We start from the raw sequence: 72,089 nt of genomic DNA, 5'->3' as shown, positions 1-72,089 counted from the left end.
TTCAGGCAAATATTCAGGTACTACAGATTTCTAATAATAGCTCATAGCATACAGAAATGGCCTTTATTGTTTTATACATCTCTATAACCAACTTCAATAATGGCGTAAGTAAAAGTGACTTTTGATTTCAATCTAAATACATTGCTTACCCTATCTTATTCTAGAGGGTCCAGGAACTAGAAATAAATGAACGATAAGAACTGTATTACATGAATTATTTGAAAAAAATCTTACAAATTAAAAGCTTCATTTACTTGAATAAAAACAATCAATTAAGTAATGGTAGCTAACCTAAGAAGAGAAAATCAAAATGAGGACACACGCACAGGTGTTCTGCTGTGGTTGAGGTGCTGAGGGTCCAGCTGCTGTGGAAACTGAGTCAAACTTGCAATCCCTGAGCCCTCAGGGCGGGGCTCTCCTTCTTCCTGGGGGGCCCTGATGACCCAGGGGGTCTCCCACACGTCCAGGCCCCAGGGATCTGCGGGTGGAGCAGCTGGAGCAAAAGGGCCTCTTGGGAAAGACTGGAACTTGGCCTCAACCATGGCCAGCCTTTGCCTGTTGTGCTCATTTTCTTTTCTTAGCTCCTTGAGCTTTCTCTCAGCCAACACAGCTGCCCTCTGGCTTTCTTCAGCTCTTTTCTTGTGGCAGAGAGTCTCCTTGCGATAGTAGGAAATGCTTCTCTCCACTTCTTTGCTCCTGTCTTCGGCCATCTTCTTGTAGAGGTTACGAAGCAGATATGTGGAGTTCACATCACTACCCACGTTGAGGAGTTTCTCCTCCAATTCGGAGTGGAGGCTTTCCTCCTCAAACAATTTTCTGTGAGATTGCATGACATGTTTATCATGTAGATCAGACAGAATTTGAAGTTTCAGCTTCAGCTGCTGAATCTCACTTTCAAGCCCTGTGTTTTCCTGCTTCAAAGATGCTTCTTCAGTTTGGAGCTGGGCTAATTTGGCTGTAAGCTTCTTATTCATTTGTTCTAATTCCCACAATTCTCTGGCTCTTTCTTGATATTCCTCCTCAAGACATTCAAGGGGTACATTGAAGTCAGAATTGTCAATGGTGCTCTTCAGATCAACTTCTGACCTATGGATTGGGTGCTCGCTGTTTTCTGCTTCTCTCTTTTGCTGGATTTCCACGTTCCCATCATCCACCTGGTCGCCAAGGAGGTTAGGCAAAGAGATGGTATGCAGAAGGTCTGCAACCACTGATAGGATTTGGCTGAACTTGTCTTCCAGGATCTGCCGTGTTCCTGAGTTGAACTGCTCCAGGCTTTCTTTCTCCTCCTCCTTTTCCTGTGCTCTCTTCTTCCACTTCAACATTTCTCGCTAGAGTATATGTGGACCTTCTGCAAAATGAGTGTTTTCATTCAATTCATTTGCGATGTCCTTCGGAAGTTGTTCTCCATCCTTCCCTGATGCTTTTAAGATGGGTTTTTCATCAGTCCCTTGGGAATATTTAGGAGACTGGCTCTTCCATGCCTTTTCCAGAAAGTCAACAGTGTCCTGAAGTGAAAACCTGCTCAGGTTTCTATTCATCGCTGACAAGCACAAGCTTTGTAATGGGAGAGGACTAGCCTCCACCCCAGGCAACTTAAGGGCTCCATCATCTCGGGTCACCAGTCCACTGACTTTTTTTGTGGGTAGAACATCTTTTGTCTAGGGCCTTCCCACTTCTTAAAGTGTGTCCTCTTTTTACTATCAAAACCACCACCACCACAGGATATATCAGCATCACCCAGAGAAATGCAGGGAGAGCTGGCACTTGTCTCAAGCTTTCGGAAATCAGCAACAGAGCACACCACATGTACTCCAGGATCAGCTGAAAAGTGGGTCCAATGGCAGGCATCAGACCCTTCATGGCTGAGGAGGGCTCCGTAACTCTGCCTTTGAGTGCAGGTGTCCTCTGGTCCACAACTGACAGCTTAGAACCCTCAGGAATGTTCCATCTCAAAAGTAAACAGGTCACTGGAACCAGGGCCGGTCAGTTGGTTGGGGGAGGGGAGGCCAGCCATGTTCTAGGAAACTGACTCCTAAGTGAGCTCTGAAAGTAGAAGGGGTCTCCCTTCTCCAGGCACTGGGGGAGGTGGGCATGGCTGATGGCAGCCTGGAGCTCTGCCAGTCGAGGCCCACCTGGCCCTACAGCACACCCAGCGGGGCAAAGCCAGGCCAGGCCATATCACTTCCTGTGCAAAAGAGCAAGTCAGGGCCGAGTGGTGGAGAACCATTCTCCTGTTTTAAAGTTTCCTACTTCACAAGGACACCTGGTGCTACACACAAAGCTCCCAGTGATCCTCCTTCTCTGAGGCTCCCTCTCTCCTTGTGTTTGATCACTTTGGGGATGGATAGGGCCTGAGAACTGAAGGGTGTCCCCAAAGGTATTAACTAAGACTAGGATTCCAATCCTAACCACTCAGGAGAAATCAATAGGAAGTGGCAGTCTTAAAATTTTATGGATTTTGGTGAAACCCACGTGTCCCTGTTCACTGCAAGTGTTCCTGGGAGGGGGGACTCACTTACGGTGACAACATGACCTGGGATCCTTACTTCGTCTGTCCCTGCCACCCTCAGCACAAGCTTCCCCAGATAACCCTAAGAAGGGTCTGCAGTCCCTGAAAACATCTTCAGAAGCGGGCCTCTGGGGAGGACGCGGGTCCTCTCGGGCTCCATTGCCACCTTACATTTCATGAAACCACATCTCACTCTCTTTGTATCTCTCTGACTGGCCCAGGCTCAGAGCCTCCTAGTCCATCCTGAGGATTCTGCTATGAGTGGCTGTTCCCCAGTCTTTTACGCCTAGAGGGAAATGAGAGAATAGTCATCTGAGTCCAGTTCGAGGGTCTTGAAGGGTACCAGGGCTCAAGAGACCCATGGGACACAGAGTGGGCTTGCGGACAGTAGCTCTTCCCACGCGAAGCAGGTCCCCCTCAGGGCAGAAGGAGTCAGCTCTGCAACTGCAAGTGGTTGGTCACTTCAAAAGGATCAAAAATGAGTTGAAGAAATGGTAATATTCTCCCAAAGACCAAGCCAGTCCTAAAGAGTGTGAAATAGATTTAAACTGTTGCCCCATAAAAAGGCCCAGGTCAAATGATAAGATGTAAGGTAGCATGTATAGAGCAGATTCCAGAAAAAATTCTGGAAGGGTAGTCCCTCCCAATTACCCTGTATTGAGAAGACGGGAAAAGGGACATTTGTATTTGTTGAGGGGCTTTGGGGTGGCAGTTTGGGGGAATATCAGAGAGCTGTATTCCTTTCCCATTGCTGCTATAGGAAATTATAGTCATGCATCACTTATACCACTGTTGTATATAGGGTCCAAAAATTGATAAAAAATTGTTATGTACTGTGAAACTAGCCATAACGGCAGAACTGGCGCCGCATTATAATAGTAAGATGTTAAGGGAAACCAAGAAAAAATGAGAAACTAGGAGGATGGAGGCAATATATTAATAATGAAGAAAAAAATGGCAGACAGAAGAGTTGGATTAGTCAACTTCTATTTAGTATTTTTAATAAAAGTAAAATTTCTATTAACTGAAGAATGCTTCAACACTTCAATATAAAAGGGTGCACAGAGTTCCAATCAGCTTTAATCAAAATAAACAAAACTGGCTACGATATATGACTGAACCTTAGAAGTTAAAGAAAAGTTGGACCATGATATAAAAGTGAAAATCCAGGTTATCACACTTGTATTTTGTAGCATAAAATCTAAAAGAATATAAAGTGGCATACCCATATTTGAGAACATAAAGGATTGTGATCACATAATTTTATGTCTAGCCTTTTACAGTAAAATCTCTTTCTTGTGCTTAACCCAAGGAAAAACATTTTCTGAATCTACAGTTTTAAATGTGTTCCCTTTATAACCTTCCTTAAATATACTTTATCAAAAGAAGTGGACAAGGAACACAAAGAATTAAGATATACATCTCAAGAATTAGTGTAAAATCTATGCAAATTTGAAACTAATAATACAACAAAAGGATAAGGTAGACGAAGAAGAAAATAAAGGCTGATAAAATTTTTTGTTGTACATTATCTAGAGCTAATATCGTCTCTTCTTTCCTTCTTTTGTTTTCTATAGACACGCATGTAGCTATAGGTACACATACAAATGCAAGTTTATTTAGACACATAGCCACAGATATTTAGCTTACAGGTAACTGAAAGCAACATAGAAAAGTGTGCCTATCATCCAAGTCATGAGACAAAATTCAAAACAAAGAAATACATTAATAGCAAAAATATGTATATAATTATGACAAAGAGGAATAAATCAAAAATAACACTATTCAAGGTTATAAAAAAAGGGTAATCGTTTAAATTCATGTTTGAGATTATTATTACCTTGCTACAAAACATCAACAAAATGTACCCCAAAGAAAATTAGAGACAAGTTTCATTTATGAATGTAAAGAGAAATAACTGTATCTTCAAATTATCCAATATTTTATAATAAAATAAAAATATATGAGGTCCAAGTAAAGTTTATTCTAAGAATATATATTATGAGTGTATTAAGATGCATAATTACGTGATTTTCCAAAGTAATAGTGTAAGGGAAGGAAATGGATGTGAATCCTATCAGCAGATGATAGTGAATTAAGGGGTCTTAACAGGTGCATTGAATCTATCTAAAATCAACAGCATAGATGACTGACTGTTCCTGGCTTTTCAAATTCAGATACCTACAAGCCAGGCAGGGAAATAAATATGAAAACTAGTCATTTAAAGACAAAGTTTACAGAGAAAGAGAGTCTATATCATACCTAAGGGATTTTATTTTTATTTTACTTTATTTCGTTTCATTCAACAATCTGCTGGCCAAAAGATGCCTGTGTAGGGGAGGGTTGGTGGGCAGGGTTCCTGTTTATTTATCTCAACCATCCCTTTCTCTGTTCTCTAGAATATCTATAACAGTGTTGGATTTCTTGGATGAATCCCCCAAGACTTGATTTTTACTTCAAAGTGTGTATTTTTTTTTATATTCTGGGAAATTTCCTCAATTTTGTCTTCCAGCTTCCTTTTTGATTTTTTCTTTATTTCTAGCGTTCAAATTTTAACTTTCCAATGACCCATTCCTACACACAAATTTCCTTCTGTTTGTGTTTTTCAACAGCAGTATGTCATTACTCCATGTATGTTTGCTCCACAGGTTTAAACCCTCATTTCTCATCTCAAATTTGCAGATACAATAACCAAATGAAAGCCCTAATGGAATGTAATCTAAGAGGTTTCTTTCTAACTGCTCCCTCTGCAAGCTGCTGTTCTTCTTCCTTCACGGATTCCCAGACATCATGAGAGGAACTGATTTCCCTTCATTTCCACTTGACAGTCTGTGCCTCTCACAGCACTCACAGCCCTTCAGTGATTTCTCCTTCCAACTGTGTCCTATTGACTCTCCCCGTGACCATTCCATCCCTACCTGGATGCTTTCAACCATGGGGACACATTAGGCATCATTATTCTGTCATTTTCTCTGTAAGGGAAATAAACATATTGGCATTTCTTTCCAGGAGCCTCAGTTGCAGAGTGTACAGTTAGCTTCTTTGTAGTTGTTGTTTTTGGTTTTGGTGGCATAATATGGGATACTCTTTCTACCTTATTTATATAGGACCAGATTTTTCACACAAATTTGAATGTTCTCAAAATGAGAGAAATTTCTGAAAGATGGATCTCATTTTCCTTTTCCAAAGTCGAAATGGAGGCAAAAATGAAAGAAGTGGAAAGAAAATGTAAGAAAAAGGAGAAGGGGTCCGCTGGCATAGTGGTTAAGTTCGGTGCACTCCGCTTCAGCTGCCTGGGTTTGTGGGTTTGCATCCTGGACGCAGACCTACACTCCTTGTCAGCTATGCTGTGGTGGTGACCCACATATAAAGTAGAGGGAAATAGGCACAGACATTAGCTCAGGGCTAATCTTCCTCAGCAAAAAAAAAAAAGAGAGGAGTCTTGAACAACATAGATGGGCATTTGAGAGCTTGAAGGGACTAGGGCTACACCTAGTGAAGACCAGCTCATAAGGGAGGAATCAGGCACTCAGAACCAGAGGACCAGGAGAAATACAATCCTCCCCTGTCTGATCAAGACTCCCCAGAGAACAGAAGGGAAAACAGGTTTTGTATAGTATGTAAAATGGATTCCCGTCAATTTTATGTGATTCTCAACAGACGAGGTTACTTGAGATGAATGTTGTGTTAATAAATACGACCTCTGTTCTCCCAAGACTCAAACCTAATCACAAACCTAAACTTCTTATATTTGTAATTCTATACTTCGTTCTCACAGTATATGTTTTTTCTACAACATCAAATCTCACACACGCAAAAAAGAACTGTAAAACTCTCCACTTAATTTAAACGATATAGCTGCATAACACTCATAAAGGAAAGCTATTAAACAATGGGCCCAAATTGCTTTCTTCTCTGCATCTCATCCTTGTCATAACTTTGAGCCCCAGTATGGCCCTTGGAAAGAGAGGTCTTGCAGGCCAGCTGGCTGCATCTCATTGATAATTAGTTATATTATAAGTCAATCTATCTCTAAAATCTCATTTCAGATGAGTCAATCTCAATGGAAAGAGAAAATGCCCCACCTTCCAGGCTCACACTCCTCTGTGGTCGTCATTCAGCACCGGTCTCTGAATCACTGTCAGTAACCATGCCCACGACTTCCAGCTTTTTTTCTCTTATATTTCCACTAAACTGCAGCTTTGCAAAACAAATCCTTGAAACAAATTTGTTAAATATCTGGAACTCAGTTACTATTCTTCAAAATGCAAATTCTAGTATTACCACACCAACGAAGAGAAAATACCTGCGATTTTCCCTATTAACACCAAATAATAGGGGCCGGCCCGGTGGCACAGCGGTTAAGTGTGCACTTTCTGCATCGGAGGGCCCAGGGTTCGCCAGTTCCTTATCCGGGTGTGGACAGGGCACCACTTGGCAAGCCATGCTGCGGTAGGCATCCCACATATAAAGTAGAGGAAGATGGGCACGGATGTTAGCTCAGGGCCAGTCTTTCTCAGCAAAAGGAGGAGGATTGGCAGCATATGTTAGTTTAGGGCTGATCTTCCTCCAAAAAAATAAATAAATAAAATAATAATAATAATAATAACATACATTTATTATATTATATTTATAAACATATTATTTATTAAATTCGTGTTAGATAGTTGCCATTATTTTAAGCACTTCATACAAATTATTACATTTAACATTCTTCCTACTATGTGCGTTTGGTATCCTTTTACATACTAAGAATTTGAAGTTGAGAAAGTTTAGTTTTCTAAAAGTCTTGAGGTAATAAGTTGGAAATCTTGTCTTTAGGCTTTCCTCTAATTGTTGCTGTTGATCACTGAGCAAACCTACTTGCTTGTCTTTGCTCAAGAAGGCATGAGCAGTACTTTTCCCAATAGGAAGGTAGAGAGTACTGTGTTACCTGTTTCTTCTCAGAGTATCCCTCTCTCTGGCTCTATACAAGTCTGATTAGTAATGGGTTCTAGTTAAAAGATTACATGGCTCTACCTTGTCTGCAGGATAAAAACAATGTACTTCCTTACCCGGCTCTCAGGATCCAGGAAGCTCTTGCTCTGGGCATCACTGTGGGTTCATCCCTGACCATTCCATCACTTCTCTTCCACCCTGGTCTATTTCTTTCCTGTCTAAGTGTGGTTGTGATGAATACCCTTACTTTAATGCTATTGTTCTATTGGGTCCTTTTCCTGCAAGGAGCTGTAGTTTTGTCTGTGCTGTCATTTTGCGTCGTCCTGTGATTGTTTAGCAATCGGAACTGTGTAACTGCCACCATCAATGCAAACAGGTAAGCATTTTTCCAGTGTATATAGAAGATCCAGAAACCGTACACAGAAACTGATGAATCACAGGACACGGCATCTTTATCTTTGGTAAATATTTCTTAAGTTATCTCCATTTTTCTGTAACTTCCTCAAACAGTGTATGAGAGTCCTCATTTCTCTAGATAACATCAGACTTTAAAATATCTGCCAAGCTAATGGATAAAATCATACCTAGTTGTTGCTTAATTTGCACTTCCTTGATTGCTGTTGTGTTTGAGCATCATTTCATATATTTATAGTCCATTTGTTTTGTGCTCTAGGTTTACTGCAATGTTCTTCCAAGTTTCTGCATGTCCTGCTTGCTCTTGTCTATTAGTTCTTAGCACAAATGGCATTGCTTTAGAAAGGCCATCAAAGATCGTCCTCTATGTGACTTCTCCTAATTACTTCTTCACCTCCCTGAAAACTTAACATTAACATTGATCACAACCCATACGGTCTTGCATAATTGTTGTTCACTTACTGTCTGTTTTCCAATCTCTGAATCAATGTACTCCATGTGGATATGTATTCTCTCTTTTCATGCTATACTCCTGTATTGAAAAAAACCTCGCACAAAGCATGTGTTAAACAAGTCCTGGTTTAGTTATTTAATTAAATAATCATAAAACAATCACATGCTGATTGTAAAAAATTTCTACCAGAATGCAATTTCCAGAAAAGGAGAGATTTTGTTCTATTCATCGTGGTCTAAAACAGCACCCGGCAGATAGTAGATATTCAATATCTATTTATGGAATTGACTTGTATTTTGGTTGCTCAGAATTTATTTTTGGTTGCTGATGGTTTTTATCCATAAAATATATAGTCATAATTGCTAAAGAAAACATAAATAAAGTCAGTATTACTGTTTCCAATTAAAATAAGGATGTGGTATGGATTACATCACACACACTCTATCTCAGCAAAATATAATTTGAAGGCTAATCTACAGCACAGTGAAAATTTTCCTTTAAACAAAAAAAATTAGAAAAAATGGGTAAAGTCAATGTTAATGTACTAAGTCTGTTTTAGTGGACAATCGAACAGGATTATGAAGCATCATCTCTAGAGCCTTCCTAAGCAGATGAATAACTCTATAATTTTGTCAAGCACATAAAACAGCTCACAAATGAGTTGACACTTTGCAGGCAGCAATTATTGCCTTAGGTAAGAAGTTTAAATGTTTGCTTTCCTTTTATGAATCATAAAGGGAGAAAGGTCTTCCCATAAGTAAAAGAGATAATGATGTTTACACAAAGATTATAAACAGCCATATTTTTTTGAAAATCTGCCTGAAATCCTAGCTAAAGATCAAAACACTCTTCTACAAAGCACGTCTGAATAACGTGCGATCAGAAGATGGAGGGAGTCGTACTACCTAATCTCTGTTGGTGGTATAGTTTTCCAAATATTACTCGTTCTCCTTTTTATTATTTTTTTTTTTTGAGCAGTTACTTTGGAACAAAGAAAGCTGATTATATTTCTCTCCGTAGGCAGAGAAGGGAGCAGATCAAACCGTTCGACATTATTTGTTTATGTTGGCTTGCATGTATAAATACCAGTTTCTTACTGTTTAGTTAGGTCCATATGTGTCACACTTTTGAATAAACCAGTGACTTGGCTACAGCTGATGCAGGCACCAGCATTACTACAGAGAACGTTTTTGTGAAGTGGAAAATAAACTTCACGAGAAAAATTAAGTTATTCTTCCCAGCTAACCTAGACTGGGAAGCCCGCTAAACTCAGCTCTTCCCTGTCTTGCATCTCCTCCCAGGACAGCAGAATAGCCTAGGGCTGTCATCAAAGCAATGCTAGAAACACACAATTGCAATGGAAACCAACACAAAAAAAGTTTCCTGAAGCTAGGTTTAGAACCTTTGTTTCTGCTTCAGTCCCTTGAGCAAAGCCGACATATGTCCAGACCCAGAGCCAAGGGGTGAAGAAAGTCACTCTGCTCATGAGGGTGGATACTGCCATTTACTAGGCAAAAAGTGTGGCTGCAGACTAGAGAAAGATGAAAGACATTGGGTCCATCGGTGCTTTGACCATTTCTTTCTATAACTTTCTCCAGTAATTTCATATCATGTTATAATGCAAACATGGGTTAGGTCACAGAGCATACTTCAGAGAGTTTAGGTCTCTTGCTGTCAGATGCATGGTCTTCACATCTACATTAGAGTTATACCTACCTCTATAGTCTGAGTGTCCCTCCCCAATTCATATTTTGAAATTCTAATGCCCAATATGATCATATTAAGAGGTGGGGCATTTGGGAGATGTTTAGGTCGTGAGGGTGGAGCCCTCATGAATGGGATTAGTGTCATTATTAAAGAAGTCCCACAGAGCTGCCTAGCCTCTTCCACCATGTGAGGACACAAGGAGAAGTCAGCCTTTGGAAGAGGGTCCTCATCTAACCGTACTGGCACCTTGATATTGGACTTTCAGCCTCCAGAACTTTGAGAAACAAATTTCTATTGTTTATAAGGCCCCCAGTCTGTGATATTTTGTTTTAGCTGCTCAAACCGATGAAGACTATATTAGGAGTATGATAGATTATGTTAGAAATAGTTTTTTCAATTTGAATTACCTTAAGCTTTACTGGTTGTAAAAAAAATTTTCAGACATACGTAATTGAGCTATCATAGGCTATTGTGTGGTTGACAAACATATGCTAATATAGACATTATCATTAGTGCAAAGGAGTTTCAGATTGAAGATTAAATCATTATATAATTGACAATCTACTTTGTAGAAAAACAATCCTCACTTTACTGATGTTTAATAATTATGTCTAACTTTGTAATCTTATCTCTAAGAAAATGTGTATCACAAGGCTCTGAGACATGCACAGTTTTCTGTATCCCTACTTTTATATAGTAATTTCTAAATGGTTAAATCTCTCTTGCTAAGCCGAAATCCAATCTGACACATGCTCCACAACTAAGATCTATGATACAAGGAGCATGAGTTATGCTAATTCTATATGAAGTAGTCACCAATATTGACTTATCAGCCCCTAAAACCTGGGTAAATTTTTTTTTTAAATCTGTCTTTAAGTAAGATATCATTTAATGTATTTTTAAAAAAGAAAATATTTTTCAAAAATAGGTGTTCTTGAACTGACATTCTAAATAATACCTTTAGGTCAGAAGGTTTAGTCTTAAAGTCTATATACATTGTTTCTGAAATCATACAGGCAAAGAAAGCCAACGAATGTTCACAGAAAAGTCTGTAAAGTGCACTATGACTGAAACGTATGCACTTTGTAATCTTTAGTAGAAAAACTCTGAATTCCACCATTGCATGCATTTTTACCAAATCTTTCAACAGAGAGAAGGCCCATTATTCTTTCTTTTGCCAATGCAGAAATTGAAGCAGAGAGTCAAAGTAAATGAATGAGATTAGGTATTAGTGTAACACAGTTTATTATGCATGTATGAATTGAGTCCTCTTTTAGCTTACAGAAAAGACACATCACATATGGAATAAGCTCCGTAATATTGTAATGTGTCAGTCAATGTCTGATTGGAGCCAAAAATTTATAAATGCTCTTTCTTTGAAACTACTTATGGAAATTGAAAGAATTAGTAATGTAAAAAGTTCATACTACCCAAAATAATCTACAATATTAATCCAATCTGTGATATTTTTCACAGAAATAGAATAAACAATTCTAAAATTTGTATGGAACCACAAAAGACCATGAATAGCCAAAGCAATCTTGAGAAAGAGAAAAAAGCTGGAGGCATCACACTTCCTGACTTCAAACTATATTGCAAAGCTATAGTAATCAAAACACTGTGGTATTGACATAAAAACAGGCACATACGTCAATGGAACACATTAGAAAGGCCAGAAATACACCCACACATATATGGTCAATTAATTTATGACAAAGGAGCCAATAACATACAATGGGAAAAGTCTCCTCATTAAATGCTTTTAGGAAAACTGGAGAGTCACATCCAAAAGAATGAGACTGGACCACTATCTTACACCATACACAAAAATCAACATAAAATGGATTAAAGACTTGAACACAAGACCTGAAACCATAAAACTTCTAGAAGAAAACATAGAGGGTAAGCTCCTTGACATTGATCTTGGCAATGATATTTTGAATTTGACACTAAAAGCAAAAGCAACAAAACAAAAATAAACAAATGGGACTACATCAAACTAAAAGTCTTCTATACAGCAAAGAAAACCATCAACAAAATGAAAAGGCAACTTACAGAATGGGAGAAAATATTTTTAAATCATTTATCTTATAAGGGGTTAATACATAAAGAACTCATACAACTTGATAACAAAACACCACAGGATCCTATTAGAAAGTGGACGGAGGATCTGAACAGACGTTTTTCCAAAGAAGACATGCAAATGGCCAACAGGTACATGAAAAGGTGCTCAGCATCACTAATCATCAGAGAAATGTAAATCAGACCCTCAATAGGATATCAGCTCACACCTATTAGAATGACTACCATGAAAAAGACAAAAGATAAGTGTTGGCCATGATGTTTAAGAAGGGGAACACTTGCACACTGTTGGTGGGAATGTAAATTCCTGCAGCCACTACGGAAAACAGTATGCAGGTTCCTCAAAACATTAATAATAGAGCTACCATAATGATCCAGCAATTAAATTTCTGGGTATTTATTCAAAGGAAATAAAATCGCTATCTGGAAAAGATATCTGTATCTTCACATTCATAACTACATTATTTACAATAACCAAGACATGGAAACAATCTAAGTATCCATGGATGGATGAATGGATAAAGAAAATGTTATACGCACACACACACACACACAGGAATATTATTCAGCCATAAAAAGGAAGGAAATCCTGCAATTTGTGACAACATGGATGGACCTTGAGGGCATTGATCTAAGTGAAATAAATCAGAGAGGGGAAGACAATTACTTATATGTGGACTCCGAAAAAAAAAAAAAATAGGTTAGTGGTTGCCAGAGGCAATGGGGTGGGAAGCGAGTGAAATGAGGGAAAGTAGTCAAAAGATGCAAACTTTCAGATATAAGATAAATAAGTCCAGTGGATGTAATGCAAAGCATGGTGACTATAGTTAAGAATACTCTAGTATATATTTGAAAGTTGCTAAGAGAATAAATCTTAAATGTTCTCATCACAAGAGAAATAAATGTACCTTTGCTGTCATGGATGTTAACTAAACTTGTTTTGGTGACCATTTTACAATATATACATATATTGAATCATTATGCTATACACCTAAAATTTAAAAAATGGTATATGTCAATTATAATTTAATTTTGAAAAAAGAACTGATCATGGGATGCTGAAGAGAGAGAGGATAAGAAAACTAACTTTCTGGTAAAAATACCAGTAACTTTGTCAAGCAATTGAAATCTCCCTACAATACTAATTTTAATCCTTACAGTAATACCACAAGATATGTGTGCTTATTCAGAAAAAGAAACTTAATAACATAGTAAAATGATCACTGTAAAATTTGGTAAAAAAGCAGGATGTAGTCTCTAACAAAAAAAATACAAAGAAGACAACATCATATTTTTATATTATGTAAAATAATGAAATTTATTATAAAGTCCAAAAACTTAAACGTTATGGCCCCTGCCCCAAATTCTAGGTTCATTAGTTATCATGTTCTATCCCTGCTACCTCAGTCTCCAAAACACGCAGGCATACACACAAACGCACACATAACACACACACAAACGCAGAACAAGTTACGACCGGGTCTATTAAATTTCTTCACCTGCTGCGCTCTGCAGGCTGGCTCTCCTTCTGCAGCTTGAGCCATGCTGATTCACTGCCAAGGGCACTTTTCTTTCCTGACTTCATTTTTTTTTCCTCCCTGACCTCCTCCTTTTTGATCTCTAATCACTTTTGAATATTTGACTTTTAAAAAGCGATAATAATAGTTTCTATTTTTTTTTTTTTTTTTTTTTGAGTTGGGAGGTGATGATGAGTTACCACAACGAAACTCTTAGAATAGTGACTGGAACTTTTAAATGGCAGTGTGTATTATTATCGCTATTGCTACTCTTCCTACAGTTATCCGAGTATGTGTCACTTCCATCTTCAGGGCTCCTCTGGCCCTTGCGGCCGTGAGTTGTATGTCTCAAGTATGCAACATCTATGTGCCCTGTCATAGCAGGTGTCATGCTGTGTTACAGGTGTGTTACAGGCCTTTGTATCTCTCCACCAGTCTGTACCCTCATGGTGAAATGGCCCTGTATCGATCTTCTTACTTCATTTAATAACCATCAAAAAGCAGAGGAATAAAAAATGCCTGCCTAAGATTACATGCATAGGTTCATGCCAGAAGATTATATGGACTGTTGACTAATCCCTGCTTAAAATGTTTGAAAACTGCCAGTTTAGTTCTCTAAAAAGGAAGTTGCAAAATTTTTCAAGTTGATTAAAAAGATGGACCAAAATACTATCAAGGAATTAGAAAAAAAATATTCACAATTACAAAGAATAAGCATAGGTATATACATTCAGCAAAGAAAAGATTAAGGACAAATATTTTCAATTACAATAGCATATTCATCAACTGTATTAGTCAGGATTCTCCAGAGAAACAGAACCAATAGCATGTACATGTGTGTGCACTCATGTGTGTGGAGAGAGAGAGATGGACAGAGATTGATTTATTATGATTTATTATAATGCAGTTATGGAACCCAACAAGTCCCAAGATCTGTGGTCGGCAAGCTGGAGACCCAAGTCCTGATGGTTTGGTTAAGTCCAAAGGCCAGCAGGCTTGAGACCCAGAAAAAGCTGATGTTTCAATATAAGGCAGGAAAGGACGGGTGTCCCAGCTCAAGGCAGTCAGGCAGGAGGCGTTCCCTCTCATTTGGGGGAGGGTCGGCATTTTGTTCTATTCAGTCCTTCACCTGATTGGATGAGGCCCACTCATATTAGGGAAGGCAAGCTGCTTTACAGAGTCTATCAATTTAAATGTTAAACTCATCCAAAAACAACCTCACAGAAACACCCAGAATGATGTTTGACCAACTACCTGGGCACGCTATGGCCCATCCAAGTTGACACATAAAATTAGCCATCATACCGACTCTCTGAGTTTTGTCTTGTCAATGTCATTCCTAACTGTGCTGCCCATGGCAGCTGCTTTATGCCATAATCTTTTAGCCCTTCAATGTATAGTTCTTCAGAATTCCTATAACTCTAACATTTGTGGTGAGATTTAATGATATTTGTTGTACTCCTACCATATGCCAGAACTATATTAAATATATTTTCATTTTATAATCTGATGTAACCTGAGTAACATCCCCAGACCAATTTCTATTTTCCTAACACAGGAAAGACCTGGGGTCTTTATTATTCTTTTATACACAGTATTCAGTGTATAATGGAGCATTTCTAAATATAAAAAGAAGAGAGGTCAACTATATAATAATCAAGAGGAGAAATAAAACAGAAACGCTTTTGTTGCATTATTTGCCGCAAATTCAGTCCAGAAATGCTTGATTGCCCAGCTGCTAAGCATGCAAGAACTTAATATTTCAACTGAATTTTTTCCAACTAGTTTGTCCTAAGGATCTAAACCACGGGATGTGAATTCTTGTCATGGTCCTAGCCCTGCACTCAGAGCACTGGTCCTCAACCTTGGCTGCACATTAGAATCACATGGGGAGTGTTTTCAAATGCTGACATTGGATAGCATCCCCAGATATTCTTATTTAATTACTTTTGTTTGCAATATGGCCATCGAGATTTTTAAAAGTTTCTCAGACGTTTTTAATGCACAGTCAAGATTAAGAAACACTGAACTGGAATGATAAAACTTCTCATAATGCTAAACAAAAGAAGAGAAGCTCCACTTTTCTGATACTTGTAGTCTGAGTTTTCCAAAGCTTCAATCATCAGATCTTTCAATTAATTCACAATGCTGACAAAGCTGTTTGCCTCTTTCCAAATTACAGGCACGTATTTCTGTTTCTATGTTTGCAACAGTGGAGAGAATAGATCAACATTAACATCATGCTTTCAGACTACATTTACCTTGATGTTATGCCAATATCATTTCTGTCAGGGTTTCAGTCAAAACCTTTCACTAAGAAACAGAGAGCAAACTTCTGTAAGAGGCTATCCAAAAGTGGAGCACTAAATGTCTATTCATTCATTACTGAAATTTTCCTGATACGTATGATTCCAGGACTATTAAAAAATATTTAGACCTGTAGAAACATTGGTTAAATAGTTAAAATTAGACAAATTTCCACTTAAAACTCACACAATAGGAAAGTCATCTAGAAATGGTCATCAAAATAGTCAGATATTATGGGAGATGTTTATGCTTGGGATTTTTACAGGCATCCTCTCTTTAAAATGAATGCCTCTAAGTTCACAAGCAACTTGGCCTAAGGCATATGGATTTTGTGGTACTGTGCCCATTTCTCCAGAAAAGGTTTTCAGTAACACTCTGTAGCCATTATAGGTTTGTGTTAAAACTATGTATTCGTCGGGGTTCTACAGAGAAACAGAACCATTAGGATGTGTGTGTGTATACATATATGTGATATTATACATATATAAAGAAAGTGGGAGAAAGATTTATTTTAAGGAATTGGCTTACATGACTATGGAGCCTAGCAAGTTCAAAATTTGTAAGAGTGGCCAGCAGGCTGGAGAGGCAAAGGAGTTGATGTAGCTCAAGTCCAAAGGGAGTCTGCTGGTAGAATTCCCTCTTCCCTTAGAGACGTCAGTCCTCCTTCTCTTCAGGCCTTCAATCAGATGAGGCCCACCCATGTCATGGAGGATAATCTGCTTTACTCAAAGTATTCTGATTTAATGTTTATCTCATCCAAAAATTACTTCTGAGCTACATCTGGAATAATGTTTGAACAAATATCCAAGTACTATGGTCTACCCAAGTTTAAATATAAATTAACCATCACAACACTGGAAAAGTGAGGTTTAAAGTAAGGTTGAATTAATTTTGCTTTCTTCATTAGCCCGTTGACCAATTCCTTAGGTTTATTCATTTCAAAACACAAGCAAAGAGAGATCTAGTTTGGAAAAATGAGATGGCTGAAATGAAACCCCTTGCCCCCAACCCCTGCTTTGGGAGAATCAGTGGTTAATATTATTATTATTGTCATTATTATTATTAATTTGAATAATTCTTTCCTGGTATAAGCACAGAGTTTCAGGTGATACAATCAATAGCTTCCCATGGCCTTATATTCCAAACCTTTGATTCTAAGTAGTAAATATCATTAGTAAAACAATTCTAGTCAAACATTCATTAAACTCTTATGAGCTCCAAAGCAGTCTTCAAAATCTGAAGAAAAGCAAACAAAGGTTAATCATTATGATTGTTGCAAGCTTGCTATGAATATAAAATAAAAGGTGCTTATAAAACACTTGGTGTAGTTCCATTTGTTTATTTTTTCGTTTCCTTCACCTGAGGAGACATGATATTCAAAAGGATACTGCTAAGATTGATGGCAAAGAGCCTACTGCCTGTACCGAACTCAAAATATGATGATATACACTTGAAATTTACATAATGTTATAAACCAATGTTATCTGAATAAAAAAAAAGAAAAAAACCTTTGACCAGTACATGGCAGAAAGTAAGCTCACAATAAATGATAGTGTTATTTTGATTACTACTTTATCTTTCCATTTATAGAGCAGGCAAGTAATAGAATAAGGATACAAATCAGATCAGGCTGTACGAGGGCCTTTCTATCCAAATCCATGCCTGTGCTCATCATTTAAAATACTCTATGCCTTCCAAGTTCTTGAATGGAGAACCCACTTAAATATAATATCAAAATGTTAAAAACCGATGAACAACAAGAAGTCCCCCAAGTGAGCCTAATATCCCTTTTAGGGAAAGAAATTAACTTCTGAATATTGTGTATCAACTTCAATGTGTATCTTGCAGTTATATATTTCTTGCTCTAGTACTCAAGACTGATTCAGAATAAGAGAGCCACATATGAGTCTAGCTTGTCAGTGCGATATGTCATCAAAGGGGAAAAAATCTACTTAGGGAGGAGTTGGGTAAAGAGCTCTTTAGACTGACCTTTCACTGATAAGTTGATGATGTTCTCATTAGCAGCAACCCTGCTGTTTGCCCTCAATAAAAGATAACATCCTGCTGTTAACGCAATTTCCATTTTTGCGATTTAATGACACAATTATATTAAAGATACTTTTTCAAATGGGTTAGAGTCTAAGGGAAGATAAAAATGTTTTTACAAATTTTCATTCTGTTTCCCTCCAAACCAAGTAATATTTTCACATTGTGTGATTATATCTGATAAATTGGACAAAAAGATTGACAATACTCAAGTGACATTTTTTAATATACTTGTTATGAAAGAGAACAATTAGTTGCTAAACTCTGTATTATACATATTTTAATAACTTTTTCCTTTGTGATATAGCTATCATTTCCCATATAAGCACCAATTTAATTTCTCTCTACTATGAAAAATATTGTTTCTCTCTTTTTGAAACCCTAGTAAAACTTTTGGAATTAAATTAAATGTAGATGTTGCAGGAGTGGGGCCCTGAGATTTATGTCCTGAAGGGAAGCATCCTATCATTGTGGGAAGAGGGAAGACTTTGAAGTCTGGCAGATCTGTGTTTAAATTTTGGCTTCACCACTTATTAGATACGTGACATTGAACAAGTTGTATTCCCTCATGGAATGCTATCAGTTTTTTCACTCAATTAAGTAATGAAGGGAAATTAGATAATAAATACAAAGCACATGGCTCATGATAACTGTTGCCAAAGCATAGACTCTTTAACTAGGGACCTCCAATGGTTTAATGAAAGAGAACACTAGGGAAGAAGTTTCTTTTATTGTGAAGTCTCTCACCTTGACTTGTGGAATACTTAAATAATCTATACATTATGATACATAGTTTTTTTCTGTGGCAAGCATTTAAGTTTGTCTATTTTTATTATGATTCAAATTTATGTCTACAAAATACTATCAGGATATTTCTTAATTGTATTGGCCAATTTGTTTGTGAGAAAAAGACACCAAGAAAAAGCAAAAGAAAAAGTACGTAAATAGCAAACACATTTGGAAGAGCATTGAGGCCCCTCTAACTGAATCTAAAATAAAGAGGAAGCCATTCGGGCCTGCCTTCCCAACACACACACACACACACACACACACACACTTTCCCACAGACATCAGTGAGAACCTGGAGAAGAAGAAAGAGCACCATGGCAGCTGAGATGGGTAATGGCCATACTCAGAGGAAAGACATGAATCCTGATGGTGCCAGACGCTCCGAAGCAGAGTTGTGTCCCCTGGAGAGAGCAGAAAGAACGTTTTTGCTTGATGAAGTACTGGGAATTCTGGTAGAAACAGACACTTTTGTGACCTAATGTGAGAATGCCTCAGGTTTCCCAGAAATATTGGGGGCCAAAGCTTGCAGAGCTTCCAAAGTCCATTACAATTAATTGGAGACAAAAAGTGGGGTAAACCTGGAAACATTTATGCTTATATCGTATAACCATCTAGTTTTGTGTAACTATTATATGATGTATTACCATTACACTCTGCTAAAAACAGTGAAGGTTTGCTCTTTACAAAATAACACATAAACATACATATTTAATAATATAATATTTAATATATGTTAAATTGACAATGAAATATTTGGATCTGGAGAAAAAACTCAGGAGCAGAACAGTATCTCTAAACTGTCTATAAAAGTACTAATTCTACACTTCATTTTGCTATCCACTCAAATATAAAACAATATTTCAACATTCGACACATTAAGTTGACACATTTTAAAATCCCACACTGATTCATTGCAAGCATATTGTCAATACCTCAATTAAATACAAACATTTTAACTCATTTTGTTCTTACGTGAAATTTGTTTGCACTTATTAAATTAGTAATATGTTGTGTTTATTATATAAAGGTAGATATTTTAATCATCCAAAATGGAAATTTTACCTTTAATTTTTTTCGGAACTCACATAAAAAATAATGATGAATTATTTACTTGTTTACATTACTTATTCTGCTACCAAACTATTTGAACATAATTAAAATCATCATGGAACTCATCACATATATATTTCAAAAAGAACAATAAAGTATTTTTCTCCTATGATGTGTTAAATTTTCCATCATTATTTAATTCAAGGAGAATCATTGAGCATTACTTCAATTTTAAATGATCTTTTTAACAATTTTCTATAGTAAAAGCCATTAAAAATGAAATAATGTCCATAGTTATATTGGTTTTGATATTAGAAATTTTTTTAAATTCAGAACTTTATATTTCACTTAGCCAACTATCTTTGATCTTCTGTAATATACCAAAAACCACAATTAAAACGTATCTCCTAAAGACCATTTAGAATATCAGTTGTTTACTGTTTATATTGACTCATTTTTTAACGTATTCCCTCCTTTCTTCTCAATGTTCTCAACCTTACTGCTCTTTTTTATCCTCACTTCATACATGAAACTGGGCATTCTCTTCCCAGATTCAGCTTGGGCTCAGGGTCATCATGATTCATCATCTTTCTCTCACACTTCTACTTGTAGCCATCTACCTTTACTGATGTCATCATAGAACTCCATTTCTCCTTAATTCCTGATTAAATGACAGTCCTGCCCAGCCGTCTAAAACAATTGCCAAGATAAAGGGAAACTTCATCAGGTACATTTATGAAAATAAGACAAGAATAATGAGGAAAATATTTATTTAAATCTTCATAATATATCTGAAAGAAGAGCCATTTTCAAAATTTTAGACTTTCAAATCTTCAAATTACCAGAGTAATGAAAGATCTCACGTTTGGATTTGGGAAACACTTACAATGCTTAGATTTCAGTGTGCTGATTCCATAATATAGATAGTGAGGATGAATTAATCCAGAGCTTACAGAACCTTTGTGAGTTATGATCCGGTTACAGATTAAGATGGCATGAAGATATCGTTCCAAAAAAGTCCAACTAGGCCATATGAATAAATGAAGAAATAACACATAAAGCTAACATGAGATATCAATTATCCACACATATATGTTTTCATATGAATTAATATGAATATTCCTTTTGTCTATATATCATGAGGGAATGAAACACAAGGATGTGATGAAGTCAGAGAAAATGGGCAAGGATGTGAGAAATGTAGAATCTGGGAGCTTAAGAATAGTGAATACCCATATAATACTGGGCTGTTACAAATAAAGGACAACCCTAAAAACTTAATAGGTTAGTTTCTTGTTATAAGATAAAATAAACTAAATAAAAACAATGAAAAATGAAATGTAAATATATAATAGACTTATAAAATGCTCTAACAAATGATAATTAAATTAAGTTAAACAATAGTGAGTTGCACCACACTTCGTTTCTTACTTCGCAAAATATCACAAGAATGGTTATGTGTTGGTGACAGCATTGTGTGCTGAGAGTGATTAGGGCTCTAATTCACTGTTACTGGGAAGTAACTTTTTAATATTTGTAAAACACTTGGAATGAGGATCTTTTAATAATTAAACATCAAATATAAATTTCTACATATCTTAACTCTTCAATTATTTGCAGCCACTTTCACCCATCAATTACATTTCTGAAATTGATAAACATATAGATGTGATGTTATTTGTTTATAATACTAACATAACGAAAATAACTTCCTTGTCAATGAATTGACAATTTTGGAATAATTCATGATGCATTCATAGTTGTTTTATTATATAACCAATAAATTACACAATTGATCAAGTTGTATATTGACAGAGACCAGACATATACTATCATTTATGGTATATTTGAATAAATAAAAAGGCACATTGTATAGTAGACAATTTAATACTATTTATAAAAATATTTATGGATGTTAATATATAAACTGACATCCCCCAAAGTATGAATCAATCTGTAAAGTTATTCTTTTCATTGTTTTAAAGCTTTACAATAGTATTTTATGATAAAGTGGTAATAGAAATAATCCATTATATGAAAACATTAAAATAAAGTTAGAACTTTAGAAAATATAAATTAAACTTTAAACTCTATGGAGAGGATATTAAGATAATGTATTCTGCTGCTCTCAGAAGAAAAGCTGCTTTTCAAAAGCACATATGGAATAATAAAAATAAATTAGATTCAAGAGACTTAGATCAGTGTTTTATCCCAAGTTTCTTTACTAATTAATGGCAAAAGGATGTCATTTGGAAGTCTGCTCTTTCATCTCCTGTCTACGCTTCTCTCTACATCATACCTTTACCTCTATTAAATATAAATTGCTTCTTTAAAAATAAACATATTACAGTTATAACTCTCCATGATTTCTTTTCTTCTTGAGGACCTGTTTTTTTTTTGAGGAAGGCTGGCCCTGAGCTAACATCTGTGCCCATCTTCCTCTATTGTATATGTGGGACGCCTGCCATGGCATGGCTTGATGAGCGGTGCGTAGGTCCACGCCTGGGATCTGGAGTGGTGAACCCAGGGTTGCGAAAGCAAGCGTATGAACTTCATTGCTATGCCACCAGGGCCATCCCTCTTACTATGTAATTTATCTTCAAGAGTTTTTGTTTTATTGTTCTGGGTTTAGTGCATTGCCATGCAATGTAAATTTATTATGACCTAGTTGGCAGGTGAAGTTTGAAGTGGCTCTGATTTGAGTTTGTTGTGTTTGAAAATAGAAAATATATACCCTTTTGGTTATGAGTCCCTGTGTTTCTCTAAGAAAAGAAAAAAAACTTAGCAACGTATTAAGTTAAATAATCTAAAACAAATAAAACAATTGTAATAATATAGTTGCATTTAAAGATAAAACAAAAAGAGGAGAAATATAATTTTTTAAAAAATGTAGCATATACCGGTTGCCAGTCGTAGGCAAAGTACTTTCCTGGGTGACGTGTAGTCAAACCATGAGACAATATCATCGGTGTTGGTGGAAAACATTAGTGATGCTCACAAATATCCAGTACTCCTCTCCTTGAGAATAAATGACATTAGAATTCTCTATTCGATTCCAGTTAAGCAGGGTGATAGAACTAGTTATGGCTAATGAAATGAGAGTAGGAATAAAGTATATCTTTTCCAGCTGAAGTAGGGGAAAGCTCATGTGCGATTCTCCTCTCTCTCTTTCTCTCTCACGGTAGTAGCGGTAGTAGTTATAAAAGCTCTAAGAGTGTTATGGCCTCAAAATTCAGTCTACACTGACTGATACACTGTTACTCATAATTTCCAATATATGACACGATGATACAACAAGTGGTACAGAGGTGGGCAAGAAACAGAAGACAAAACCTGGCAGGAATCTTGCCCACCTGAAGCTAGGAACAGATAGTGAAACTGGCAAATAGTAGCACATATTCAGAGGATACGGGGAACCCATAGAGTACATCAGTTACACACGTGACTCGAGTTATGATCCGTGCTACTGTTTCCAACAGGAATTCGATTAGGTGATGCATGAGCTCAGGATAAGAACCCCAGAGTCAGACGAATCTGGAGAGAAAAAACAACAAAGAAAGTGAGCTGTTTGCCATAGTTTCCTATCTGACCAGAATCATCATTAAATCATCTACAATTATGAAATAGTCAAACTCTATGAGTCTATAAATTATATCATCTTCCACCTCCCCTGTGAGGGAAATTCCCAGTTTTAGAGGACAGGAGAGAAGCACGATGACTGTTAAATGTAAGGCTGAGCCACTTCTCTCCATTTTGCGCCCCAGTTTTTCTGCACTACCTTGGAGAGTTTTGTGTTTGGTCTGGCTGCTCAGTTTCTAGTTCATGGGCATCGTATCAGCAGTCTTTCAGGACACGTCATTTGTGTATCGCGAGTTCCTTTTATCACCTCAGCAGTGCGTAATTTTAACTTCCAGAGAATTAGACTCCACATTTGTGCTATAAACAAACAATTGATGCTTATTTTACATGCTTTCAGCCTATGATAGTCTCCTAAAAAATACCTGCACACACACACACACACACACACACACAAATTACATCGTCTCACGTCTCTCAGTTTTGCTCTGATTCTTTCCGAGGGAACTGACTCCAGCCTAGTGACATGGACAGGAAAGTTGGAAACACTGAGCTGGCTTGTGACAGAATATATAGAGAAAAGAAGCAAAAGCGGAAGTTCAGCAGCAGAACATGAGCACCTGATGAGCCAGTCTGCCGATCTTGGCAGCAAGTGAGATAAGACTTAAGTGTGAGGCTCCTCTTGCAAATCGATGTAAGTAACAATAAAAGACTCACTTTAATATGTAGATTATAATAACATTTTTAAAGAAAATTAAAACATTTGGAAGCATATTCCTGTCTTAATCATAGGGAATCAAACTTACACTTAAGCCTCCAGTTGGCTGTAATACTCTTTAAATGAGTTTCCAATACGCTGACGCTCAGAATGGAAAGAGGGAACTGACTATAATAAAGAGGCCCTGTGTTGAGAGATCAATGAAGTAATTCTATCCATTGACTCTTTCTCCTCTCTTTGCCTCTAGGTGCATAAAGAGATATAGTTATACTAAGGCAGTGGTTTTAGATTTTTATGTATCGTTGCAAATCCCTCGATTCAGGCCTGTGCAGAGGCATTTGTCACATTATAACTAATGTATTTGGATATACACTTTTCTAAATTGTCTGTCATAAGGAGAAAGTAAAAGCAACTTTAGGATTTCTTTTACTTTGTCAATTTTGATTTAACAGAATCTCATCCTTAAGATTATGAAGACTGACTGTCAGCAAAGAAATGAATTCCGATGTATGTTGATTTAAAAGATATTTGGAGGTTCTGACAAATGTCAAATATCTAGGCCACAGGTAATTTTTATTCTTATAAGTTAAGCATGTAGTATTTACATTATTTAAAACACCTGTGTGGCATCTTCAATGACACTTTTCTTATGAGGCATGACTTTGATTAAACGGCTATTTGAGGCCCTGAAGGCACAGTGATCTAGTCTTAGGGTATAAACCAGAGCCCTATAGTAACAAATAACCCAAGAACAAGAAGAGCAGCATGCTGGTTTTCCCAGGGTGCCATGGAGAACAGCACGAGAGGAAGGGGCTCACGAGGAGACTATCCGGCCATCTTCTCAGTTTGGTCCAAGATTGGCCAACGGAGGCAGCACAAAGTTCTTTTTAATCACAAAATCATACAACACCGGGGAAAGCTCTTCAAGGGAATATAAACGTTAACTTAAAAATAAATAAATTATTACGTAGGATTGTTTACTGCTGGTTGAGAAGATTAAATTCTATCAGAAAAAGTAGATGTTCATTCTTAGTTTTCTAGATTCAGCATCAATTGAAATAACACACTGGATAAGAAACACAGAGTTAATGCCTTTTAAACTTTTCTATGAACTCAGACTACTAGAGCCGTGAACATTAATGTGTGGCAATTGAATTATGTCAGAATAAAGGCCTTCTCAGGAAGTAGTTTTTAATTGTGGAATGTTCTTTATCTCAATAGAATGTGTTTACATTTAAATGAGCACTCTTTCAAGTAACTATCCTCTTAGATTTTTTATTATTAGTACTTATTTTAATATGTATAGAAATTATACCATACTCAGATAAACAGCTGAAATGTTAGACAATTAAATTAATATATACTTTTTAAATTATTTTTCTACCATTTAATAAATTAAATTAACTAAATATCCTTAAAGAAATAATACATTCTCCATTCCAATTTAAGCAATAGTAAATATTTTATTATTTCTAGCATAAATGCCCATCTTGATGGGATAATTGTGTATGTGCCAACATAAACTAATCTTCAATTATCACCAAAATTTATTGATATCAAAATTTTTTGTGTGTATTTGTTAAATTTTAAAAGCCATTCAGCCTCGAATTTATGAGTTTGTAGAAAATATACGGACTGAATAGGAGCATTAGCCCATAAATCCAGGTAAAATGCTAAAAATATATTTCAAATTAATAGAAAATTAAAAAAACTCATTTTGAAAGATGTGCAATAGAATATTGATGGTTATTTAAAATACAGTGAAAAAACACAGCTCTCGTGAAACTTGCATATCATGCTGGCATTATTTTTAATGCAAAGGAATGATGACCAAACATGTACTTTGTTAAGCCACAGGTACAATTTATTACCAACTATTGAGAGTCTTCTGGTGTCTCTCTGATCTACTTCCTTTTTAAAAAGTTTATTTAGAAAGAATAATGAATCAATTCTAGGGAAAAAACAGAAAGAAAATTAAAGATAATATGCATACAGATATAGTGATTCTATTTCTAGCGGAGTATGAGTGAGCAACCTCTAACAGTTCTTTTTATAAAATGTGTGTAAGGTTAGAGTTAACGTGCAGCTTATCTCAGGTAGCACTTTGATTACCTCTGGGGGTGTATGGAACTATGGGACTGATTCTTGGCCAAGATACCAATGAAATGTACTCATATTGATTTACAGGATGGCACTTAAAGTTCTGAAACCCCCTAGACATTCCTTGGACCAGCCTGTCTATTTTTCATTGAAAATTCATAGACTATATTGTTCTGCATCTGTACCTAGTGTGGGTTGTGTGACCAGTGGGACACAAAACCTTTCAGCATAACTGTGCCTTTGCTTATCTGAAACTGGCATATCTTGAATGTCTTGGTGGTTTTTGACCAAGAGACAAAGTACTTCTTTTGTAACTGAGCAAAGACTCAGTAAGGAATGCCAGAATATCTCAGAACTTCTTGCTTTTACCTGTGTATTCTGACTCTCTTCCCAGCAAAACAATCTTAAATGTTGAAAATTATACTAAAAAATTAAGGGGCCAGCCCAGTAGCATAGTGGTTAGGCTTGCATGCTCTGCTTCGGCAGCCCTGGATTTGTGGGTTTCGATGCCGGGCACAGACTTACACATTGCTTGTCAAGGCATGCTATGGTGGTGTTCCATATACAAAATAGAGGATGACTGGGACAGATGTTAACAGGGCACAATCTTCCTCAAGAAAAAAGAGGAGGATTGGCAACAGATGTTAGCACAGGGCCAATCTTCCTCACCAAAAATAAATAAATAAATAAATAAATACAAATACCTGGAAAATGCCCTTAGGGCATACAGCCAATAGAGAAACATTTATTGAAAAAAACTTCTAAATATTGGTAAAGAGAGTGAAAAGCTCATACATTAGTGCTACAGTCTGCTATTCCTGACCCCCTCTTCCTGCCCTATCTCAGGAAATAAGGTCTACTCCTAACATGTATAGCCAAGAAGAAAGGGTTCTCTCTCCCCCTAGGGCCAAGTCTAAGGCCATGTATTTCCCCAGAATGGGAAGACTGCCACCATTTCTTATCTCATCTCTAGTCTTCCAGTCTCCATATTGCAGAAGCTCTATTCCAGGCGAGAGCAGCTGAGGGTTGGGGCTCCCTTCTCCACCAAGCACCCACTTTTAGGGTGGAATATCTATCCCAGCAAGATAAGAATCCTAGACCTCAATCAACCCTGCTGCAGCTTGCTCATAGGGCGTGGTTGCATGACGGAAAAAGCAAGCTAAGAAGAACAGGAACTATTGCCCGCACCCAGTGACATCTGCAAAATGAAGGGCTGCCACCCTGGTGGAAGTAGTCTACTCTTTCTACCCTCCACCTTCAGAGCAGTAACACAGAAGATTTTCCAAGGAGAAAAGGCAAATTCATTGCTCTCTGTAAAGAGAGTGACTTTATTCAGAAGAAAGGCAAGCTTAAGGGTGCAGTTGAAAACAACAGAAATTTCTTTCTTTTTTAAATTTTTTTGAGAAAGATTAGCCCTGAGCTAGCATCTGTGCCCATCTTCCTCTACTTTATATGTGGGATGCCTACCACAGCATGGCATGCCAAGCGGTGCCATGTCTGCATCCAAGATCCAACACGGTGGACCCCAGACTGCCACAGCGGAATGTGCATACTTAAACACTGCACCACTAGGCTGGCCCTGAAATTTCTGTGGTAAGAAATTATGAGGAATCTGGTGGCTCCAAGTTAGCAAAACGCTAAATCATTGACTAGTTAGAAGTTAAAAGAGAGAACCAGGAAAAAAAAGACAGCTAAGAAGAGATCCCTATTGGGGACAAAAGAAGCTTTAAGACTGGGCTACAACATACTCCTGCAAAGGGCCTGAATTTAATTAGATCCGACTGTGGAGCAACATGTGCCCAGGTCATTGACAAAAGTGATTGAGTATTCAATGGGCAAATGGTGGAGGCTAACAGCTGAGTGTGATGCCAATAGAGATAGATCAGTTACATCTTTACAGGCAGATCAGGGAAAGAAGGAGTCAAACAGAGTCCTGCTAAACCACGGTCATCCCAGGGTGACTGTGTGTCTGCCCAAGTTTGCACTCTCTGAGGAGGGACATCAGAGGCTACACATTGCAGGGCAATAGACTTCATGGAAATAATCCAGCCAAGTCATTAAACATGCAAGACAACAACAACAAGACTCAGAAATGAGGTCAGAATCTAAAGTTGCTACAATATATTATCTAAAATGTCAACTTTTCAAGAACATATTATGAAACATTCAGAAAAACAGGAAAGTGTATCCCATACACAGGGAAAAAAGCAGGCAACAGAAACTTCCTTTGAGAGAGGTGAGGGGTCAATTTGCCAGATGAAGACTTAAAATATCCATTGTAAATATGTTCAAAGAACTAAAGGAAACATGTTTGAAGAAGTAAAGAAAGATATGATGACAGTGTTTCATCAAATCAAGAATACTAGTAAAGAGATTAAAATTATAACACAGAACCAAATGGAAATTCTCGAGTTCAAGAGTAAAATAATTAAAATAAAAAATTCACTACAGCAGTTCCACAATAGTTTTGAGCCACCAGAGGAAAGAATTAGCAAACTTGAAGATAGACTGATAGAAATTACACAGTCTGAAGAACAGAGAGAAAATAGAGAATGAAGAAAAATAAATACAGACTCCAAGAAATGTGGCACACCATTAAGCACATCAAGATACCCATAATAGGAGTAGCAGAGGAGAGAAGAGATAGAAAGGGGTAGAAGAATATTTGAATAAATAATGGCTAAAAGTTTCACAAATTTGATGAAAAACATTGCTGTACACAACCAAGGAACTCAATAAACTCCAAGCAATATAAATACAAAGGTGTCCTGTGGACCCAACTATATGATGCTCAAAATACTGAAAGACAAAGAGAAAATCTCTAAAGAAAGGAGAAAAAAACAACTTTTCACATGTAATAGAACCACAGTAAGATTAAAAACTGGCTTCTCATCGAAAACACTGGAAGCCACAAGACAGTGAGATGATATATTCAAAGTGCTGAAGGCAAAGAAAAGAAAACAAAACAGACCTATGTTACAGGAAGCTAAAGACAGTTCTTCAGATTTAAAGTGCATAACACCAGGTAGTAATTAAAATCTATATGAAAATATAAAGAGCACCAGCAAAGGTAATTATTTAGGTAGAAAAAAAAGGAATCGCAAATTTCTTCCAGTAACTGATTTAGAAAGCAATAGGTATATAATTTTACTGTTGTGTCTATCATGTATAGAATTGCAATTATTTTTATATTAATAGCACCAAGGATATGAGCGGGAACAGAGCTGTATTGGAATAAAGAAATGATGCCAGATGATAACTTGAATCCATGAGAACAAATTAAGAGAGCCAGAAATTGTAAATAAAATTTGTATTAAAAAATTAGAGAGATATATACTCATTCTCCATTCTCTCAGTTTTGTTAAAAGATGTGAAATTTTATAAATTATATAAATATTTATTACACTTTAATTTGAAGCATGTTTTGTTGGATTTTAATTTTTATGGATTTTATGGATGTAATATATATAACAATAAGTGCAAAAATGGGAAGAGGAAATAAAACCTTATAGGAGTAATATTTCTATATCTCAATGGGATTAAGTTAGTATAAATCTCAAATTGATTCTGGTAATTGAAGTGTTCATTGCACGCCATAGAGCAAGCATTCAGAAAATACATTTTCTAAAATCCTGAAAAAATCATCGAAAGGATGAAAATGTTACAATAGGAAAACAGAGGCTAGTCACAAAAGACTATACACTACATGGATCCATTAACATGAAATGTATGGAATCGACAAATCTATAGACGCAGAAGGCAGATTTGTGGTTGCATAGGACATGAGGGAGTGGGCTTGAGGGATATAGGGGATACGGCTAATTGACAGGAAGTTTTTCTGGGGGTGGTGCAAATATTAAAAAATTGTGGTAATGGTTGCACAACTCTGAGAATATACAAAAAGCTATTGAACTGTATACTTTAAATGACTGAATTTCATGGTGTGAATTATATCTCACCAATGCTATTAAAAAAGACATGATTTGCATTTTTGTGTTCATAAGTTTTGTTTTGTAACTTCCCAAATTCTCCTTAAAATTGACTTCATGTAGGGGCCGGCCCGGTGGCGCAGGGGTTAAGTGCACACGTTCCGCTTCACCGGCCCAGGGTTCGATGGTTTGGATCCAGGGTGCCGACATGGCACCACTTAGCAAGCCATGCTGTGGTAGGCGTCCCATATGTAAAGTAGAGGAAGATGGGCATGGATTTTAGCTCAGGGTCAGTCTTCCTCAGCAGAAAGAGGAGGATTGGCGGCAGATGTTAGCTCAGGGCTGATCTTCCTCAAAAAAGAGAAAAAATTGACTTCATGTAATGCAGAAACATAAAAAAGAAAATTTTAGCTATGCTAAAGAAAAATGCAGAATATAAAAACAAAATGTGGCCTCCAATTACACACGATGATATACAGGATTTCAGCTTTTCAAATATTTTTTACTTTTTATAATGCTCAAGAATGTTAGTTTTCCAAATTAGTGTTTAACTTATTTATTCAAAATTAAGGAAATAAACTTAGATTAAATACTGAAGAACATCAATCTTTGACTAAATGTAAAATTATCTAGCAGCTGCAACCAAATGTGTAAGTGCACACATATGAACCCCCTTCTCTGGGCCCATTTTGATTTGGGTGAGAGAACAATGGAAAATAAAAATCAACAGAATTTCTAACACCTCTCTGAATTCTGTTGTGATTGAAGAAATCTGGAGAAAGCCTTTACTAACTGTTAGCAAATGGAGCACTCACAATCCAGCTGCAAATTGTCTATGTGTAGAGCTCTTTGTGTCTCCTCTGTGGCCAACAAAGTTGAATACTATTGAGAGGTCAAGGAGAAACGAGTATTTCCAAAGAGAGTTGAGAACAGCAGTGTCAAATGCTTTTGACTACCATGTAAGAGATAAAGAAGTGAGAAGTCATTAAATGGCTGGATGTAATCCCCTCATGGGACTACTTTTAGGGAGAAAAACAAATGACTTTATGTATAAGGTTATTTGTCCCAGGAAATATAAAGCTCTTAAAATAATCCATCCTGCTATATATCAGCCTAAAGAGCCCATTATTCCTCATGTGGGATTTGAATAGGATTCTGCCTATTTCTTTGTCATCTGTCTATATACTTAGATACAAATGAATCGTAATAAACAGATTTTAATAATAATGTCAATAAATTTAATATTGTTTGTCTTTCAAAGAGGTTAATTTTTTTCTAGTTAAGAATTTCATGCAGTTTCTATTGAAACTGGATTAGAAATTAACATGAATCCAACTGAATATTACAGTTTCTTTTGTTTAAATATTTATGCTTAAGTTAATTAATAGTATATTAAATGCATGTTGTTCTCGTCCCAAAGTTTAGCTTTTATATTTTGATTTCTGAATCAATCTTAGTAAATTCACTTAAAACTAGAAAGTACATATTAGTAAAAATAAGGGACACATCAGTTACCCTTTTATATCACTAACATAGATGGAGATAACCACATTTAATATTTTGGTATATGTCCTTATAGCCTTTCAGCCTGGTGAGATTCATGTAAGACTTCTAACCTACAGAATTTTAACATAAATTAGTATTGCTTTTAAACCACTACACTTGTGCAAATTTGTTACAGCAGCAACGCAAAACTAGCATGCAGGGACAGGGTTTTTTCTTCTATTCAGATCAAGTGTGATCTCCCAGCAGATGAGCAGTTCTGGTGACCTGGTGGTACCCACCATCCTGCGTGCCCCCTGCCTGAGTTCCAAGGACAGAGAAGAGCAGGTTTTCTGGAACGGGCCTCACACATGATCTACAGGTTAAAGGATGATAGTGACAACTACATGTGAATTTCAACTTGTCGCAAATTTGCATTTGTGTCCAATTTAGTTTACCTGTGAGGAAAGATTTAAGCAGGTGCCATAAGCAAATTCATTACCTTAAAGCATTTTGACACAACTAAATACATGGTAAATCTTCTAGGGAAATTTTATAAATCATAATCAGAAAGGGTCATGACATGTCAAAGATCACCAGACCTCCAACAAGATAGTCAGGAAATGAGAATTTCTTGAGATTTCTGCATATTCTCTGAATCTAGTATCTTAAACAAGTGTTTTAGGCAGTCAAGAAAGAAGACAAAAAAGGAAAATATTTTTGTTGACTGTATTAAAGTTGTCCAGAGGAACAGAGACAATGGGATATATGTATATCCACGCACGTTATAGCGAGAAATCTGCTTTACTCAAAGTCCACCAATTTAAATGTAAATCTCATCCAAAAACACCCTCGCAGAAACATGCAGGATAATGTTCGACCAAATATCTGGGCACTGCGGCCCAGACAAGTTGGCCTTAAAATTAACCATCACGATGACCAAGAGTGACTTTATTGACAGTTCAAGAACATAGGGAATAACAGAATGGCTTATCAAGTAGCAATGCCAGTCAGCTGAGTGACGGTGCAATGTTATCTATTGATCTTTTATGTAATTTAGAAGTAGTCTTAGAGCACATGTATTTCAGAATTTGTAAAGATACTTTAGATAAAGGAAATAAAATTCTGTATCAAGATTTGCATAACTTGAAGATGACTTCATTGTTCCCAATCTCACACTCTAAAGCACTGCTCTCAATAAAATCTGTACTTTTGACCTTTGCTGTTTAGATTACTTTCCACAGTGTTAATTCTTTTTTTCCAGTGCATTGTCTTTCTCAGGAGCAGTGGAAAGTGCACCAATTAATTACTTTTCTTTTCATTCTAGTTTACAATGAGTTTTTTTATTTCTTTTCATAACCTCATGCTAATTTTCCACTTCAGTGAATGTAACACAAAACGAATCAGTTCCTTTCAAATAGGTAAGAATTAACTCAGTATTTCTTTTTCGATTAAAAGACACAAACTCCCTCTTATATATTTCAAATTCTTATATGTTACAAATTTAAGTTCAAATTTCAGCCAGTAACAAAGGTTAACACCCCTCTATCACTGGCATTTATTTTAGGCCATCCTCTCTGTCATTTCAATGATTGTGCTATTTTAGATATGCGAAAGTTATTAAATGCTATGTCATCACAGCTTGACAATGACAAGATAAAAGTGATGGCTTGAAAGTCCACTTATTGCCACTAAGGGCCTAATAAAGGTAGTTTCTTGATGAAGTCACCATGCACCAGAGTGTACTTCCCTCTCCCTCTGACCATGTTGCAGATTCCAAAACTTCATGTTATCCAGATCCAGAAGCATATTTGGGTTTTTTTGTTTTTTTGGGGTTTTTTTGTTTTTTTTTAAGGATTGGACCTGGGCTAACAACTGTTGCTAATCTTTTTTTTTTTCTGCTTTATCTCCCCAACCCCCGCCTGTACACAGATGTATATCTTAGTTGCAGGTCCTTCTAGTTGTGGGATGTGGGACGCCGCCTCAACGTGGCCTGAGGAGCGGTGCCATGTCCACCCCCAGGATCCGAACCCTGGGCCACCGCAGTGGAGCGCGCGAACTTAACCACTCAGCCACGGAGCCGGCCCCGCATATTTGTTTTTTCACTCATTCAAGAAATCTAAAATAGCGTCAGTTTGGGTATTAAAGGAAGATGTATGGTTTTCTGATAACCAGATTGCTTGGGCCTGACATTAAGTGCTTCTACTTCCTGAGATCAATAGACTTCGGAGCCAGAATTTTCTTCGCAATGTTGACTTGTAACGTGGAAGCAGACTGTGCTGAAAGACATTTCGTAACAATGGTAGTTACCTGCCAAGCTGCTCGTAAGTGACCACAGAATAAACTCTCTGGTTGTCAGAACATGTGTCTGCCAGGTTCAGAGTCTGTCTTTCCCTAGTCGACTTGGATGTCATTGCCAATGTTTTGTTCTCTTGTTTCCTTTTTGAGAGACCCAAGCTGATTATCCCAGTTCTCTAAAGGTAGTCTTTCTTTACACTGGGTTTGATTCAACTGGCTAAGCAGTGATCACTCAAAATGAACAAAGGACTAATCTATAAAACAAAACCCAAGTATAATTAAAACATCACATTTCTATAAAATTGAGAGTTGTAGTATTAACCAAAGACATTACCAGCAAAAAGTTTACACGCATTAGAGAACCACTGTGTAGTATTATTTAAATCTAATTCTCTGCAAGTCATAAGAATTGATTACATTGGTAATTAACAAGTATAGATGTTTATCTATGAAGAAAAAGTAATTCATACATGAAATCCAGCTTAGCAAGTGCTGGCCCACTGTGTTGTTTTATTTTTTGGCATTAATATATTGTGATTATAGAATACAGGGTTGATACAGAGAATGTGGAGCAGAGTTAGCAAACTGAGCGTAGCTGGAGATGACTTAGTGGCACACAGGTGGACCAGGGGTAAGAGGTAGGGGCAGGGAGTGACAAACCCTGCAGGGAATTTGTCTGTTTACTCTAGAATGGAAACCCCATGACAGGATTTGGGCCAGAACAGTGACTGCACGATAGTCTATGTATAAAAAAGACAATAAAATTTACTGATGCTTTAAAATGCTGAAATGATTTTGTATAATAAAATTTGATAACTATGCATATGTATAAAATATATTACTATAGCTTTATAAGCATGTGTGTTTATAAAATATTTTCTGTAAAACAATTCAAATAATCTATTGCACAATCATGTACTGACAAATGGTAGTAGCAGGCATAGATTTATAGACTAGTCACAGAAACATCTTGAGTAATCATACAAGATTAATATATCCAGAGGTTACAGAAGGAAGTCAATGGAGTCAGATTGCTGAGCAGAAGACTAAGAATACGATCAAAGAATTGCTATAGGTTAAATTGTGTCTCCTCCCTGACATGAACCCCTGTATTTCAGAATGTGACCTTATTTTAAACAGGGTCGTTGCTGATGTGATTAACTGAGATGAAATCATAATGGAGTAGGGTAGTCCCCTAGTCCAAAAGGACTGGCGTCCTTATAAAAAAAGAAGGCCTTGTGGCCCTGTGAAGACAGAGACACACAGTGAGAATTCCGCATGACGACAAAGGCAGAGCTAGAGTTATGCAGCTGCAAGCCAGGACTGGCAAAGATTGCCGGCAAACCACAGAAGTGAGGAGGAGACACGGAAGGACTCCACAGCAGGTTTCTGAGGGAGCACAGCCCTATGGACACCTCAGTGTTGGACTTCTAGCCTCCAGAAACATAAGAATATATATTTATGTTTTTTAAGCCACCTGGTTTGTGGCACTTTGTTACGTCAGGCCCAGGAATTTAAAATAGGACCTAAAATGCTTCTCCAGGGATTGCTTAGTCATTAATAATAACATCTTAAGAGAAGGTTACCTCAACTCTTCTGAAGCAGAATTGTCTTCTTGCAGACTCAACTTTACCGCCTCAAGGCAGAAGTGGCCCAGCAAGTACAATGTTATGTGGGACTGCTACATGGATAAGAAAAAGAACAGAAGAGTAAAGAAATTCCATAAATACATATATATATATGCATGGAAATTTAAAGCATGGTAAAAATGGCATCTTAAAACCATGGAAAAAAGAGAAATTATACAATAATGAATATTTAGACAACTAGGTAGCCATCTGGATAAATTAGATATAGATTTCATATCCTATACCAAAATAAATTCAAGCTGTATCATAGATTAAACTGTTAAAAAATCATATAAAAAAGGAGAGAATTCTTGCTTAATGTCACCAAAAATATGGCCTTTTAAAATATGAAAGAAAATGAAAAAGACTGATAAATCTGATTGATATTAAATCAAAGTTTAGGGTAAATATTCAAATAAAAGATAAAGGCAAAATAAAATAAGTATATAGTTTAAGCAGAAAAATCACTGAATATAATTCTCTTCTATATAAAAAGCTTATAGAGTCGATAAGAAAAGGACCAACACAATCAAATAAAAACAATCACAACAAATGATAGAAAATGAAATACAAATGTTTTTATCACATGAAAGATGTTTAATGTAACTTATAAGATACACGCAAATTCAAAGTACAATGAGATACTATTTTTCAACTGTCAGATAGGCAACGATCAAATATTTGACAGTATTCCATGTATCCAAAAGATTGGAATAAGAGGTAGAGGAAAAGACTGAACATGTACACTGGGATTTTCTCTACAAAAAGTAATTTGGCTGTATCTTCCAAATTAATAATATACATATCTTTTGGCTCAACAATTCGTTATCCTCCAATTGTACTGAGGTTTGTAAAATGATGATGTATGTTCAGGATTACTCATTGTAACATTGTTTTTAATAGAAAAATATTTGAAGAAACTTAATTGTCCATCAATAGGAAATTGGTTAAATAATCTATCATGCACTATGACAAACAATGACATACTCTATAGCCATAAGTAAAATAAGAAAAAAATCAAATGAATCAGAGTGATAAGCCTCTTTTAATATATAATTTTATATATATATTTAATATATAATATAGAACAATCTCCAAGTTATACTATTGTCAACAAGGAAAAAAAAGGCATGCTACAATGTACATGCTGTATGCTATCATTTGAATGATAAGGATACACATGCACACACACAATACATATGCAGATATACATATACGTGTATATTAATACAGATACATATTTACTTATGTATGTTTGTGTGTATATGTGTCTGTACATATAATGGAATATAAAATAAATTCATAATATTAGTTTTGTTCTTCCTAGAAGAGGAAATTACTTCTTGGACTGAGAAAAAATACAAAATTTTTCATTGTGTACGCTTTTTGGGTCTATTTTTAGTTTTGTGTTACTTTATAAGAATTAAGTGCACTAAAGTTAGAATTTTTAATACAAAGTGAAAAATGGCATAACCTTTTCCCCAATTCGGACCCAGTGATTTTATGGTCTTCAAATGGTTGAGTTCTCATACACCCCTTTAAGTGCACTCACCTGGGACGAGGAAACTTGGAACAAACAAATAGACAGTGAGAAATATAAAGATAAAGCATGCCTTTGCATGGAATGGGGATAATATGGGGCACGAGAAAGACATTTAAGTGGAATTGAATTAGTCAATGGTTTACAAAATACAGAATTGTGTAATAAGGTTTTCTTACAAGACTATCATACATTAGTAGATAAAGAGAATTTGAGAACTTCATTGATGCCATGTATGGTCTAATCCTTATTCACATTATCTGTCTTGGCATTGAATAATTCATACATGAGGTAGAGGAGAAAGGCATCTAAAAGCAAATGCTAATTAAAGGAGCAGAATTTAATCCAAGTCCATCTATGAGAAATTCTTAGAAGAGAGGGTGAAAATTTCACATCCTGGATGAAAACTGGTACAAACTCTTAACCACTCTTCCCGTCAAGATGTGAGGTTTGGTCCGCTTTCACTTGAATGTGGACTGGTCCTGTGGTTGCTCAATCAATGGAACGTGGTAGAAGTGACGCTATGTCAATTTGTTAAGGGGACTGGAAGACTCTGATTCCTGTCTTGGTGTACGTGTTTTAGGGAAATCCAGCTTTGATACAAGAAATTTGAATACTCTGAGACCAGCATGCTGTGAGGAAACCTAAGCTAGTTGTATGCAGAGACCACAGGGAGGGAAGAACATGGGGAGGGAAGAAGGGAGGCAGGAAAGGATGGAGGGAGGAAGAAAGAGGGTGAGAGAGCGAGCATGAGACAGAGAGAGAGCCTTAGATCCCAAACGTCCCAAGCAAGCCATCTGAGATTCTAAGCATGTTAGTAAAGACAACATCTTGCCAATCTAGCTCAGACAATCGTACAAATGACTTCAGACCCAGTTGCCATCTATCTTCAACCAGAGAGAGACCAAAAGTGTGAAGCATCCAGCTGAGCAAATAAATCATCAGAAACATAAGAGATAATAATAAATTGCTGTTTGGAGCCACTAAGTTTTGGGGGTGGTTTGTTACACAGCAACAAATAATTGGAAAGGAAATTTATTTGTGAAAGCGGGTTACTGCTGTAAAAATTTTTAGAAATGAAAACATGTGGAATTGGCTTGGGAATAGGCAGCAGGCAGGTGTTAGCACGGCTTTAGGGAGAATGTTAGCAAACGCTGAAATGATAAGTAGGAATTTGTTATGAGTCTGGTTTATGTGTTTCTTAGTGGCAAAAATTGGTGATATTCTCATGAGTGGTAAAGCAGACATATAACATATTTCTATTGGATTTGTGGATTTGTGTAAGAATATTCCCAAGCAGAACTTTAAGACCATCTAATTTAGTTTAACTCTCTATGATAATGCACAGGTAGAGAGAAAAACTAAAGAAGGAACTGCTCAGTCTCAAGCAGAATCTAGAAGAAATTCTCTGAGGCAGGATTTGATATGCTCCAAAATGAAATATTTTCTCATTCCCAATCTCTCCCAGGAAAATACTCTGAAAGTAAGAAATTTCCTCAAGGCAGTGAATGAATTCAGGACGCTGATCACGTTTTCAAGAGTGAGGTTCTGAGACCTCTGTTAAATCCTCAGAACTATGGAATTCAGTGGTTCATAAACCCTCTCAGCTAGACACAGTTGTCCAAGACTCTTCAGGGCATCCTCCTCTTCTACTGTGACCCTCAGCCCCAGGCGTTAGAAGAGATTGTGGTGGTGAGTTGCCTAATGAAGTGGTTTATAATTTGAAGTCCAAAGATTGTTAGTGATTTTACTTACTTTCACTGAAAGAGAGAGAGAGTTCAAAGTGTCAAGAGACATTCAGGCCCCCAACTTTTTGTTGGCAAGAGGCAGGCTCTGAAAACTACTTAGCTAAAAAGAAAAGAAAAGAAAAAAGAATAGGAAAGAAAGGAAGAGAGAGAGAAAGAAGGAAGGAAGGAAGAAAAAAGAAAGGAAGGGAGAAAGGGAGGGGGAGGAAAAAGGAAAGAAGGAAGGACCAATTCTTACACAAAGAGAAATACAACTCAGAAAGTGAAGCCAAGAGTTTAGCAGGTAGAGTCAAGATCCACAGAAAAACACTCCCACAGAGCAGATTGGGCTTTAATCAAGGAACCGGTGACACGCGACTGACTGTATTTCAGGATTGCTCTGGACCTGTGACTGTCCAGACCTCCTGAGCTCTCCTTAGTCTGGAACAGGAGTGTCAGTTGCAGTTGTCCTACGACTCTCCCTTTTGTACATCAGGTGTGAAGAAGACAGATAACTTGTTCCTTTAGTTCAAAAGACTTCAGATCAACAGGAATAATAATCAAGAATCCAAATCCAAGGAATTGTTCCCCAAGAGTCATATTCTAACCTGGAGCTGATTTATACGGCAAGATCTGGGAACTAAAAACTGAAGTTGATATCATAATGGGATGAAATTTGGGGAATTTTCAGAGGGGGTGAGTGTATTTTGAATTTGTGAGAAATGAAAATAACACATGTCTAAAGGACAGATTAAAGATGGACAGACATTTTGGTTCCTCTCCTCACCAAAAGCTGAATCTGGTCTGGAACGGTGACTACTTAGCTGGTACAATGTCCCCGAAGTGATTATGTGTCAGTTCCAGTTCTAGTATTTAATGTAAGAGGAACTTCTGCTTCCCGTCTTTTAGAACACAAGCTTTGGGGTAGCCAATTGCTGGGTAAGAAGTCCTACTAACCTAGGAACAGTATGTTGTGAGAGAGCCCAAGATTGCCACATAGAAGGGCCTCATGGAAAAAGAGACAGAGATCCAGCCAAACTTCAATTATTCTACCCATCACATAGGTATTAGTTTCTTGTTGTTGCTGTAACAAATTACCACACAGTTAGTGGCTTAAAACAATACAATTTATTGTCTCGCAGTTTTGGAGATCAAAAGTAAAAATGAGTAACAGCAGGTTAACTTCGAGGTATCAGTAAGGCTGGTTCCCACTAGAGTCTCTGAGGGGGGAACCTATTTCTTTGCCTTTTGTACTTTGCCTTTTGTAGCGTCTAAATGCTACCTGCAATCCTTGGGTCCTGCCCACTTCCTCACGATGACATCACTTCAACCTCTACTTGCTTGGCACATCTTTTCTTTCTCTGACTATCTTGCCTCCCTTTTTTAAGGACCCTTATGATTACATTGGGTCTACCCAGGTAATCCAGGTTATTCTCCTCCATCTCAAGATCCTTAAGTTAATCACATGTGCAAAGGCCCTTTTGACATATTATTCCCAAGTTCCAGGAACAATTAAGATGTAGACATTTTTTCTTTTCTTGGCGAGGAGGAGCACTATTCTATGTATCATACCATCTGATGGGGAAGTCATGTTGTCTTGTAAGTACAAGTACACACTTATGTACCAACATATGTGTAAGTATGTTAGTGTGTAATCTATCTTGTCTACCCAGCTACGTTGAGCCTTCAGATGACTGTAGCTTTAGCCACCATCCTGTAGCAAACACATTACAGACCATAAGAAATAAATGTTGTACTGAATCCAGTCAATCAAGCAGAAATATGAAAGATAGTATTAAATTATTATTTAAAAAACATATATTCCTATTATTTTATTTTATTTATTTATTTTGAGGAAGATTAGCCCTTAGCCACCATCTGCCACCAATCCTCCTCTTCTTTGCTGAGGAAGACTGGCCCTGAGCTAACAACCATGCCCATCTTCCTCTACTGTATATGTGGGACACCTACCACAGCATGGCTTGCCAAGAGGTGCCATGTCAGCACCGGGGATCCGAACCGGCAAACCCCGGGCTACCAAAGCCGAACATGCACACATAACTGCTGCACCACCAGGCCAACCCCTTAAATTGTTATTTTTAAGCCACTAAGCTTGGAGTTGTTTGTTATACAGAATAGGGAACCATAATTCTATAGCTGATGAGAAGACCAGAATTTCCTCACTACGTATCCAGGAAGAGAAGGTCATATTTTGAGTTTTAGGTAAGTTGGGTTGGGAATGGAGAACAGAGCTCCCTTGGGATTTTGTATACTGGGCTTAAATGCAGTCATTCCCAGACACTGTGATAAGGCTCTCAAGATCATGTAAGGAGAACTGTGGATGTGGGGTAAAAGGAAACAATTCATAAAATAATTAACATATATTCTCAGAAGTATTGTTGTTATTCCAATAACAAATACTATCGATGTGAATATAATGAATGAATGGAAAGCACTGCTACTTCTGCCTAAATGAATAGATTATGGATGTCTCCTTTGCCTATATTTAATCGGTCCTTCTGAGCGTGAACGTATCAAAGATGCAGACTGTGAAAAATATGAAACACTGTAGATTCCCTGGCAGACTGTTAAGTGTTCTTCAGGATCTCTTTTCCCACTTTTCTACAATAATATTTGAGTATTTGTTGCTGTGTAAGAAATTACCCCAGAATTTAGCAACTTAAAACAACAAACATCTCTTACCTCTCTCTCTGAGGTCAACAATCCAGGCACAGCTTTGTTTTGTGTCTCTAACTCAAGTTCTTTCATTTGATTGTAGTTAAACTGTTGACCAGGGATGCAGTCATCTCAAGACTTGACTGGGGTTGGAGGATCTGTTTCCAAGCTCGCTCACGTGATCATGGGCAGGCTTTAGATGTCTTCTGGGCTACTGTGTTGAGGGCTCTTTATCGCTCATGACCTCTGCATAGGACCATTCACTACAATGCTTCTCCCAACACTAGGGATGAGAAAGAGACAGAGGAGAGAACAAGAGAAGGACCCAATACAGAAGTCACTGTCGTCTCAAATGTGATGTCAGAAACGAAATCCCAGAGCTTCTGCTATTTTCCTTAGAAGCCAGTCAATAAGTTGACCCCATTCTGTGCTGGAGAATTTCCACAAGAAAATGAATACCAGAAGACAAGGATAATGGATAGCCATCTTAGAGACTGCCTTCCACAATGGAAAACAAATTTTAGCAAACTCAAGGACAATGGCTTTTTTTGGTAGAGCTTGCTGACAGCTTCCTTTCTATCCCTGTTGCAGAGGACAATTAGGGCAGACTGCCTTTCTGTGGGAAAGAATACGGCATCTGTCCACAGGGCTGCCTCAGGCATGTCAACTATTCCTTCTTCTTCTCAGGTTTTGGCCAGCTGTGCTGGAAGCTGGATTAGGCAAAGCCCCTTCAGGTCATGGGCAGAATTCATTTCCTTGCAGTTGTAGGATGGATGGCCCTGCTGTCTTATAGCTGCGGGCCTGAGATTGCTTTCGGCTCCACTACTTGCAGGGCAGGTCCTTGGACAGGCCTTCTTCATCTCAGCAATAGAGAACCTCTCTCACGTGGAATGCCTTTCAAACTCTCTGACTTGTGCTTCCACAACCAGCAGGGGGAAATGTCCCTGCCCTTAAAGAGCTTTGGCAATTCAGTCTGGACCACCCAGATAATCTCCCTTTCTGAAAGTCCACTATGCCATACAATGTAGTCATGGGAGTAAAATCCATCATGGCCACAGTTCCAGCGATTACACAAAGCAAGTGCACCAGGGGCAGGAAAACTTGAGGGGGGGTAAGCATCTTAGAATAATGCCTACCACAGAATCTACGGCAAAGACAACAATAGAAACTAGAATCTCAAACTGTCTATCAAAACAGACCAGTGACTTAGACTTCAACAGGTCAGGGAAATTGTCCTATAGCCCAAAGTAGGCAAAAGCAGTGCAAGAAATAATATGATGTAGAGATTTTTAATTCACCAAAAAAGGAATAATAGGGCATAAAAGTGGAATGGGAGACTGAAACAAATGCAACACAAAATAGCATATGAGAAGCTAGGAGGGGAAAACAAGGATTTTCTTGGGTAGGGGAATGTGATGTGATTGATCTAAATTTACGGGCTTACAAGAGAGAATTACTGTTTGAGTATTTCCCACAGGACGTAGATGAAATGACTAGAGTGGGAATGGATCACGTAACTGGTAGCAAAAATACACAAAAACTACTTTTGGGGAAAACATGTCATTTACATTATGAATATTTCAGGACCAATAATTAGAATACATTTCCCAAGGCAGGAATAATAGGATCCCAGACAACTGTGACTGTCCTCTGACAGTGATTTCTTGTTCCATGGTCCACTGGCATGAAGAGCATAAAGTCACCAGGTAAACATGTAGAGACTTAACGTTTTTTAAACTGCTACAGTCCATTCTTCATCATTCTTTGGTCCTTTTGCTGCCTCACTCCTTTATTTGCCATGGACTCCAGAGAACTGTTATTTAGTGCAAGCTTCTGCCATCCTGCTTCCTGCCACTCCATATTCAAATCCTTTTCCATCTCCTCTTCATTTTTGTAGAACTATGCAAGCATTTGTCCCTCATCTGCCAAGAGAAAAGCAATAAATTCATGTCAGTTTATTATACACATAAAATACACTCTTTACAAAAAAATATTTCCCCTCATCTCACTTTCAACTCCAGGTAACAGCCTCTTTTTTCCTTTTTCACAACCAAACTTCTGAAAAGAGTTGTCCCCACAAGGCTCTTCAGGTAGTAAATAATCTGGTATATTAAAGCACATCATAATAATATATAACACGTAAATATTATCTCGAGATTCAAATAGAGAATAAAAACCCCTTTCTGCCTCTAGGTTAGAAGGAACTCTCCATCCCATGGGAATGAAGAAGTCTTCAGGGACCCCTCTTGCTGGTTTCCTCTGATGCCTGGGTGTAGCTTGGAGAGTCAGGCCCAGCAGGGGAAGAAGAAATTGATTCCTAATCCAGGGGCACTTGCTGTAGCATAATGCCTCTTGCTGACTTGGCCTTGGGAAACAAGTCCCCTCTACTTCTGCTGTCTCCACTGCAGGAAGAAGCGGAAGCGCCGGATGCACAAGATAAACTATGCAGACCAAAACAGCATTGCAAAGTTTTGATAATTAGACTGTCAAAGGAAGTGCAGCCCACAAAGTCAGCCAGAATGTTCATGATAAACAGGTTGACAGCTGACTAAAATTAAATTAAAAAACATTAAATAGGACCCAGAGTCTCTGAACATAATAGTGAAATATCCAGGACAAAATTAAAAATCAGCCAAGAATCAAGAAATCACAACTTGAGTAAGAGAAGACAATCAACTGAGGTCAACACTGAGACGAGTCAGAAAACAGAATTATCTGACAAGAGTTTTAAAGCAACCATCCTAAAAGTATTTCAACACTCAATTAAAAATTTTCCTGAAACAGGAAAAATAAAGTCTTAACACAAGAAATGTCAATTTTAAAAAGAACTAAATTGAAATTATAGAACTGAGGAATACAACAACAGAAAAAAAAAGTTCTGTATTAGCTTAATAGCAGAGTAGAAACGACAGAGGATAGCGTCAATGAACTTTTGAACAGATCAACAGAATCTGAACAACAGAGAAAAAAATGACTGAAAATAAAAGGAACAGAGCCTTATGGATCTATAGGACAATTAAAAAATTTCCAAGATTTGTACCATCAGAGTCTCAGAAGGAAAGGAAAAAGAGAGTGAACACAAAAGAGTGCCCAAAGAAAATGATGGATGAAAACTCCTTAATTCAGTGAGAGGCATAAACCAATGTGTGCAACAGGCTAAGCAAATCTGAAACAAAATAAACCCAGAGAAATACACACCAATAAGTATAATAAACTTCTGAATATAAAGATAAAGAACAAAGTCCTGACAGCAGCCATAGAGAAACAACTCATTTCTAATCACAGCAGTTTTTCATGTAAAACCAGAAGGAAATCATGCACCATGATCAAGTGGGATTTATTCCAGGGATGCAGGGATGGTTCAACATCCACAAATCAAACAACGTGATACACAACATTAATAAAATGAAGAATAAAAACCACATGATCATCTCAATAGATGCAAAGAAAGCATTTGACAAGATACAACATCCGTTTATTATAAAACCTCTGAATAAAATGAGTAAGGGACATTATAAAGGCCATATATGACAAACACGTAGATAATATCATTCTCAATGGAGAAAAACTGAACACTATTCCTCTAAGAACAGGAACCAGACAACGATGCCCACTTGCACCACTCTTATTTAACATAATATTGGAAGTCTTAGTCAGAGCAATCAGGCAAGAAAAAGGAATAAAAGGGATCCAAATTGGAAAGGATAAAGTGAAACTGTCACTACTTGCAGATGACATGATTTTATTTATATATAGAAAAGCCTGAAGAATCCACCAAAAAACTTTTAGAAATAGTAAATGAGTATGGTAAAGTTCCAGGATACAAAATCAGCATACAAAAATCAGTGGCATTTCTATGCACTAACAACGAAGTGGCAGAAAAAGAAATTAAGGATACAATCCCATTTATAATTGCAAAAAGAATAAAATACCTAAAAATAAACTTAACCAAAGACGTGAAATATATGTACATTGAAAACTATAAAATATTGTTGAGGAAATCAAAGAAGACACATAGAAATGGAAAGATATTCTGTGCTCTTGGATTGGAAGAATTAACATAGTTAAAATGTCCATACTTCCTAAAGCATTCTCTAGATTCAATGCAATTGCTATCAAAGTTCCAACAACATTTTACACAGAAATAGAACACAGAATCCTAAAATTTATGTGGAACAACAAAAGACCCCAAACAGCCAAACGAATCCTGAGAAAAAAGAACAAAGCTAGAGATACCACACTCTGATTTCAAAATGTACTACGAAACCATAGCAAGCAAAACAGCATAGTATTGGCACAAAAACAGACACACAGATCAATGGAACAGAATCGAGAGCCCAGAGGTAAACGCAAATATCTATGGACAGCTAAATTTTGACAAGGGAGCTGAGAACATACAATGGAGAAAGGAAATTCTCTTCAATAAATGGGGTTCGGAAAACTGGACAGCCAAATGTAAAAGACTGAAAGTAGGCCATTATAATACACCATACACAAAAATCAACTCAAAATGGATTAAAGACTTAAATATAAGACCATGAAGCTTCTGGAAGAAAATAAAGGCAGGGTGCTCTTTGACATCAGTCTTAGCAGCATAGTTTCAAGCTAACATGTCTGGTGAGGCAAGAGAAACAATAGAAAAAATAAACAAATGGGACTACGTCAAACTAAAAAGCTTCTGCACAGCAAAGGAAACCATCAACAAGATAAAAAGACAACCTAACAACTGGGAGAAGATATTTGCAAATCATATGTCTGATAAGGGATTAATATCCAAAAAATATAAAGAAGTCATACATCTCAACAACACAAAAACTAACAGCCCAATTAAAAAATGGGCAAAAGATCTGAACGACATTTCTCCAAGGAAAATATACAGATGGCCAACAGCCAGATGAAAAGATGTTCAACATCACTAACTATCTGTGAAATGCAAATCAAAACTACAATGAGATATCACCTCATTCCCTTTATAAGGGTTACAATTAACAACACAGGAAATAACAAGTGTTGGAGAGGATGTGGAGAAAAGGGAACTCTTATACACTGCTGGTGGGAGTGCAAGCTGGCACAGCCATGAAGGAAAACAGTATGGAGATTACTCCAAAAAATTAAGAATAGAACTACCATTACCATGCAATCCAGCTATTCTGCCACTGAGTATTTATCCAAAGAACATGAAAACATGAATGTGTAAAGATACTTGCACCCCTAGGTTCATTGCAGCATTATTCACAATAGCCAAGACTTGGAAGCAACCTGGTGCCCATTTAGGGACAAATGGATAAAGAATATTGGTATACATACACAATGGAATACTACTCAGCCATAGGAAACAATGAAATCCAGCCATTTGTGACAACATGGATGGATCTTCAGGGTATTATGCTAAGCGAAATAAGTCAGAACGAGAAAGTCAAATACCATATGATCTCATTTATAAGTAGAAGATAAAAACAACAACAAACAATCACATAGAGACACAGATTGGATTGGTGATTACCAGAGGGGAAGGGGAGAAGGAGGAGGAGGATGAAAGGGGTGATTAGGCTCATGTATGTGGTGATGGATTGTAATTAGTCTTTGGGTGGTGAATATGATGTAATCTGCATAGATACCAAAATATAATGATGCACACCTGAAATTTATACAACATTATAAACCCATGTTACCACAATAAAGGAATATTTTTTTAAAAGATATTCAAAATAAATGAAGAAAGAATAAAACCAGAAGGAAGTGGCATAATATTTTTTAGTGCTGAAAGAAAGAACCATCTCAGGGCCGGCCCGGTGGCACAGCGGTTAAGTTTGCACATTCTGCTTCTCAGCAGCCCAGGGTTCGCCAGTTCAGATCCCAGGTGTGGACATGGCACCACTTGGCATGACATGCTGTGGTAGGCATCCCACATATAAAGTAGAGGAAGATGGGCACAGATGTTACCTCAGGGCCAGTCTTCCTCAGCAAAAAGAGGAGGACTGGCAGTAGTTAGCTCAGGGCTAATCTTCCTTAAAAAAAAAAAAAAGAACCATCAATGTCAGATTCTATAGCTGATGAAACTATCCTTCAGGAGTGAAGAGGAAACATGGCAGCCTCAGACAAAGGAAAACAAAGAATTTGTGACTGGCTGCCCTACCCATAAAAAATGGCTACAGGAAATTCTTAAAAAAGAAAAGAAATGATAAAGAATCTGGGGACATCAGATAAGAACAAGAACAATTGAAAGAGCAGAAGTGTGGGTAAGTACAATAGACTGTCCTCCTCCTCAGTTGTTTTTTAAATAATATGTGATAATTAAAACAAAAGTTATAACACCATCCAATACTTAAGATAATTGTATTGAATAGTGGGGAGGGTAAATATACCTAAATGGAAGTAAGATTTCCACACTCCGCTTTAAATGATAAAATGTTGATATTTATTGATTGTAATTAATGACAGATATATTGTAATGCAAAGAGCAACCCCTAAAGAAATTGTGTAACTATCAAGACAAGATTCTCCCAAATAGTCTTGTCACCAGAGGAGGAAAAGAGAAGTCAATAACTAGAAACAAACCAGATGTCCTTCAATGGCAGAATGGTTTAAAAACTGTAGTATGTCCATACCACACTTTGCAATAAAAAGGAACACACTATGTATATGCAACAACTTCGATGAATCTCCAGGGAATTACACGGAGTGGGAGTCAACCCCAAAAGGTTACATGTTGTATGATTCTATTCATATGGCATCAAAAGGACAGAATTTTAGAAATGGAGAACAGATTAATGGTTTCCAAGTGTTAGAGACGAGGGGAGGCAGGTGGATATTCCTATGAAACAGCAAATGGAGCGATCCTGGTGGTGATGGAACTATTCTATATTTAAACTATATTGATGTCAGTATCCTTGTTGTGATATTGTACTATAGTTTTGCAAGATGTTATCACTGGGGAAAACTGGGTAAAAGATTCAGGCAACCACTGTATTATTTCTTGCAGCTGAATGTTTTATGATAATTGATAGAATGATATATGCAATTTACTTGCACCTCCCATATTTTCACGTGTTGTTTCATTATACTTTTCTGTTTTTCTTTATATCTTCAAAGTACTAACTGAACATTCTCAAATGTTCTCTATGTTTGAAATGAAGGTTATTCTGAATTTAGTCATGAAACTGCAAAAGCTATTGATTTTCCACAAAGAGCTTAAAGATAACTTCCCAAATCACTGTGGAAAAGATGCCAGGAGACCAAGTGTAATTTTCATAAATCCAAACTTTTGTTAAATTGAGGCAGTTCTGTGAATTAAATGTGAAACCAGACTTTCCTCACCTCCTAGTTATAATGCTATTTTCAAGAAGTAAAGCATTATCTAGATGAAAAAAATATATATGAAGGCCTAGAAAGGACACAGAAAAAAGTGCTGAAATTATAATTGTCTCATAAAATCTGTAAGATTTTAACTAAAACCATTTCATTACAAAATTTAAAAAATAAGAACGTGTGGACTGTCGCAAAAATATGACATCTTCTTTACATTTTTTTCTATCTAAAAAGTGTAAGTAATTCAATAATCTACATGAGCATTAACACTCTTAAACTTCTTCATGCCCTATAATCATTTGGAAGATACTTACTTAGCTCTTTAATTTCAAAACTGAAGAAACAAGACAGACTTGAATTTCCATATTAGGGAGACCATCCATCATATGTCTACTGATAATATTCAAAAAGCCAAATAATAAATATGAAATAATAATTATTCTCTTATCATATCTTCCCTGTTAAACTATATTTGGGGAAATAATTTATAAGATCTGACAAGCAGATGATTCACTCAGATAATATTATTTCTATTCCAATTTACTTTCTACCGATTTCAGCCTTTTTGATATTTCATAACTCTGGAGGAATCTTGAAGAATCGCTACATTCATGTAGCTACTCATTTATTTATGCCATCATTTGTTAAACAAACATTTATTTCCCACCTGTAGTGTTCAGAACATGGTGTTACATCATGCCAAAGAGACCAAAATGAATCAGACATGGACTTGATCCCTAAGGAACAGAACATTAGATGTTCCTTAAAATATCTGCAAACCTACATACAGCGTATGATATACATGAAAATCCTGTTGGAATTTAGAGAGGGAAAAATTCTTTATAAGCAGAGGATTGAGAGATGATTGGGAAAGAAAGAAATTAATTTATTTTAAAAATAGTATTTGATGTGAATTTGGTACAGAAAAAATTCATCCTTAGGCTATCATTTTTCCCAAGCAATTATTAGCTTTGGAAGGAAGCTTGGCAAGAATATTTGCGCAGAATTCCTTCTACTGAAGTCTCAGATAAATAAACTTAATGGGCAGCGGCCTCGAATTTGTAACCGGTATAAAAATACATGGAATATATACAGGTATACACACCCTTCTGCATGCCCAGAAATACAAGTACTAATCTAATACAGCTCAAGTATACAAATCAAAAACATATTTGAGGTACAATCTGCAAATAAAAGTCTATAATTAAAATAGAATGAATAAATAAAGATGACCTGATAATAACGAAACAAAGACAAATCTCTAAAGATGGTGAAGCAGCTAGCAAAAAGTCAAATTACACATGGCGTCTGAATGTACGTTCCGTACATACGAGCTTTTGTTAGTTTTGGGAGAGCACATCTATGTTTTTTCTGTATCTTATTAAAAGAAAGCAAATTAAAGAAAACTTTAGCTTTAATTAAAGAAACTCTATGATGAGCGACGTTCTTTAATTATTTTTAGAGTAGTTTGTGTTATATTCCTACTATTGCAATAAGCATTCTTTTAATATGCATCTCAATACCACTTTTCTGAATTTTACTTTAAAAATTTTAATGGAATTACTTAAGATATGTTTAATACAACAGGAAAGTGATTTTTGCTCTGCTTTTTAAAAATTATAATGCAATATACATTATTCCAAACAGAATTCTTCTCCCATGATTACCTACCTAAATTGATCTGAAATGAAAAGGTGAAAGACACGTAAAGGGCTTTTCTTTTTCAGAAACTTGAAAAGATGCAGCTGTTCTAGCCTGAGTAAACGACTATAAATTATGAGTGTCAATCAAAGATGTGATTTTCATCTCCTGATTAAATCTACACAAAAGATCTTCAAACACACAGTTCCACTCTCTCCAAATGACAAATCAATCAAAAAAGACAATACAAGAGAGTGATTAGGCTGTAGGCAAAAGACAATAGTATGTGGGTGGCATTTTTCCTCTCATTCAAAGCCCTGTTATTAATCAGAAAATGGGAGTGACCATTTATTGCATTTACTTTTATTTAAACATTAAAAGGTTTCAATATGAGCATTCTGGACCCTACAAACATGGAAACAACAAAGGAAAAGGCTTCAATGGCTTGTAAATGTTTGCTTAAGAAAAAAAATACTATAAGTTTACTCAAAATCATCCAATAAATGTGGGTGGGTGGGTAGAAATTGCCTTGAAGCAAAAAAACCCAAAAAACAAAAAACCCCCACCAAAATGATAGATCACCCAATTAAACCACGAAAATGTCAAGCTTTTTTCACATTTTCTAGATTGATTTACACTCTTACCAAGTTGGTTGTCATGTCCAATAGGGTTTGATTTCCATCACTAAAGTCAAAAGACTTCAGGCAGAAAGACAAATGAAATCGGAAAAATGCTGGTGACATTGAGCTCATAGCTCAGAGAGAAACTGATTTTAGGAAATTAAGCATGTACTATCGCTTTCATCTTTATTAGTAAATGTTTTTGAGAAGTCATTACCCCTCTGACATATATAAGTTTAACAGGATTTATGCCCCCGAAATTTCTAAATACGTATTATGTCAAAAATTTAACTAGTTTTAGTGTAGCCGATTTTATATGTATTACCCACACATCCATTGTATAATCTCAATATTTAATAAGCTTATTTTAAAATGGAATAAATATTTTGATGTCTAATTTTTAAAAGTGACTTAAGGTTATCTTCAGAAAAACATTGCAACATGTCAGTATGCAAAATACTTTAAAAAATAATTATGAAATTAATAATTCGTATTCAATTCATGAATACAAATTTCCATTACTTTCTAACAAAGTAGACACTTTGTGATTTTATGCATGGAATATATTAAGAGGTCTTAATCAGTATTTATAAAATTACTTTTTGGCACATATATGAAATAAAAATCATTTTAGTACTACTAGGAATAGCTAAGATTATTAAAGACTATTTACTTATACTAATCAGTCAACAATATTTTAAGATAAATCATTATTCTTATTTCATACATGAGATGCCACAGGTGCAATGATCTGCATACTCAGACAGCTAACTAGTGACTAGTATTAATTTTTCAAATTATTCATACATACTTTTTACATTTAAAAATGTTAAAAAATTTCCTAGTGATTTCTCTAGAAATGTGAGCTAATAAGTGATAGCTGAGAATATTTGAGAAAATGCGATTGCATTTTTCCTAAGCATTTTCAGGAAATGTTACCATTTCCTGAAAATGCTAACAGCATGCTCATACTCTTCTGCACTCTCTTCCCCACCAACCGTTTTTTTAAATTGGTCTGTAGGATGAGCAGGGCCAGACCAGGCCAATTCATCCACCACTGATCTATGTATTTTCACATTCTTTTTTTCTCTTGTTCTGTATATAAGAAGAAATGGATTTTTAATTCCAACCTATTCACCATTCTTCAGTATCATTATTTTGGCACCTCTCTGAAACTCTCTTAATTTTTTTACCCCAGAGAAATCACTAGGATGGAGCAATAATGTGAACTTTCAGTTTTTATCTGCCTAGAACACAAATCTGGAATATGTGACTCTGTGTGTGCACATGTGATTTTGCACATAAGTTATGAAAAAGCAGTTGTGGGTTTTCTACAGAACGACTTCTTAGTAAATTACTGATTAGTAAATCAATATTTTGTTTTATTTAAATTTTATGTAAATATTTTACTTAAAACTCAAAAAAATTTATCATTTATTTTTATATGAAGTGTCCTCAGCACTCATTCTACCAGAGATGTATACTGGAGTGTATACTTCTTGTGAAGACAGATCCTAACCTGCAGAATTTTTAATTCTGTCATATCTGGGCTGTCACAGTAATAGACACAGAGCAAGGACAAATGTTAGCTTATTCTTTTTTTTTCAGACAAAGACTTTATTGCAGTCCTGCGTGCCGTGACTCACTAGGAAATGGCTCTAGGTGGTGTTTAGACACAATGTTAAATGACCCTGAATCACCCAGTGAGGAACTAATTCCACTTTCAATTGTTTCATCAAGGAGAAAGTCTCTGTGTGGTGCTGGGAAGTCTGTCCCATCTCTCTAACACTTGCTGATAGATGTATGTTTTTCCAAACAAAGATGCTGCTGCAGATTCAGAGATTCAGCAGGCAACAGTGTCTAGGTAGAATTTAATAACATTATTTTTAAAAATTCTATTTACTTTTACAGTTATCATCCAATTATAGCAAGATAGCTATTTTTCATTTGTGCTCATGACACAAATTTCCCTTTTAAAATAAATTCACGTTTGCAAAAAATAGTGAGTCACCTAAGAGAAAATTATAAGCACAGGAGGTTACAGATTGTAAAACAATTGGACAAAATTTTAGATGAAAGTAAAACTTCAATGGAGTTTTGGAGATACTACTTTATTGGATTCATAAGAATGCCATCTGGGCTCCACAGGCATAGCTATTTGTTCACCCTGTTCATAGTTTTCTAACTGTAGGGTGCATCACAATCATGTGGAGTGCTGGTCAAAAATGCAGATTGTGGGCTGGCCAATGGTGTAGGGGTTAAGTTCTTGCCCTCTGCTTTGGTGTCCCAGGATTCACAGGTTTGGATCCTGGGCACAGACCTACACACCACTGGTCAAGCCATGCTGTGGTGGTGTCCCACATACAAAATAGAGGAAGACTGGCACAAACGTTAACTCAGCGACCATCTTCCTCAAACAAAAAGAGGAATATTGGAAACAGATGTTAGCTCAGGGCCAATCTTCCTCACAAAATAATAAATAAAAATAAAAAATAAATAAATGCAGACTGCAAGGACTTTAATCCCAGAAAGCCTCAGTAGGTCTGGGGCAGGACCTGAGAGATTGCAGTTTTGACAAGCAGCCCAGGTGGCCCTGATGTGACTGGTCAGTGAGAACAAGCGGCATATTCTTAAATTACAATTAGCCTTAAAAGAGAGCTTGTAGACAAAAGAGTCATACCCACATACCTATTCCTTTGCATCAATAATTGTCATGTTTTGAATTAAACAACTTTGGAAATCTGTTTCTTTGGGGCTTTTATATGCATTATTTATTATACAGAAAAATATTTTCATTCAGCTTTTTTGTGTCAATAATAAAGCAAAGATTAAAAGGGATCACTTCGGATCTAAATTAGGCTATCGTGGTAGGTTGTATTGTTCTGAAATACTTGCTTTCCTTTCTTGTAAGATAATTATATTAATCATCTCATTGATGTCAGCTGGGTCACAAAAGGTGGTCTGCAGTGATATGCCAATTATGAGCAGAGGCTTTCAGATCTCTTGCTTAGTTCCAATAAGTTCTTTTCTCTGAGCCATGATATATGCAATTTCCCAGATAGGGGCTATTCTTTTAGCTTCAGATTCCAAACGTTGATGGCCTGTAGCAGAACCACTGCTTACCCAACGTAGACAAAACTTTTTTGTTGGAAGCCCTTGAGGTTTGGGGTTGTTTGTGACCATATGACTCTAGCATAAACTGACTAACACAGCCAGAGGAGACAATGCTTTTTATTCAAAAGTCTATTTTTCCTAGTCACACAAATTTTATACTATTTTAATAACAATAGCATTTGGTTGCATTCACCAATACAATGATACGTATTTGGGGGCCTACTATGTGCAAAGAACTGGACTGAGAATTTAAGTTATACAAAATGTATAAGCAGCCACGGTTGCATACAAGGCCTAACACCATGATTTGTGCGATAAAGCAGGAGCACGAATGATAAGAAATGTCTTGAGACAGTGCCTGATTCCCTCCAAATTAAGCTCCGAAAAAGAAGAGTCCACACGGGGTGGAGAGTTGTTTATAAAATAGTCCCAAACAATGTGGAAAGTTAGCAGGACCTTAACTGATGGTAAATTTTAGTTGCAAAGTGAGGAACACATTGAGTGGCTAACAGAGTAAAGAAAGGCACAGATGTAAAGACAAGGTGCCATCAAGTTAAACTTGGAGTTCTTCAGACGGTGGTTGAATATAAGATGGGAAACTCAGTCTTTTGGATCTTTGTTTCCCCAAACATTCTACCACAGAACACTATTCAACAGAATCTTAATAAAGTACCCCAAAATTAGAGTTCTATGCTCAAATAAGTGTGGGGAATCCTGAAATCACGGACAGTTTTGTTCATGCTGATCTCAAAGAACGTAATATACTGATACATGTTGTGCATCCCCACTGTGTAGATAAAGTTTTCAGTTTTTCCCAAATTTAAATGGCCATAAAACAACTTTTTTACATTGCATCTTTGTGAACATTTGAAACAATGCTATTTGGAACTCAATTTAGGAAATAATTGTAGCACAACTTTCAATACCATGCCAAGGGTAATTAAGCCCTTAATTTTCCACAGCATTGGCTTCCAAACTTTTCAAGTATGAGGATTCTTTTAATAACAAAAAGTTTTGTGGCCAGCGCTGGGGGCACAGCGTTTAAGATTGCGCCTTCTACTTCGGTAGCCTGAGGTTCTCAGATTCAGATCCCGGCTGCGGACGTGGCACAGCTCATCAAGCCATGCTGTGGCAGGCGTTCCACTTACAAAGTAGAGGAAGATGGGCACAGATGTTAGCTCAGGGCCGGTCTTCTGCAGCAAAAAGAAGATTGGCAGAAGATGTTAACTCAGGGCTAATCTTTCTCAAAAAATTAAATTTTTTTTTAAAGTTTCAAGGACAACTATTAAATAGCAGTTGTACTAGAAGTATGATTAAAAGTATTTATATCTCAGTTGAAATTCCTGGGTTCAAATCCCAATTTACTACTTACTTACAAGATAGGACTCTGTACAAGTTGTTTAACTTCTCTTAACTTCACCTTCTCCACTGCAAATTGAAGATAGCAAGCATAGCGGATCATTCTTGTGTGTGTGTTTGTATGTCAGTGTGTGCAAGTGTTTGAATGTGTCTGTGTATGTGCGTGTGTGTATGCTAGGAATAAATGAGATTAATCTATGTAAAGCTAACTGGCACAAAATAAAACCCAAGAATACTAGAGTGGGTTATTGAGGAATATGTATAATCTCTAAAACTTAAAACTTGAGTAGCATTGAAAGTTAATATTTAATTAACAACAGTGCACACATCTGGAAAATAGTAGTACCTATTTGTGCAAGATATTTATTTAGTGTGCCATCAGTACATGTGTCTACACGGATTTACAATCCCTTGTAACACTCCGGAGAGTAGCTGCTCTAGGCACTGCAGAATGACTAAAGGTTTTTGAAGAGAGGAATGACAGAAAGAAAGGTATATTTCAGAAGATAAATTATGTAGAAAGAAAGGCAACAAGAGAGGTGGCAACAAGATCAGTGAAAAGACTATACTATTCCCCAAGGGTTGTGTGCACATAGGCATTATTTCACTAAAAAGTCAATAAATGGCTTCAAGGTAGGGACTTTATCATGTGCTTTAAAAATGCTCAACTGTTTTCACTATAAATGGAATAAATCAAATCAGAGAAAGTTCTATAAAGGAGTACAAATGGAGATAAAAGAGAAACTTACGAGGTATATAATTCTTAACATACGAATCTAGTGCTGATACTATTCTTCACTGCCGCCATTGAGGCCCTGCTGTCGCTGGGGTTCCAGAGCCCTGTGTGGCTCCTCTCAGGCCAATGACATAAACTTGGACGTGCAATGGAAGATGAGAGAAGATATATTAACTATAAGTCTCAGACCGAAAAGACCCAGCATCGGTTCCTGACAGATCACTTATCTAAATTGCAACCCAAGTCACTGGGGTATTGTCCACATTCAAACAATACTTGAAACAATGAGTACATGCACCATACCTGCGTTTAGTGTTTTCTCAAAGCATCTTCTAAAGTAGGTGATTTGGTACAACGCCAACATTCGTTCGGGGACAAAGAAAAGTCTATGATTGATCCTGTATGCATTTTTGCTGAAATATGGATTGGAATCACAGAAATAGTTTGAAATTCAAGGGAATTCACAGTAAATGAGTTTTAGATAAACAGTGTAAAAAATATAACAACTTCTCAGGGAAGAGACAATATGATGCTTATTGCAGTATTGCTAAATCCCAGGTTTGTTAATTACCAGACAAAGCAATCTTTTAATTGCATCTAATTAGGATAATTTAGACTCCAGAGGATTTTGCGTTGTTGAAAAAGAAGGAAAAAAAAATAAAGAAAAATATTAGGAAAGGTAGGTCTCTTTGTATTTTCAGATACTTTTTAAAACTGTAATTTAAAAATGTAAATATTTCAACTTAAAAATTTAAATTGAAGAATTGAATTGAAAGTAGAAAATGTTTGGAAGAATTGCAATTTTTTTCTAAATTTTTGTTTTGAAGAATAAATGTATACACTGCCCATATGTTATTATATTCATTGAATTTATTTAATAACATTTTTAATTATTTATATTATATCAAAATAGTCTTTGCTAACAAAGCATCCCACTAAAGTCAAATATGGGATTTGCTTTCGGAACACTCTTTCATGTGCAAGCCATAAACTTTTTTGATTTACCTCCAGTTAGAAGGGATAATGCCTGTGCAGGGGAAGCCAATAAAGGCTGTATCTCAGAGCAGAAGAAATTCTAGTAGATAAAACTAGGACGTATTGAAGCTGAAGGCGTTCTGAAATGCAAAGCAAAACTAGAGACTCATTTTCAAAAGCCGTCTCCCCCATTCATGTCCTAACGGTGCTACCTCACATGTGACTTCTCCTGAATCTGCTCTTCCTCACTGGCCCTTCCCATCTATTTGTCCACATTATATTGTCAAATATGCATATATCTACATACATCTTGCTGGGTGGTTTGTAGTGTAACATGTGGACATGTAACTCTACCAACTCAGGAGTCACTATGGTAACACAAAATTCCTGAAATGGAGTTGTGGCTGTGGCATGGTCCATAACTGACATGCCAAGATATATGGTTTTAACAAGGTAATAAAATGATAATCTGCTCCTGATTATGCTTCCAATACACTCTGATGTTTTAAAACTCTTCATTAGAAGACCTTCTTTATTCCCATTAGAAATGCAGATCCTAAAACCCAGCTTCACAGGTTTTTTATTTAATATTACCTTTTATTACAGGAGAAACCCAAGAGACAAAGTATTTCATTAAGAAATTTCAGTCCAGCTAATAATGTGATCTTTCAGAATTTTAGTTTTAGTTCAAGTAGTAAATGCATGTGTAATAACAAAATATAGCCATCTTATCATCCACATTTGACTTCATTCTCTCCAATGAAGAATGAGCAAGAATAGGTTTTGGATATTTGATTTTACCAGTATAAAACAGGAAAAGCTCTCAGAATATCTGATGTGGTTTCCTTATCTCCAGGCGTAAAGGCATGGGAAAAGAGTCCTGTGAGCCTTATTAGAGAGGTACTCTAATGCCTTTTAATTATTAAAAAACGTGCAAATGTAAAAAATAACTGATTCCTTTCTAACATTAAATTCACATTCAAAAAAGGAAATGTTTATAACCATCATCTAAAGAACAGAAATACTATAAAGCAGCAGAGATCATACAAAGTTATTTTGATTTATTCCTTTAATCATATTCATTCAAAAATAGTTATTCATCACTTATTTTGTCCCAGACACTGAGCCAAGCGTTTGGTGTATATTATCATTTTCAAAGCTCACAGCAACCTGTGAAGTAGTTAGTTTCCTAATTTCATAGATAAAGAAACTAAGACTCAGGCCCGTCTCAGCTGCCAATATCATGAGCTGGTGTGTGGAGCCAAGATTCAATGTGAAGCTATTGCCAAAGCTGATTGGTTCTCCGTGGTAACACTATTCCCAAGGAAGCCTAGTAGAGACAGCGAGGGGTTTGTTAACGTAAGACTTTGTCCTGTTTTGTAGGAACTTCTGTGTACTTAAGTATGAAGCGACCCTTAAAATAACAAACCAGTATATCTCAGGTGAGGAAACTACTGTATAGAAAATACGTCCTCTGAATCTGAAGACCAGAGATAAATGTTTGAGGTAATCTAAGGGAAATTTAATGAATAAAATCGTTGTTTCTTTTTATCTTCTTTTCGTCTAGGTCTATATATCAAATAAAAATGTTCCTCAGTTTTCAGGAAGCATTGGTTATAGATCTTATTGTTAAGAGTTAATTGACTTTAACTGCCTGTACAAAGAACCAGGATATGAGATCATTGCATGGACAGTTACCCTTTTTATTGAGGAATCTTCTCTCTGCTCCATCCTGCGCTCCAAACACATCTCACCCTGAGAGAAGTAGACAACAACCCTCACAGTAGTGCCTACTCTCGGCAATTCTGAGGAGAATTGAGGGGAGCTTGAAAGAGGTGGAAATTCCACTGTCAGTCATCCTTTAAAAACACGGGGAATGGAAGGTAAGATAGTGGTACTCAAGAACTCCTGTGTTTTTCAGAGCCTCTTAGAAAAGGCACAGTGATATTTTGCCATTTATCATATAAATGCAGATGGGAAGTTAAAGAAAGTCGGGCCTGTGGGCTTCAGAAAGCATGGTAGAGAATGCTAGTGCACAGTACTGTGCTGTTATTGTGCAATATCCTATATGTGTATTGCTTGTTCTGATTCCTTTGCCTTCTGTAAAGACTTGCCTCAACTGGGCTCTGTAGAATTAAGATAGGTTCTGTGGACATAGAGTCTTGAGATTTATAGACGAAGCAGTACTCTTGTCACCACTGCCCACAGAGGACAATATGGTGTTGCACTGGCAGTTAGCAAGAGGTCCCCAGGGGAAGGTGGTTAGGGATTAAAATTAGTGTTGCAAATTTCAACTTCTGATTCCAATATGCAGTTCTTCTTTCATTGGCAATTCAGGAACCCTTTTCTTGAGGAAGGTGGCAGTGTCTTTTACTCCTAAAAATGACCAGTGTTTTCTGGAAGATTAGAGTTTCACAAAAGAATTTTTTGGATATGTTTTTACCGCATTCGATTCTAACTTTTTGTTAATAAAGGAGACATTATTATACAATATTTCCAGTTTTATAGTAAGATAAAAGTAAATTATTTTCATGAAAAAATTTATACCATTGTACCACTTTTTCTTTAAAATATAATAGTTGAAAGTATTTTTAGGAGCCTAGGGATGATAACCTTGCTCAGAGACCTTTTTTGAAAGTCACATTTTAGATGGAATTATCTAAAATGAATATGTGGTTCACTTATTGTCACTCCAGGGTCCGAAAAATATCAAAGGAACGTTATTTGCTCAACAGGGGTCTCTCTAAACTTCTCCGCATCAAAGCAAGCTACTTAGGGAGCCCCTGCTCCACAGAATTCACTTCCAAGTTATGCAGATTGAGATCCCCTCTGAAGCCACAGCTGGAGGTTTTGCTTTTATAGAAACCTCAACTAGACGGCCCTGACTTTGGAAGTAGCTATTGACTTTCTGTATCCTAGGCAGTTTCATATCGATCTCGAGGCAACTCAATTACCCACACCTGGAAGAGGCAATGAATTTGAATAGTGTTCATGGCTTTTTTTAATACATCTTTTTTCCCCCTTTGTGAAGGGCAATGACTTACGCTTTGCAAAATGAATCAGCAAGGAGCTACTCTTGTTGTCTTCTTGAAGGTAACAGAAAAGAGTCTTTAAGATAAAACACTCACTAGTCTAGTGTGGAGATTATGAACACTTACTTTATTCAATTTTTATAGTCTAAATGATTACAGCGTTTCCTTTTTTTTAAATTCTAGGCTAGTTGAATGTTAAACTTCAAATAGTTGAGATTTTAAGGAGCAATCAATGTCTCTTTTTTCAAAATTAGTAATAGAAAAACCGTTATATAGAGGAGAAGAGAGATATATTGTAGGACAGTTGAATTACTTTTTATTGAGCAATGACTAGATGATTTCTTTATTTCTACTATAGAATTATGTCATTTCAGAGGTGGAAAGACATTAGAGAGTGAGCTTTCTAATAAGAACTGAGATGCGGTCTTGGTGGTGACTCCCTCAGATTCTATCAGTGTGATGATGTCTGATAAGTTACTTGATACTACAATGCAAGTAAGTCCAGGGCTCCTGGAATAAAGGTGGATGATTACCACACCATCTCATAAGGCTTGTTACAAAAAGTAAATTAGATAATATATACAAATGGCTTATCCCAGTGCCTGGGACAAATTAAATGACCAACCATGTTATTAACAAGGTCAACTCCATTATTTAACAGGTAAAGTGAGGCACAGTAATGTTAAATTACCAAATTAAGGTGGCAAAGCTAATTAACAACAAATCTTGGATTAGAAGTACTGATTCTAGTGTCTTGAAATACATCATTTTTTTTTTTTTTATTAAAGATTTTATTTTTTCCTTTTTCTCCCCAAAGCCCCCTGGTACATAGTTGTGTATTCTTCGTTGTGGGTTCCTCTAGTTGTGGCATGTGGGACGCTGCCTCAGCGTGGTCTGACGAGCAGTGCCAAGTCCGCGCCCAGGATTCGAACCGACGAAACACTGGGCCGCCTGCAGCGGAGCGGGAGAACTTAACCACTCGGCCACGGGGCCAGCCCCATTGAAATACATCATTTTAAACAGAAGTATATTTAATCCTCATATCCATATCTATAGATACTTTCCGTTTAAGCACAATACACATTTACTGAGCCCCTCTTCTATTCAAAACAGTGACCTGAACACTGTGGGAGGTATATTCATAAATTCGCACTTAATGGAGCATATCATTTAATAGTGAAAAATAAGAATATAAGATTAGGATTATAAAATAGGCATGATATTCTATAAGAGGAAAGATTGCTTTTAGTCAAAGGCAATTGGAAAAGATTTCCTAGGTGAGTCATTATTGAGATGTATTTCTTCAATGAATGCATCTTCTTCTTGAAAAAGCTTATTATAACTATGGGACTTCCTGCACTTCCTCCTCAGAATGTAGTACTTTTATACTACGGTGCTGCCCCTCACACTATCCCTTACACCTTTCTGTTGTTGCCATAAATATTTTATTTCATGTTGAAAATACAATCACCCAAGAGTATCAATCTTTAAAAGTTAAATCACACCGTGCTGCAAAAACATTTAAAAAAAAAACCCAACTACTAACCAAATTGCTTAGTTTCAGAAGTTTTTCTGGCCTTTTGTTTGATCATATTTATTTTTGCACCACTGTCATGAAATCCACATAAAGAAAACTTTTCCTTTATCTCTAATCATCTGTTCTTATATACGAATAACTATGTTTTATTTTAAAATAAACTTCCCAAAAAAGGCCTGTCATAGTGCCTGATGAACTTTTTGATTGTTCTTTACATCTTGGCTCAGCTTTAACCATCTGTCCATATCACCCCATTCTCTGCAGCTGGTAGGGACACATCTGAGGGGTTCTCTCGGCTCTCTGAGTCACCATACTGACCAATTGAATGGTCGTCATACGTATTCTCATTTTCTCCCTACTGGAAGGGGAGCTCCTGGAAGGCTGAAACTGAGTCCTTTACTTCTGACATTCAAGAAATGTTTTCTGAATGGATCAATCAAATGGAGCTCTATTACAAGGTGAAGAATTTCTTTTGGATAGCTGGAGTACAAAGGACTTTAAAAAAAAATCAAGAGTGGTCAAGGAAATGATTTATACATTATTTTGAGGACAGACATAGAAAAATGCATGTAGCAGAGATTGTCCTGAGGTAGGAGAAAAAGAAGGCCAAACTATGAAGTAATATAAGGTGCTAAGAAGAAAGTCCTTAAAATGGCTTGCTTGCTTTATTTTTCTCATTTAATTATAGTATTCCTGTTCATTCAATGTACTTGGATGAATAATACTGTTTAAAAATGTTTTATAAATATTAAAACAAAAGATGAGTAATAATTATGAAGAGAAAAACTTCAGAAAAATAAAACTCCCTTTACAAGGAAATTTCTAAAGAAGGTTTGAATAAAAGCTATGATGCCCTCTGGTGTGCACAAATTATAAAACCAGTCTAATACACATTTTTCATATATATTCTCTAAGCACTAATTGCTAAAAATCTCCATTAGTAAGTGCAGCAATTCACAACATATTTAATTTCAGAAGACCCAAAATACTAACATTAAGGCATTTCGTAAATTTTTACAATATAAATGCAAGTCAGCCTAGTCTTTCTCATTTGTGAGTGAGGGTAGTAATTTCTGACGAGAATGCCAAGGGCTTGAGTCCTCCGTGAGCTTGTCTGTGACTCCTCACAGGATTATGAATAAACATGACTGGAGGAGTATGCAGATTTCCTCGTAGGAAAGCCATGAATGTTTTAACACCCAGGGGTTCAAATTATAATAAAGGGATAGCACCTGTCACTGGAGGCAAACTACAAGATCACCTTTGCAATCCTTGGAGCAATTAAATCGCCGACGATTTAGCCTTTCTCTGGCAACTAGAGTCTCCGAAGGCATCCACGTATGTACATCTCGGAGGGCCGCATGTAGGACAGTTGGCTTACATTACACTTGTTTGTGTTTTTATGCACTATTTTGCAAATATCTTATCAAAAGTTTTTTTTTCAAAGAAGCTTAGGGTGATTTCCTGTATCTTGTTAAATTATGAGAGGAGAAACTACATGGTTACTTCTAATCATTACAGTTGATCACGAATATGATATGACCTTCCCATTTGAACAAAATATATCTCTCTATGTGGTAAGTATGCAGATAGGATTCCTGCATTAGAGATTTTGTAAAAATATTTTAATTCATTTATCTAATGGCATACTTTTACAGAAAAAAAATGCAGAAACAGATTATACTGAATGTTCTGGAGGAACCATATGGCATGTTTACTGGCCATGTTTATCCATCTGAGAAGGTGCAAGTGCTGTTCACGCTTACAGCCCATTCAGAGGGATTCCCTATGCAGTCTCCTGTTTTCCAACATCAATATGCCACCACCATAACCACAGCTTCTTCCTAGGGATACGTGGCCCAGGAGGAGCTTCCTGTGATGGAGCCTGCTGCTCGGCCTCTCTCCCACTCACGGCTGGCTGGTATGAAAGCGAAGAATGCAGGAAACAGACACTCTAGATTTAAGAATCCAGAAGTAAGCAGAAACCCTGACCCCACAGAGCCATAAAGCACTATTTGTCCATCATGTATTTAATACTGTCATTTCCAAAGACAATGCATTACAATGAAGGAGAAAAGAAAAAAAAAGAAAACAGCTTAAAATATCAGGAAATTAGTTCCAGAAATTACGATTTCACAACATTTGATATTGAGAAGATAAAGTTTTCAAACTTGTAGTGCTGCTAAATTTACTGAATAAAAGATGGAAGTAAAGAAAAGCAATCAGGAATTAATCCATATATCCTGTGAATATTTTTTAAAGCTCCCCTTATAACCAGGCTCTTTGTATTAGCCACTGGAAATTGAAATATTACAAGATGATATCCTACATTAAAAAATTCGCATATTACTGGAACAAGATGTAAAGAGAAGTATATAAAAAGTAAAAATTATTAGTGAAAATAACAAAGGCATAACAGAAAAAAGTCTTGTGGTCAAATGTGAATAAATAAATCTGTATATGAAGTAGTATAAGAAGAATATAAGAACATGCCTTTCAAATAACTTAAGAATGTTGTCTGCCAAGTTCCCATATACAAAAAGGGAAAAAAGCGTATAATTGCATAAGTAATATAGTAATACTTATATGAATAATTCATGTATACAGTCATGTGTCACTTAATGATGGGGACATGTTCTGAGAAATGTGTCATTAGGCGATTTTTGTTGTCATTGTGCGACCATCACAGAGTGTATTTACACAAACCTGGATGGTACAGCCTACTCCACACCTAGGCTACATGATACTGATCCTGTGGGACCACCATCTGTGGGGTCTCTTGTGGACCAAAACGTGGTTATGCGGCTTATGACTGTGAACAAGTTTGTAGATGTGGGTGCTAGATATATGCACGCATGCACACACACTCACATACACACACACACAATAGTCCCAAAGGATCTTTTGGTAACAATGTCTTGGCCAGAAAGCTTAATTTCAGTTGGATGAAAAAACAGTTACTGCCCTCACCCAATAATTGCCAGGGGCTTTCTACTTCTGCCAAATCTATACAGACATCTACTTTCCTGAAAAGATAGACAAACAGGCTTAACCTTGGCTGTTACCTTGTTAACTGTTGCCATACAGATGGCTGTACTGCACCAGCATTAAAGAATGCCAGTCTGCAAGTCAGTTTGCTAAAAGGTACAGAGAGAGATCTAGAAGCTAGTCACAAAAAGAAAAGAATTGAGTAGTATTTCGAATTAACATTAAATCTTCTCATTTAATTGCAGTTTGATATGCAAGGCATTCCATTAATGGTCAATTGCTAACATGCACTGAATGTTTTCATGTGTTACCTACGTTGCATTTCATATAGCAAGTTCCATTTTTATAAACAGAAGCTGGAGCTTTTTCATACTAAACTGTGAGAGGGTGGTGATTTTAAATAATTGCTTTTTTAAATATTGTCATTTAAAAGGAGAATAAAGCCTTGATTTAAAAAATATATATGTATGTGTGTGTGTGTGTGTGTGTGAAACAATAAAACACATTCAATCACTATTTAGGAGGAAATTAAAGACTTTGTTACTTAGAAATGATAGTTTAGTTGAAAATGTTTGAGCCATTATGGTTGTAAAACTTAACAAACATGCCTTGTCATGTACATTACCCATTGTTTATTCAGAATGAGGAGTGTAGTTATATGTACACCAACTATATCATAAAAGAAATTAAAATGCTAGTTAGAGTAGGATTGCCCAAGTTTCTGGACCATTATAAATTTCTAAGATTTCTACTAAAATTCCTTATTTCTGGCCTTCAAGACATACTGAATGAAAACTTCCCCCAAACATTCTGTATTTGTGATAATTTGCCCAGGTACCTCATATGCTCAGATAAATTTGGGAAACATTTTTCTAAGGGATGGAAATACAAAATGGTTACTTTTAATGTTGTTTCTTTGGTTGCTAATAATTAGAAAGGTGCTGGATGAGAGGGGGAATGTTCATTAAAACACAGCTTCTCAAATCTGCCTGCTCATGAAGAATCATCTGGTAAGTTTTTAAAATACAGATTTGGGGACGTTGTTGCAGATGCATCGCTTAAGAAATTCTGGAAATCTCCCTCTTTTAAAATCTTTCCAGATCACATTTTTACTGGCATGTCTGGAGATCTTTACTCTAAGGCTCTTTTGGAGAGCCGAAGGGGGAAAAGACTCTCTGGTAAACAAACAATGAAATCTGCATTACCTAGAATCCTAACAGTTTTTAATTTATTCTCATCCATTTTTTTTACTACTTGACTTATATCTCAGCATTGCGCTGTTTTCTTCTACTCTACACTGGTATCAAAGCTATCTTTGTAAAGTGTCAAGCTGCCCAGCTCATTCCTTTCTTAATAAATTTCGAGGGATCCTCAAAGTGTACACAAAGAAGCCCAAAAGACCTCAATTTTTGCTCATCAATCTATTCATTCTTTCTTCCTTTCACCAAAGACTTATTAAATATCTTCTATGTTCCATATAATGTTCTTAGTGCCACATATTGGCTATTAAACAAAAAAGACCAAGCCTATGTTCTCACAGTGTTTTCCTTCTAGAGGCAAGAGATAGAAAATTAGATAAACAGCAGCAATATGTTGATAGAGAAATATAGCACTATTTCCATGATTCCCTGGGTAGCAGTAACCAATCCAATTATAGGCATAACATCTGAAGTCCACTGAACTCTAAGAAGTCCCTAAATGGGTAAGACTTGGGGCATGCTATTCTCTGACATCGAATGCAAAAATTTGTGCTATAAGCATGTTCAGAACTTATTTTGAGGAAAGTGTTCATTGCTTTTACCAGATTGATTAGAGGGGTCGCAGATCCTCAATAGTTTAAGCACAATCTTACAGAAGATGGATCTGACAAATTTAAAAGATTTCAGGTTTCAGTCAGAGAGTGTATTTGTTTCCTATTGCTGCTATAACAAATGACCATAAACTTATTAGCTTAAAATTGCACAAATTCATTCTCTTGTAGGTCTAGAGGCCAGAAGTCTGAAATTTGTTTTACTGGGCAAAAGTCAACGTGTCAGCTGGGCTGGTTCCTTCTCAAGGTTCCAGAGGGAATCCATTTCTTAGCTTTCTCTAGTTCCTAAAGACTGCCTACATTCCTTGGCTTGTGGCTCCTTCCCTCATCTTTAAAGCAATTCACTTAAACCATTTGTTTCTGCCATCACATTTCCTGTGATCTGCTCTGATCTTCTGCTTCTGCCTTATAAGGACCCTTGTTATTACAGTAAGTGCCTGCCTGAATAATCCAGGATAATTTCTCTGATCTCAAAATTTTTATTTAATTGCACCATCAATGTCTCTTTTGCCATATAAATTACATGAACAGATTCTGGGGATGAGGTTGTGGACATATTTTGGGGACCATTATTCATCATAGGGAAGTAGTTAAGAAAAGATGTTAGGTTATGAGTAACCACCGAATCACATTCTAGATGGCCGCCTCCCTGTGGATATAAAGTCACCCAGTCCCTTTGTACATTGATGCTTATATAGCACAATATAGATCATGTTGGGGATTGGCAAACATTTTCCGTAAAGTAACTATTTTAGGCTTTCTGTTGTAACTACTCAACTCTCCTACTATAACTGGGAAGGCAGCCATAGGCAATATGTTAATAAAAGGGCAGAGATGTGTTTGAATAAATCTTTATTTACTAAAACAAGCAGTGGACACGATTTGGCTCATGGTCTGGAGTTGGCGGACCCCTGGTTTAGATAAGTACAAACATGTTAAGTACTTATTAAGCACGTATTTTATGAGATTGTTTGATAATAAAGTTGGAGCATGTTGAATAGCCTGGTGTTTGGACACAAATAGATTTGGCTTCGAGCATCATTTCTCTCACTTGTAAGCATGATAAAATTAGAGAAATTACTCTATCCAAACAACCACATCTGTACAATAGTCACATTTACTTAATTGGTTTGTTTTTAGATGCGATATTATATGTGAAGCAAATGGTCCTGAGCTTAGCACCTATTGAGTATTTAATAAATATTATTCTATATAATGCCTACAACAGAGATTCTAGGGTCTCAACTTTATTTCAATTGACTATAAAGACACACTTATACACTTAATCAATAAAAAACAGAATAAATATGTATTATTTTAAACGTGGGTAGGTAATAGTATTAAAAGAAGTCAGTTAATAATTAGCCATTTGCTTGAGATCTTAAATGAGTTTACAACTTTTCTTAATAATTATTGAAAATAAAATTAAAAGCTAGATTTTTTACTTATTCCTATTTTAGTAGTAAAAATAATTTATATGTCGTTTAAGAATAACTCGTTTGAAGTGCATGCACACTTGACTTAATTAAAAATCCAAAATCTTCAGTTGTCTGTTTTCACTGCTCAAGAAATACCAATGACATTATGACAGATGGACTTGGCAATTAATTAAAAGTCAAATGATCTTTCCTCTTATCATTATAAAATCTTTACAGATACTTTTCAAGGAGGATTCCTTTTGGACTAGACAGTGTTGATTCGAGATCTGGTATTTTAAAATGTACTCTTTTCCAATTCAAATGTCACAGTCCACTTATTCAAATTATGGCATTATTCATATGAAAGTCCATTTCATATAGCCCCAAATGAAGTGAAATGTTGACAATGCCCAATTAATTTTCCTAGTTTATAATATGTGTAAATTTATAGAGAAAACATTCACTTTCATATTGATAATACCAGAAATGATTTTCTAAAGCATCAAGCCCTATAGAAAGAGAGTAAATAATTCAATCCTTCCTGCAATAAAGAGCTATTTAAAAATATTGTCACTGTGTTTTACTCATTATTCAATAATCATAAAAGCCCAATAAAACTATTATAAAGTTATTTATATCAAGAATTTTTCTTAATAAAAACTTTCTTATCATAAAAAGTCTGATTTGGAATATGTGATATGAGATTTCCTAGTTGTTTTATTTCAAACAAATAAAGTTGTTTTATTTCTTAGTTGTTTTATTTCCTCTCTTGTTTCCAGTGTTCTATATCATATTGATTAAGAAGCCTTCATTTTAAAACATTATAAAAGTATTTGCTGTAACTTAAACCAAGTTCAGAAAAATATAAATGTATTTAAGCACCTTACAAAGGAGAAAGTAGGTGATTTAGATATTAATTCTGAAATATCACTCTTAATTTATATTTAATAACAAAAAGCTGATATTTTCAACTAAAGTAAGTTTTATTTTTGTGTGACTATTGATAGTTTGTTAGCTATCATTAGTTCTAAGCATGTGAAAATTACTAAAATAAACTATTATTGTGATATTTCACTTGATGCTATGGATACCAAAGAGTTGAGTAGGCCATAACCCTTTCCCTTACGTCAAAAAGATTGTATTATGTAGCAGAAAACATTTAAATTGTGTAATATTTTTCATTCATTGTTCATCTACGCTAGGTGCTAGAAATACAAAAGTAAGAAACAACAACTGCCCATGCAAAAGTTATATTCTACATAAGAAACAGTTACTAGTACTTAGAAAGTGAGTCAGAGTCTTTAAAAAATATTTTGTTTTTAGGATAGTTGCATAATTATTCATACATGATAAGAAATATGCACCTGTGTTGAGTATAATGATAAGAAACATTTGAAAGGATACGATTATTTGATACGAGTGTTGAAATATGGAAGATATATATATATAATACAGAATATTATATATATACATATATAAATATATACATGGCACATATAAATATGAAAGACATAGACCTCTGGGAGATTTTTGGCATGTTTCATGAATGAGCTGGCATTTTAATTGGGACTTAGAGGATAGACAGTATACTTTTAAATCAAAGTGAAAAGGAGACATCTTCCAAAAAGAAGAGAGAGATTAAGCAACGCAATGAAGATGAGAAAAAAATAGGTCAACTTTGGGGAAAGCTGGAAGGCTCAGCTTTGTTTGAGTAGAGTCTCAGGGTCTATGCGGTGGAGTCAGAATAGAGCTGATTAAAGGTGGCTCCTGAAATAATTGTGCACTTCACTTAATATGGAGGGACAATTCTTGAACAGAGATATGATATAGAAAGATTATTCAACAGCACTTAGTAGGATGGATTATAGGCTGGGAGAAACTATAGGTAGAGAAACAATTTCAAAATAAGATACATAATGGACTAAATTAGTGACAAAAAAAAAGAATGGAGAAGCACTGATAGATGGAAGAGAGCTGTGCTGTTACAATCCCCCGGGTACAGTATTGCATAAGGATTAAAACCATCCTGGAAACACAGAGGCCGCATTCAGGGCCTTGCTTTTTATTCTTCTCTGTGTGAACTTTAAATTTTGTTTTTCACATCTGAGACCAAGAACTAGTAATAGAACTAACCTCATAGACTTGTGCCAATGAAATGAGATGCTGTGTGCAAAGTGCCCAGTACAATGTCTTAGAGAGTAGTCGAGTATCTGATGACAGGTTAATTGAATGGGAGAGGTAAAAGAAAGAATAAAGGGGACGTGGTTGAAGCTTTCATTCTGTGATTGAGCTACTAACAGAAACAGAAAAACCTGGACAAGAAAGTGGGCGATAAGGCATAGAACTCAACATAAAACTAAAAATCTACACCTATTCTTCAAACATCTTGCATTGTTACCATATATTGACCATCTTTATCTGGACTTTGCTAACTTTTGCCAATTAGCTGAGTTATTTTATTCATAGACACAATTGTTTTTACTGAAACCTTCTAATGTTTTGTTCCATATTTACCACCATAAAGAGCAGTCGGCTTGCTTCTTTCCCCACAGGTATACTTGTCATTCATCGCCTTCTGCTCTATTGATTAAATGACTTTTTGTGAATTTGTATTCAATCCAACACCTCCCTTTTTAAAAGCTAGGATCTAGGAAAAAGACACAGCTTCTGAGGCCAAATAGATTGTGGCACAGCTGAAGCTTTGTTCAAAATCTATACTGATTGCAATAAGTGGATCGATCAAGTAGCCATCTGCATTGATTGGTAAGACTGCTGACAATTTGAATCGACTGTCATTTTTTGCATTGAAAACCATTGCCGAAACCTCTATGATTAAAATCAACTTTCTTTAAAAGAGAGGGCAGAGGGAAAACAAAAAACAAATCAAGGATGGAAAAAGATATCTATGAACAAGAAAAATAATACAGTACTTTACCAACATTACTATGACTACCAAAAACACTTTCATTGCTAAGCCTAGGGCACTGATCAAGGAATGTGACTATAATATGTTTAACATGCCAGTTTCGAAAATATGAAGGTAGATAATAATAACAATGAAAGGTATTTAGAAACATAGAGCTCTACAGAAAATACACAGTGAAATACACACAGATAAGACTTGTCAGTTATGAAACCCAAAATGTTTAAAATTGTTTAAGAAAATATCCCAGTTGTACTTGTGTCTCAGTTCTAACATCCAGAAAATAATTTTCCTATATGTTAAGACTGTAAAGTTCAAAACTAAATTTTCAGAAAATTTGGGTTCCTATCTTGGTTTCCTCTATTGTTTATTTATGAGAAACAATAATAGATTTGTCAAAGCACTTTTTAGTTTATTAAGTTTAATAAATAAAAAGCGTTTCATGAGTCAGAGGACTTGAGTGGTAATATTTTTATTCACCATGTGTTAACTTCTTGTGCACCATTCAGAGAATAATACCAGCCTCTGAGAGTAGCAATGTGAGCTCAAAAATATCTATGGCTATATCTCAAGGGTTGTCACCAACATTTTTTAAATAAGTAGGTATTTCAATCAACAATATAAATTATTATTTGATTTTATTAACCTATCTCTATTCATGAAGGTAAATAATCCAAATACTAATCTTTCACTTATTTACTTCTAGAGAAATATTTCCGCAAGTGTTTCAATTGACTTAGCAACTTTTTAGCATATAGATAGAATAAATTAGCTTTTTAATTTAGTCTAAATGTTTCAGATGTTTCTTTCAAAGATTATGCGTTTGAAAACAGTCCAAAGTGACTTAATCATCAATATTTTAATTTTAAGTAGAGGAAAACCATAAATGCTACTGCTATAATCATAATTGAGAAATATAAGACACCTTATTCATAGCTTATAGATTTTATTAAATACTAATTTGAAACATTGGAATAGTCGATGTACCAGAAAATTAGTGGAAATGAGTAAAAGAGAATGTTAGTATGCAATATTAACTAAATATTTAGCTATTGATTTCTACTTAAATCTGTATATATTTTGCTTCTGTTTTTCTCATGAAACTAAATTTGATGAGTATTTTCAAAATTAAAAATTGTATCAT

At 36.2% G+C, this 72,089-nt stretch overlaps 1 long non-coding RNA gene across 1 annotated transcript; it reads right to left on the bottom strand.

The window, feature by feature from the left end:
• Positions 1-19,665: 19,665 nt before the first annotated feature.
• On the bottom strand, positions 19,666-43,403 carry LOC139040954 (uncharacterized). Its single transcript, XR_011495278.1, has 4 exons — positions 43,212-43,403; positions 41,512-41,767; positions 35,503-35,597; positions 19,666-23,347 (listed from the first exon to the last, which is right to left on the bottom strand). It is a non-coding gene; the product is annotated as an uncharacterized lncRNA (long non-coding RNA).
• Between the last annotated feature and the right edge of the window lie 28,686 nt (positions 43,404-72,089).

Source organism: Equus asinus, chromosome 18 (genome assembly GCF_041296235.1).
Source record: "Equus asinus isolate D_3611 breed Donkey chromosome 18, EquAss-T2T_v2, whole genome shotgun sequence".
Classification (NCBI taxonomy): domain Eukaryota; kingdom Metazoa; phylum Chordata; class Mammalia; order Perissodactyla; family Equidae; genus Equus; species Equus asinus.
The sequence above is the reverse complement of the archived record's forward strand: the minus strand, read 5'-3'. Positions and strand labels throughout refer to the sequence as shown.